Source organism: Mesoplodon bidens, assembly GCF_964165515.1.
Source record: "Mesoplodon bidens genome assembly, contig: HAP1_SCAFFOLD_644, whole genome shotgun sequence".
In the NCBI taxonomy this organism is placed as follows: Eukaryota; Metazoa; Chordata; class Mammalia; order Artiodactyla; family Ziphiidae; genus Mesoplodon; species Mesoplodon bidens.
The window spans coordinates 99,578-170,831 of record NW_027671297.1 but is presented as its reverse complement, the minus strand read 5'-3'; the positions used below and the strand labels follow the sequence as shown (position 1 = coordinate 170,831).

Below are 71,254 nucleotides of genomic sequence, written 5' to 3'. Positions count from 1 at the left end.
TCTTCGGAGCTTTTCACGGCTGCACTTGATGTGTGGTGGCACCTGCAATGGCCTCGCCGGATCCGCTTTCCCCAGGATCCTTGATGGCGGCTCCTTGATCGTGGCTCCAGCCAGGCCCATGGCCATTCCTGCCACTGTTCCTTCGTCGCTTTTCACGGCGGTAGTAGATCCATGGTGGGTACCTGCAATGGCCTCGCCGGATCTGCTTTCTCCTGGATCCTGGATAATGGCTCCCGCCAGGCCCATGGGCAACCCTGCCGCTGATCCTTCGGCGCTTTTCACGCCTGCAGTTGATCCATCGGGGATACCTGCAGTGGCCTCGCCGGATCCGCTTTCTCCTGGATCCTTGATGGTGGCTCCCGCCAGGCCCATGGTCATTCCTCCTGCTGATCCTTCGGCACTTTTTGTGGCTCCAGTCACGTCACGAAGCTTGTGAAGCCCAGCCTCATCCTGATCCCTTTCTCTGTGGAGCTCTGTGGTCTGAGCCAAGGGGAGGAGAATCAGGTAAGTTAGAGATGACAGAAAGTGAGATCTGAACTGTCTGCTCCTCTCTCATCCTGGAGCTGAGCAACTCAAGGGCTTATACTTAGAATAACCTTTGAGATCACCCAGTCTAAGCTCCCATTGGATGCTAGATCCCATCTACTGCACCGCTCTCAAACGGCCACTCCATTTTACTTGAACAGTCCCAGGGTCAGGGAAAGCACTGATACAGTTCTCCATGATACACACTTTAATTTTATACCCTTGTGCTTCTCTCTCTGCAGGACAGACTCCTAGAAGTGGGGTTCCCGGGTCAAGGGATGCACACCTTCTGCATTTTGGTGACTCCACGGGTTGGGCTGATTTGAATCAGCATGTCGGCGTCACGGGGAGACACAATGAAGGAAGGACTTCCTAACTGTGAATGATGTTCCACAACTGATGAGACTACCTGGGCTGGGGTAAGTGTTCAAGAAGAGACCAGACAGTCAGGATGCTGTAGGAGGGATTACAGCCCTGGTGAGGAGACCAGTGCAGCTGATATGATACCTAAGGTCTCTCTGAAATTCAGCCCTGTGGGACAAGGTGGAGAAGCACTCGGAACCTCTCCAGTGTGGTGAATCCCATAGTGATAGCTCGTTTGTCCCTGACCCTTTTCAACAATAGAAGGTATTTCCCAGGTGAGTCTCAGAGAGCACCAAAGGCTATGAAGGACCAGCTTTGCCCTGCTCTCCCAAAGCACCCTGCCCCATGTTCTTGAGTCTCTGTGGGTGCTTCCCACTAGGATTTTGGCATCCTCTGTAGTCGCTGCATCTCCAGTTTGGAGCATCGGGGTACTGCTGTAACTGTCTACCGGTGGTCTCAGGATATAGACAAGCTTTTCCCAATGGGAAAAGAGGTCTTTTTGTGCATCGGAAGAGGGGCACAGCTGCAGATAGAAAGTCCGGCCGGTAGCAAGATTCAGGCACAGCTGCTGTTTCTCACGGTTGTGGATGGAGATCTTGACAAACTTCAAGGGAAGCAGCCTGGTGAGCTCTAGGGTCTTCACGGGCTTGCAACCTCTCCCCTTGGTGATCCCGGCGCATCTGACATGCTCTTCACAGACTTTCGTTGTTCGGGCCAGCAGCATGACATCAGGTAGTGGGAAGAGGGGGCTGGTGGATGCGACACCCACAGTCACCCTTCGGACGCGGTTGTCTAGGTCAATCAGTTCTCCTTTCTTGCTGACCTGGATAAAGTCGCTCTCAAACATGGGAGCGTACTTGAAAATGTCATACTCTCCTCCCTCGTACAGTTGTCGTTGCAGGACCCCCATGGAGGTCCTCAACACCCCCACTGAACAGTAGCTATTGGCCGTGTAATGAGGTAAACTCTCACTGCTCATGGCTCTCTTCGTTCAAGACAGAGCCACCAGCCACAAATTGAGTCTCGGAGAGAGAGAGGGAACGAAAGCAACTCGTCACCTCCCTGCAGGACTCTGCCAGAGTCTCTTGGCCCGACCATATTTATACCGCAAGTCCTTTGTGACCCGTCACCATCACATCGCACACCCCTTTGTTGAGCCTCCAAGTCCCCACCCCCTTGGGGCAGGCTCACCAGCCTCCCCCTAAACCAACCACCATGTCCATAGGGAACAGGCTGACCCTGCCAGGGTATAGGTGTGGGTAGGCTGGATAGTCTTTCTACTCAAAAGGTTGAGAAAACCCTCCTGCTTTTGTAAATATCTGGGTGGTTTCCAGTCTTGTTGTTGTTACAAATCTCCCTGCAGGGGTCATCTTCGTGCTTCTGCTGAATGATGTCCTGGGGATAAAATCCTGGAAGTGGACTGTGTACTTGCTAAGGGCAGGCATCCTATGGGAATTGCTGTTCTCTGTGTCCCCAGCGTATATAGCACAGTGCTGGCAGGAACTTAGAAAGAGTGCTACGTGTCAGAGTCCCACTGGTACTGTCATTTCCAGGATATGGAGAATTTTCTCACCCATTTTCTCTTTTCAAGGAGGCTAACTTTTGTTTATATTTATATTTATATTTATATTTTTTACAGTTTTAGAAACTTTTTATTGTGAAATATAACACACATTCATGAAAGTGCAGAAAGCATAAATATAGCTTAATGAGTAACAAGAAAGTGAACACCCTTGTAGCTGCCACCCAGAGCAAGAAATAGAACCCTGCCAGCCCCTCTTCTGCATGCTCCCTCCCCACAAAGGTAACCCAAACTTGGATTGTATTTATTTTCTTTTCCTTCTTCTTTTTTATTGATGTATAGTTGATTTACAATGTTGTGTTAATTTGTGTTGTGTTAATTTCTTCGGTTAATTTCTGATTCAGTTTTTTGTATACATACATTCTTTTTCCTATTCTTTTCCATTATGGTTTATCACAGGATACTGAATATAGTTCTCTGTGCTCTACAGTAGGACCCTGCTGTTTATCCATCCTGTAGTTTGTATCTGCTAATCCCAAACTCCCAATCCTTCCCTCCTTGACCCCTGCTTGTTTTTTTGTTTTTTTTTTTTTTTTTTTTTGCGGTACGCGGGCCTCTCACTGTTGTGGCCTCTCTCGTTGCGGAGCACAGGCTCCGGAGCCATGGCTCACGGGCCCAGCCGCTCCGCGGCATGTGGGGCCCTCCCGGACCGGGGCACGAACCCGTGTCCCCTGTGTCGGCAGGCAGACTCCCAACCACTGCGCCACCAGGGAAGCCCGAAGCTGAGCTCTTGAACTGGAGTGACCCTTCCGAGAGGGTCTGTGTTGGGCTACGACGGCCTGACCTTCACACTCCACATCAATCATTTCTTGCCGTGCACCTTGGGTGAGGAACCCAGGCAATTTCCAAACTCACTGCCAGCTGAAGGCTTTCTGTGGGATGCACCCCCAGCAGCTGGGGCCACAAGTCCTTCGTTGAAGAAATGCACCCCACGTGGATATTTCAAATGGAACGGTGTCTTTCAAAGCATACCCTCCAATCTCCTCATTATATAGATCCTGTGGCCCCAAATAGGAAGTAACATAAAGTCCCATATTAACAACCCCCCCAGCCAAATACTTCTTTTCACAGAAACCACAGTACCCTCCACAAAGTGCACATTTGATCAGGCCACTCCCCTCTTGAAAACATATCATGGCTTTGCATCACTCCAAGGTCAGAAATCAAACTCCTTTAAATGGACCTCAAAGCCTTGCATGGCGTGGCCCCTGCTGTGTTCCCCAGCATCACATCACGCTTGCTGTGCCAGCCACGACACTGCCTTCAATATGCCTCCCACCGTAGCACATCTTCAACAATCCTGTGAATGACCTTATTTTGCTGTAGGGAAAAAAACCCTTTCTAGTATGTATGTGTGTTGCCAGACTTGAAGTTTGGGACATTGGTTAGTTTGTAATCAACCATCCATTGCGTAATTGCACTTGCAGCTGCAGAATTGCTACCACGGTGATGAATATTGCTGTCCAAAATATTGGCCTAGGGCTTCCCTGGTGGCGCAGTGGTTGAGAGTCCGCCTGCCGATGCAGGGGACACGGGTTCGTGCCCCGGTCTGGGAGGATCCCACATGCCGCGGAGCGGTTGGGCCCGTGAGCCATGGCCTTTGGGCCTGCGCGTCCGGAGCCTGTGCTCCGCAACGGGAGAGGCCACAACAGTGAGAGGCCCGCATACAGCAAAAAAAAAAAAAAAAAAAAAAAAAAAATATTGGCCTTTATCTGATAGGGTGTACTGACTTGATACCCAAATTGATGTCTCCCTCCAGAAGAAGATGCCTGTTGCTTTGAAATACGTAGGTATCTGTGCATGTGTCTCTTGATGAACCGTCAAGATAGAAAAGGAAATCCAGAGCAAGTGCCAGGCAGGGCACGTTGCGGTGGGCAAGTCCCCACCTCCACTTTACTACTGCACTGGAGGTGTAAATTGTGTCAACTGTGGGTCTGCTCAGCTAACGCCCTGCATAGTGGACTAACTAGGTTCACGTTAAAGAAGTCCTTTGGGGTGAGGGAGTGAGAATGCCTAATACAGGCTAAGAAAGACAAAAGGTAAAGCCAAGGGTACAGAATCCTAAGATGAAGCTGTTTTAAGTAGGCTGATTCAGCCTCTGGCATAGTGAAAATCTGGGGCTCTGAGTCAAAGGCTTTGGAAAGAGTTCCCCTTTATCTCCCTCCTCTACCCCGTAACTCCTCACATTTCCGGAAGGCTTCCCCCAAACCCCTCTCAGGTCTTAGAGAACATGGCTCTTTCTCTCCTCTTACCAAGACCCACTGCTTCAAGAGGTAACTCCCAGGACACATTGATCCCCACAATCTATTGGTCTTTGTGTATCGGAAATCACAAGATGGGATTTTCCAGCCACCCACCAGAGCAACTGAGAAGGGCTTCCTCTCATCCTCCCAAGCTACCACTCCTCCCAGAATCCGTATCTTATTTCTCACCTCCTCCACCTCTACCACTTAATTTGCTCTGCAGAGAAAGTCCCTAAGTTTTACTGGAAACCCAACTTCCATCCTAGTAGACCCTGTTGTCACAGAAGGGAATGAGCAGAGAATTGCAAGGCTAGCAGATGACTCCCCGGTTCATACAAAGACACATGGGGCTTCCCTGGTGGCGCAGTGGTTGGGAGTCCGCCTGCCGATGCAGGGGGCACGGGTTCGTGTCCCTGTCCGGGAAGATCCTACATGCCGTGGAGCCGCTGGGCCCGTGAGCCATGGCCGCTGAGCCTGTGCGTCCGGAGCCTGTGCTCCGCAATGGGAGAGGCCACAGCAGCGAGAGGCCCGCATACCGCAAAAAAAAAAAAACCGCAAAACAAAAAACACACATGGTTCTCAGAGGCATTCTTCTCAAATCCGACGGTTGTTAACTGTTATCAACAGTTACTCTAATCCAACTGTCATCAAGTGTTGTTAACAATTTAATGATTTTCATGGACTCATGAAATTTATTTACAACTTTTTTTTAAACTGGAAAGACTTTTTTATGATGGACATTTAAAAATGCATAATCTCAGTATGAAATGAGATTTCATAATCTCATTTATGATTTTTTTTATTTTTAGAATCGCTTTCCACATGCATACATAATTTGCATAGTTCATCAGTACAGAGCATTTTGGATTATTCTGTTATTCCTTAGCAATATATCTAAACCTTTCTTGTGTTCCTGGATAGTGAGTATTTATGTCCCTTAGTTTCTTTATGTTATAGTTCTTGAAAGATATCTTTCAGACTTTGTCATCCATCTCTTGTGCATATATTGAAAGGAAAACAACAGTGAAACAAATTGGTTGAGATATTTCTAAGGCAGTGACTGCCACTTGGCTGACAGCAGTATAAGAATCATCCTGATGTCAGAGACGTTAAAATAAAATGGAAACGATAATACATTCCCATGGACATACCGCTTTGCATAATAGCTTTTCCTCCCAGACCATCCCTCCCTTGTTTTGACCCTACAGAAATCCAGTATTGTGAATTTTGTGTTTATCATGTCCTTGTTTTTTTCTCCCCTTTTAGCAAATGTGTGCTAAACATGGAAGCCAACCGGGGCTTTGTCTGCCTCTCAATGGTCATGTGTGAGCCTTGTTTCTGAACCAGGAATGACTCTGAAGCTCCTAAAGAAGGAGAGGATCTTACTGGATGTCTTACTTAGAGTCCCTGAACTGGTGGCGGACTGGCTGTTCCTCAGTTTGCGAGCTGTCCTCCCGTCCTTTGTCAACTTTGGAGTTTCCATGGCCAGATGAGGACCAGTGGGAGGATGATTTCTGGGTCTTGTCCCCTCCTGTCCTGTGGTGACCTTCACGTGTCCTGCGGTGATGGGAACTTTTCCTCGATGAAGACGTGTCCTTCTTTTCTTTTTTTCTCTCCAGGCTTCATCCCTGGGGTGGAAGCCCTTCTGGCTTCCATCCCGTTCAGACATGTAGCCTTCGGTCTGCAAGGTGGAGACCACGGGGTCTGCGACCTTCCCTTCAGCTCTTCCAGCAGCAGGCTTGCTGGTTGTGACTGCAACTGGCAACACCATGCTCATGCTGCTCTCTGGACCATCTGCCCCCGTCGAGGATGTGCTGGCATCATCGGCCAAGACCAGGTTCGTGTCCTGCAAGGATAAGCTGGCAGCACCTGCAGTGTCCTCGCCAGATCCGCTTTCTCCTGGATCCTTGATGGTGGCTCCCGCCAGGCCCATGGTCAACCCTGCCGCTGCTCCTTCGGCGCTTTTCACGGCTGCAGTTGATCCATGGGGGGCACCTGCAATGGCCTCGCCAGATCCGCTTTCTCCTGGATCCTTGATGGTGGCTCCCGCCAGGCCCATGGTCAACCCTGCCGCTGATCCTTCGGCGCTTTTCACGGCTGCAGTTGATCCATGGGGGGCACCTGCAATGGCCTCGCCAGATCCGCTTTCTCCTGGATCCTTGATGGTGGCTCCAGCCAGGCCCATGGCCATTCCTGCCGCTGATCCTTCGGCGCTTTTCACGGCTGCATTTGATCCATGGGGGGCACCTGCAATGGCCTCGCCGGATCCGCTTTCTCCTGGATCCTTGATAATGGCTCCCGCCAGGCCCATGGACATCCCTGCCGCTGATCCTTCGATGCATTTCACGGCTGCAGTTGATCCATGGGGGGGCACCTGCAGTGGCCTCACCGGATCCGCTTTCTCCTGGATCCTTGATGGTGGCTCCCGCCAGACCGGTGGTCATCCCTGCCGCTGATCCTTCGGCGGTTTTCACGGCTGCAGTTGAGACATGGGGGGCACCTGCAATGGCCTCGCTGAATCCGCTTTCTCTTGGATCCTTGATGGTGGCTACAGCCAGGTCCGTGGTCATCCCTGCCGCTGATCCATCGGCGCTTTTCACGGCTGCAGTTGATCCAAGGGGGGCACCTGCAGTGGCCTCGCCGGATCCGCTTTTTCCTGGATCCTTGACCGTGGCTCCCGCCAGGTCCGTGGTCATCCCTGCCGCTGATTCTTCGGAGCTTTTCACGGCTGCACTTGATGTGTGGTGGCACCTGCAATGGCCTCGCCGGATCCGCTTTCCCCAGGATCCTTGATGGCGGCTCCTTGATCGTGGCTCCAGCCAGGCCCATGGCCATTCCTGCCACTGTTCCTTCGTCGCTTTTCACGGCGGTAGTAGATCCATGGTGGGTACCTGCAATGGCCTCGCCGGATCTGCTTTCTCCTGGATCCTGGATAATGGCTCCCGCCAGGCCCATGGGCAACCCTGCCGCTGATCCTTCGGCGCTTTTCACGCCTGCAGTTGATCCATCGGGGATACCTGCAGTGGCCTCGCCGGATCCGCTTTCTCCTGGATCCTTGATGGTGGCTCCCGCCAGGCCCATGGTCATTCCTCCTGCTGATCCTTCGGCACTTTTTGTGGCTCCAGTCACGTCACGAAGCTTGTGAAGCCCAGCCTCATCCTGATCCCTTTCTCTGTGGAGCTCTGTGGTCTGAGCCAAGGGGAGGAGAATCAGGTAAGTTAGAGATGACAGAAAGTGAGATCTGAACTGTCTGCTCCTCTCTCATCCTGGAGCTGAGCAACTCAAGGGCTTATACTTAGAATAACCTTTGAGATCACCCAGTCTAAGCTCCCATTGGATGCTAGATCCCATCTACTGCACCGCTCTCAAACGGCCACTCCATTTTACTTGAACAGTCCCAGGGTCAGGGAAAGCACTGATACAGTTCTCCATGATACACACTTTAATTTTATACCCTTGTGCTTCTCTCTCTGCAGGACAGACTCCTAGAAGTGGGGTTCCCGGGTCAAGGGATGCACACCTTCTGCATTTTGGTGACTCCACGGGTTGGGCTGATTTGAATCAGCATGTCGGCGTCACGGGGAGACACAATGAAGGAAGGACTTCCTAACTGTGAATGATGTTCCACAACTGATGAGACTACCTGGGCTGGGGTAAGTGTTCAAGAAGAGACCAGACAGTCAGGATGCTGTAGGAGGGATTACAGCCCTGGTGAGGAGACCAGTGCAGCTGATATGATACCTAAGGTCTCTCTGAAATTCAGCCCTGTGGGACAAGGTGGAGAAGCACTCGGAACCTCTCCAGTGTGGTGAATCCCATAGTGATAGCTCGTTTGTCCCTGACCCTTTTCAACAATAGAAGGTATTTCCCAGGTGAGTCTCAGAGAGCACCAAAGGCTATGAAGGACCAGCTTTGCCCTGCTCTCCCAAAGCACCCTGCCCCGTGTTCTTGAGTCTCTGTGGGTGCTTCCCACTAGGATTTTGGCATCCTCTGTAGTCGCTGCATCTCCAGTTTGGAGCATCGGGGTACTGCTGTAACTGTCTACCGGTGGTCTCAGGATATAGACAAGCTTTTCCCAATGGGAAAAGAGGTCTTTTTGTGCATCGGAAGAGGGGCACAGCTGCAGATAGAAAGTCCGGCCGGTAGCAAGATTCAGGCACAGCTGCTGTTTCTCACGGTTGTGGATGGAGATCTTGACAAACTTCAAGGGAAGCAGCCTGGTGAGCTCTAGGGTCTTCACGGGCTTGCAACCTCTCCCCTTGGTGATCCCGGCGCATCTGACATGCTCTTCACAGACTTTCGTTGTTCGGGCCAGCAGCATGACGTCAGGTAGTGGGAAGAGGGGGCTGGTGGATGCGACACCCACAGTCACCCTTCGGACGCGGTTGTCTAGGTCAATCAGTTCTCCTTTCTTGCTGACCTGGATAAAGTCGCTCTCAAACATGGGAGCGTACTTGAAAATGTCATACTCTCCTCCCTCGTACAGTTGTCGTTGCAGGACCCCCATGGAGGTCCTCAACACCCCCACTGAACAGTAGCTATTGGCCGTGTAATGAGGTAAACTCTCACTGCTCATGGCTCTCTTCGTTCAAGACAGAGCCACCAGCCACAAATTGAGTCTCGGAGAGAGAGAGGGAACGAAAGCAACTCGTCACCTCCCTGCAGGACTCTGCCAGAGTCTCTTGGCCCGACCATATTTATACCGCAAGTCCTTTGTGACCCGTCACCATCACATCGCACACCCCTTTGTTGAGCCTCCAAGTCCCCACCCCCTTGGGGCAGGCTCACCAGCCTCCCCCTAAACCAACCACCATGTCCATAGGGAACAGGCTGACCCTGCCAGGGTATAGGTGTGGGTAGGCTGGATAGTCTTTCTACTCAAAAGGTTGAGAAAACCCTCCTGCTTTTGTAAATACCTGGGTGGTTTCCAGTCTTGTTGTTGTTACAAATCTCCCTGCAGGGGTCATCTTCGTGCTTCTGCTGAATGATGTCCTGGGGATAAAATCCTGGAAGTGGACTGTGTACTTGCTAAGGGCAGGCATCCTATGGGAATTGCTGTTCTCTGTGTCCCCAGCGTATATAGCACAGTGCTGGCAGGAACTTAGAAAGAGTGCTACGTGTCAGAGTCCCACTGGTACTGTCATTTCCAGGATATGGAGAATTTTCTCACCCATTTTCTCTTTTCAAGGAGGCTAACTTTTGTTTATATTTATATTTATATTTATATTTTTTACAGTTTTAGAAACTTTTTATTGTGAAATATAACACACATTCATGAAAGTGCAGAAAGCATAAATATAGCTTAATGAGTAACAAGAAAGTGAACACCCTTGTAGCTGCCACCCAGAGCAAGAAATAGAACCCTGCCAGCCCCTCTTCTGCATGCTCCCTCCCCACAAAGGTAACCCAAACTTGGATTGTATTTATTTTCTTTTCCTTCTTCTTTTTTATTGATGTATAGTTGATTTACAATGTTGTGTTAATTTGTGTTGTGTTAATTTCTTCGGTTAATTTCTGATTCAGTTTTTTGTATACATACATTCTTTTTCCTATTCTTTTCCATTATGGTTTATCACAGGATACTGAATATAGTTCTCTGTGCTCTACAGTAGGACCCTGCTGTTTATCCATCCTGTAGTTTGTATCTGCTAATCCCAAACTCCCAATCCTTCCCTCCTTGACCCCTGCTTGTTTTTTTGTTTTTTTTTTTTTTTTTTTTTGCGGTACGCGGGCCTCTCACTGTTGTGGCCTCTCTCGTTGCGGAGCACAGGCTCCGGAGCCATGGCTCACGGGCCCAGCCGCTCCGCGGCATGTGGGGCCCTCCCGGACCGGGGCACGAACCCGTGTCCCCTGTGTCGGCAGGCAGACTCCCAACCACTGCGCCACCAGGGAAGCCCGAAGCTGAGCTCTTGAACTGGAGTGACCCTTCCGAGAGGGTCTGTGTTGGGCTACGACGGCCTGACCTTCACACTCCACATCAATCATTTCTTGCCGTGCACCTTGGGTGAGGAACCCAGGCAATTTCCAAACTCACTGCCAGCTGAAGGCTTTCTGTGGGATGCACCCCCAGCAGCTGGGGCCACAAGTCCTTCGTTGAAGAAATGCACCCCACGTGGATATTTCAAATGGAACGGTGTCTTTCAAAGCATACCCTCCAATCTCCTCATTATATAGATCCTGTGGCCCCAAATAGGAAGTAACATAAAGTCCCATATTAACAACCCCCCCAGCCAAATACTTCTTTTCACAGAAACCACAGTACCCTCCACAAAGTGCACATTTGATCAGGCCACTCCCCTCTTGAAAACATATCATGGCTTTGCATCACTCCAAGGTCAGAAATCAAACTCCTTTAAATGGACCTCAAAGCCTTGCATGGCGTGGCCCCTGCTGTGTTCCCCAGCATCACATCACGCTTGCTGTGCCAGCCACGACACTGCCTTCAATATGCCTCCCACCGTAGCACATCTTCAACAATCCTGTGAATGACCTTATTTTGCTGTAGGGAAAAAAACCCTTTCTAGTATGTATGTGTGTTGCCAGACTTGAAGTTTGGGACATTGGTTAGTTTGTAATCAACCATCCATTGCGTAATTGCACTTGCAGCTGCAGAATTGCTACCACGGTGATGAATATTGCTGTCCAAAATATTGGCCTTTATCTGATAGGGTGTACTGACTTGATACCCAAATTGATGTCTCCCTCCAGAAGAAGATGCCTGTTGCTTTGAAATACGTAGGTATCTGTGCATGTGTCTCTTGATGAACCGTCAAGATAGAAAAGGAAATCCAGAGCAAGTGCCAGGCAGGGCACGTTGCGGTGGGCAAGTCCCCACCTCCACTTTACTACTGCACTGGAGGTGTAAATTGTGTCAACTGTGGGTCTGCTCAGCTAACGCCCTGCATAGTGGACTAACTAGGTTCACGTTAAAGAAGTCCTTTGGGGTGAGGGAGTGAGAATGCCTAATACAGGCTAAGAAAGACAAAAGGTAAAGCCAAGGGTACAGAATCCTAAGATGAAGCTGTTTTAAGTAGGCTGATTCAGCCTCTGGCATAGTGAAAATCTGGGGCTCTGAGTCAAAGGCTTTGGAAAGAGTTCCCCTTTATCTCCCTCCTCTACCCCGTAACTCCTCACATTTCCGGAAGGCTTCCCCCAAACCCCTCTCAGGTCTTAGAGAACATGGCTCTTTCTCTCCTCTTACCAAGACCCACTGCTTCAAGAGGTAACTCCCAGGACACATTGATCCCCACAATCTATTGGTCTTTGTGTATCGGAAATCACAAGATGGGATTTTCCAGCCACCCACCAGAGCAACTGAGAAGGGCTTCCTCTCATCCTCCCAAGCTACCACTCCTCCCAGAATCCGTATCTTATTTCTCACCTCCTCCACCTCTACCACTTAATTTGCTCTGCAGAGAAAGTCCCTAAGTTTTACTGGAAACCCAACTTCCATCCTAGTAGACCCTGTTGTCACAGAAGGGAATGAGCAGAGAATTGCAAGGCTAGCAGATGACTCCCCGGTTCATACAAAGACACATGGGGCTTCCCTGGTGGCGCAGTGGTTGGGAGTCCGCCTGCCGATGCAGGGGGCACGGGTTCGTGTCCCTGTCCGGGAAGATCCTACATGCCGTGGAGCCGCTGGGCCCGTGAGCCATGGCCGCTGAGCCTGTGCGTCCGGAGCCTGTGCTCCGCAATGGGAGAGGCCACAGCAGCGAGAGGCCCGCATACCGCAAAAAAAAAAAAACCGCAAAACAAAAAACACACATGGTTCTCAGAGGCATTCTTCTCAAATCCGACGGTTGTTAACTGTTATCAACAGTTACTCTAATCCAACTGTCATCAAGTGTTGTTAACAATTTAATGATTTTCATGGACTCATGAAATTTATTTACAACTTTTTTTTAAACTGGAAAGACTTTTTTATGATGGACATTTAAAAATGCATAATCTCAGTATGAAATGAGATTTCATAATCTCATTTATGATTTTTTTTATTTTTAGAATCGCTTTCCACATGCATACATAATTTGCATAGTTCATCAGTACAGAGCATTTTGGATTATTCTGTTATTCCTTAGCAATATATCTAAACCTTTCTTGTGTTCCTGGATAGTGAGTATTTATGTCCCTTAGTTTCTTTATGTTATAGTTCTTGAAAGATATCTTTCAGACTTTGTCATCCATCTCTTGTGCATATATTGAAAGGAAAACAACAGTGAAACAAATTGGTTGAGATATTTCTAAGGCAGTGACTGCCACTTGGCTGACAGCAGTATAAGAATCATCCTGATGTCAGAGACGTTAAAATAAAATGGAAACGATAATACATTCCCATGGACATACCGCTTTGCATAATAGCTTTTCCTCCCAGACCATCCCTCCCTTGTTTTGACCCTACAGAAATCCAGTATTGTGAATTTTGTGTTTATCATGTCCTTGTTTTTTTCTCCCCTTTTAGCAAATGTGTGCTAAACATGGAAGCCAACCGGGGCTTTGTCTGCCTCTCAATGGTCATGTGTGAGCCTTGTTTCTGAACCAGGAATGACTCTGAAGCTCCTAAAGAAGGAGAGGATCTTACTGGATGTCTTACTTAGAGTCCCTGAACTGGTGGCGGACTGGCTGTTCCTCAGTTTGCGAGCTGTCCTCCCGTCCTTTGTCAACTTTGGAGTTTCCATGGCCAGATGAGGACCAGTGGGAGGATGATTTCTGGGTCTTGTCCCCTCCTGTCCTGTGGTGACCTTCACGTGTCCTGCGGTGATGGGAACTTTTCCTCGATGAAGACGTGTCCTTCTTTTCTTTTTTTCTCTCCAGGCTTCATCCCTGGGGTGGAAGCCCTTCTGGCTTCCATCCCGTTCAGACATGTAGCCTTCGGTCTGCAAGGTGGAGACCACGGGGTCTGCGACCTTCCCTTCAGCTCTTCCAGCAGCAGGCTTGCTGGTTGTGACTGCAACTGGCAACACCATGCTCATGCTGCTCTCTGGACCATCTGCCCCCGTCGAGGATGTGCTGGCATCATCGGCCAAGACCAGGTTCGTGTCCTGCAAGGATAAGCTGGCAGCACCTGCAGTGTCCTCGCCAGATCCGCTTTCTCCTGGATCCTTGATGGTGGCTCCCGCCAGGCCCATGGTCAACCCTGCCGCTGCTCCTTCGGCGCTTTTCACGGCTGCAGTTGATCCATGGGGGGCACCTGCAATGGCCTCGCCAGATCCGCTTTCTCCTGGATCCTTGATGGTGGCTCCCGCCAGGCCCATGGTCAACCCTGCCGCTGATCCTTCGGCGCTTTTCACGGCTGCAGTTGATCCATGGGGGGCACCTGCAATGGCCTCGCCAGATCCGCTTTCTCCTGGATCCTTGATGGTGGCTCCAGCCAGGCCCATGGCCATTCCTGCCGCTGATCCTTCGGCGCTTTTCACGGCTGCATTTGATCCATGGGGGGCACCTGCAATGGCCTCGCCGGATCCGCTTTCTCCTGGATCCTTGATAATGGCTCCCGCCAGGCCCATGGACATCCCTGCCGCTGATCCTTCGATGCATTTCACGGCTGCAGTTGATCCATGGGGGGGCACCTGCAGTGGCCTCACCGGATCCGCTTTCTCCTGGATCCTTGATGGTGGCTCCCGCCAGACCGGTGGTCATCCCTGCCGCTGATCCTTCGGCGGTTTTCACGGCTGCAGTTGAGACATGGGGGGCACCTGCAATGGCCTCGCTGAATCCGCTTTCTCTTGGATCCTTGATGGTGGCTACAGCCAGGTCCGTGGTCATCCCTGCCGCTGATCCATCGGCGCTTTTCACGGCTGCAGTTGATCCAAGGGGGGCACCTGCAGTGGCCTCGCCGGATCCGCTTTTTCCTGGATCCTTGACCGTGGCTCCCGCCAGGTCCGTGGTCATCCCTGCCGCTGATTCTTCGGAGCTTTTCACGGCTGCACTTGATGTGTGGTGGCACCTGCAATGGCCTCGCCGGATCCGCTTTCCCCAGGATCCTTGATGGCGGCTCCTTGATCGTGGCTCCAGCCAGGCCCATGGCCATTCCTGCCACTGTTCCTTCGTCGCTTTTCACGGCGGTAGTAGATCCATGGTGGGTACCTGCAATGGCCTCGCCGGATCTGCTTTCTCCTGGATCCTGGATAATGGCTCCCGCCAGGCCCATGGGCAACCCTGCCGCTGATCCTTCGGCGCTTTTCACGCCTGCAGTTGATCCATCGGGGATACCTGCAGTGGCCTCGCCGGATCCGCTTTCTCCTGGATCCTTGATGGTGGCTCCCGCCAGGCCCATGGTCATTCCTCCTGCTGATCCTTCGGCACTTTTTGTGGCTCCAGTCACGTCACGAAGCTTGTGAAGCCCAGCCTCATCCTGATCCCTTTCTCTGTGGAGCTCTGTGGTCTGAGCCAAGGGGAGGAGAATCAGGTAAGTTAGAGATGACAGAAAGTGAGATCTGAACTGTCTGCTCCTCTCTCATCCTGGAGCTGAGCAACTCAAGGGCTTATACTTAGAATAACCTTTGAGATCACCCAGTCTAAGCTCCCATTGGATGCTAGATCCCATCTACTGCACCGCTCTCAAACGGCCACTCCATTTTACTTGAACAGTCCCAGGGTCAGGGAAAGCACTGATACAGTTCTCCATGATACACACTTTAATTTTATACCCTTGTGCTTCTCTCTCTGCAGGACAGACTCCTAGAAGTGGGGTTCCCGGGTCAAGGGATGCACACCTTCTGCATTTTGGTGACTCCACGGGTTGGGCTGATTTGAATCAGCATGTCGGCGTCACGGGGAGACACAATGAAGGAAGGACTTCCTAACTGTGAATGATGTTCCACAACTGATGAGACTACCTGGGCTGGGGTAAGTGTTCAAGAAGAGACCAGACAGTCAGGATGCTGTAGGAGGGATTACAGCCCTGGTGAGGAGACCAGTGCAGCTGATATGATACCTAAGGTCTCTCTGAAATTCAGCCCTGTGGGACAAGGTGGAGAAGCACTCGGAACCTCTCCAGTGTGGTGAATCCCATAGTGATAGCTCGTTTGTCCCTGACCCTTTTCAACAATAGAAGGTATTTCCCAGGTGAGTCTCAGAGAGCACCAAAGGCTATGAAGGACCAGCTTTGCCCTGCTCTCCCAAAGCACCCTGCCCCATGTTCTTGAGTCTCTGTGGGTGCTTCCCACTAGGATTTTGGCATCCTCTGTAGTCGCTGCATCTCCAGTTTGGAGCATCGGGGTACTGCTGTAACTGTCTACCGGTGGTCTCAGGATATAGACAAGCTTTTCCCAATGGGAAAAGAGGTCTTTTTGTGCATCGGAAGAGGGGCACAGCTGCAGATAGAAAGTCCGGCCGGTAGCAAGATTCAGGCACAGCTGCTGTTTCTCACGGTTGTGGATGGAGATCTTGACAAACTTCAAGGGAAGCAGCCTGGTGAGCTCTAGGGTCTTCACGGGCTTGCAACCTCTCCCCTTGGTGATCCCGGCGCATCTGACATGCTCTTCACAGACTTTCGTTGTTCGGGCCAGCAGCATGACATCAGGTAGTGGGAAGAGGGGGCTGGTGGATGCGACACCCACAGTCACCCTTCGGACGCGGTTGTCTAGGTCAATCAGTTCTCCTTTCTTGCTGACCTGGATAAAGTCGCTCTCAAACATGGGAGCGTACTTGAAAATGTCATACTCTCCTCCCTCGTACAGTTGTCGTTGCAGGACCCCCATGGAGGTCCTCAACACCCCCACTGAACAGTAGCTATTGGCCGTGTAATGAGGTAAACTCTCACTGCTCATGGCTCTCTTCGTTCAAGACAGAGCCACCAGCCACAAATTGAGTCTCGGAGAGAGAGAGGGAACGAAAGCAACTCGTCACCTCCCTGCAGGACTCTGCCAGAGTCTCTTGGCCCGACCATATTTATACCGCAAGTCCTTTGTGACCCGTCACCATCACATCGCACACCCCTTTGTTGAGCCTCCAAGTCCCCACCCCCTTGGGGCAGGCTCACCAGCCTCCCCCTAAACCAACCACCATGTCCATAGGGAACAGGCTGACCCTGCCAGGGTATAGGTGTGGGTAGGCTGGATAGTCTTTCTACTCAAAAGGTTGAGAAAACCCTCCTGCTTTTGTAAATATCTGGGTGGTTTCCAGTCTTGTTGTTGTTACAAATCTCCCTGCAGGGGTCATCTTCGTGCTTCTGCTGAATGATGTCCTGGGGATAAAATCCTGGAAGTGGACTGTGTACTTGCTAAGGGCAGGCATCCTATGGGAATTGCTGTTCTCTGTGTCCCCAGCGTATATAGCACAGTGCTGGCAGGAACTTAGAAAGAGTGCTACGTGTCAGAGTCCCACTGGTACTGTCATTTCCAGGATATGGAGAATTTTCTCACCCATTTTCTCTTTTCAAGGAGGCTAACTTTTGTTTATATTTATATTTATATTTATATTTTTTACAGTTTTAGAAACTTTTTATTGTGAAATATAACACACATTCATGAAAGTGCAGAAAGCATAAATATAGCTTAATGAGTAACAAGAAAGTGAACACCCTTGTAGCTGCCACCCAGAGCAAGAAATAGAACCCTGCCAGCCCCTCTTCTGCATGCTCCCTCCCCACAAAGGTAACCCAAACTTGGATTGTATTTATTTTCTTTTCCTTCTTCTTTTTTATTGATGTATAGTTGATTTACAATGTTGTGTTAATTTGTGTTGTGTTAATTTCTTCGGTTAATTTCTGATTCAGTTTTTTGTATACATACATTCTTTTTCCTATTCTTTTCCATTATGGTTTATCACAGGATACTGAATATAGTTCTCTGTGCTCTACAGTAGGACCCTGCTGTTTATCCATCCTGTAGTTTGTATCTGCTAATCCCAAACTCCCAATCCTTCCCTCCTTGACCCCTGCTTGTTTTTTTGTTTTTTTTTTTTTTTTTTTTTGCGGTACGCGGGCCTCTCACTGTTGTGGCCTCTCTCGTTGCGGAGCACAGGCTCCGGAGCCATGGCTCACGGGCCCAGCCGCTCCGCGGCATGTGGGGCCCTCCCGGACCGGGGCACGAACCCGTGTCCCCTGTGTCGGCAGGCAGACTCCCAACCACTGCGCCACCAGGGAAGCCCGAAGCTGAGCTCTTGAACTGGAGTGACCCTTCCGAGAGGGTCTGTGTTGGGCTACGACGGCCTGACCTTCACACTCCACATCAATCATTTCTTGCCGTGCACCTTGGGTGAGGAACCCAGGCAATTTCCAAACTCACTGCCAGCTGAAGGCTTTCTGTGGGATGCACCCCCAGCAGCTGGGGCCACAAGTCCTTCGTTGAAGAAATGCACCCCACGTGGATATTTCAAATGGAACGGTGTCTTTCAAAGCATACCCTCCAATCTCCTCATTATATAGATCCTGTGGCCCCAAATAGGAAGTAACATAAAGTCCCATATTAACAACCCCCCCAGCCAAATACTTCTTTTCACAGAAACCACAGTACCCTCCACAAAGTGCACATTTGATCAGGCCACTCCCCTCTTGAAAACATATCATGGCTTTGCATCACTCCAAGGTCAGAAATCAAACTCCTTTAAATGGACCTCAAAGCCTTGCATGGCGTGGCCCCTGCTGTGTTCCCCAGCATCACATCACGCTTGCTGTGCCAGCCACGACACTGCCTTCAATATGCCTCCCACCGTAGCACATCTTCAACAATCCTGTGAATGACCTTATTTTGCTGTAGGGAAAAAAACCCTTTCTAGTATGTATGTGTGTTGCCAGACTTGAAGTTTGGGACATTGGTTAGTTTGTAATCAACCATCCATTGCGTAATTGCACTTGCAGCTGCAGAATTGCTACCACGGTGATGAATATTGCTGTCCAAAATATTGGCCTAGGGCTTCCCTGGTGGCGCAGTGGTTGAGAGTCCGCCTGCCGATGCAGGGGACACGGGTTCGTGCCCCGGTCTGGGAGGATCCCACATGCCGCGGAGCGGTTGGGCCCGTGAGCCATGGCCTTTGGGCCTGCGCGTCCGGAGCCTGTGCTCCGCAACGGGAGAGGCCACAACAGTGAGAGGCCCGCATACAGCAAAAAAAAAAAAAAAAAAAAAAAAAAAATATTGGCCTTTATCTGATAGGGTGTACTGACTTGATACCCAAATTGATGTCTCCCTCCAGAAGAAGATGCCTGTTGCTTTGAAATACGTAGGTATCTGTGCATGTGTCTCTTGATGAACCGTCAAGATAGAAAAGGAAATCCAGAGCAAGTGCCAGGCAGGGCACGTTGCGGTGGGCAAGTCCCCACCTCCACTTTACTACTGCACTGGAGGTGTAAATTGTGTCAACTGTGGGTCTGCTCAGCTAACGCCCTGCATAGTGGACTAACTAGGTTCACGTTAAAGAAGTCCTTTGGGGTGAGGGAGTGAGAATGCCTAATACAGGCTAAGAAAGACAAAAGGTAAAGCCAAGGGTACAGAATCCTAAGATGAAGCTGTTTTAAGTAGGCTGATTCAGCCTCTGGCATAGTGAAAATCTGGGGCTCTGAGTCAAAGGCTTTGGAAAGAGTTCCCCTTTATCTCCCTCCTCTACCCCGTAACTCCTCACATTTCCGGAAGGCTTCCCCCAAACCCCTCTCAGGTCTTAGAGAACATGGCTCTTTCTCTCCTCTTACCAAGACCCACTGCTTCAAGAGGTAACTCCCAGGACACATTGATCCCCACAATCTATTGGTCTTTGTGTATCGGAAATCACAAGATGGGATTTTCCAGCCACCCACCAGAGCAACTGAGAAGGGCTTCCTCTCATCCTCCCAAGCTACCACTCCTCCCAGAATCCGTATCTTATTTCTCACCTCCTCCACCTCTACCACTTAATTTGCTCTGCAGAGAAAGTCCCTAAGTTTTACTGGAAACCCAACTTCCATCCTAGTAGACCCTGTTGTCACAGAAGGGAATGAGCAGAGAATTGCAAGGCTAGCAGATGACTCCCCGGTTCATACAAAGACACATGGGGCTTCCCTGGTGGCGCAGTGGTTGGGAGTCCGCCTGCCGATGCAGGGGGCACGGGTTCGTGTCCCTGTCCGGGAAGATCCTACATGCCGTGGAGCCGCTGGGCCCGTGAGCCATGGCCGCTGAGCCTGTGCGTCCGGAGCCTGTGCTCCGCAATGGGAGAGGCCACAGCAGCGAGAGGCCCGCATACCGCAAAAAAAAAAAAACCGCAAAACAAAAAACACACATGGTTCTCAGAGGCATTCTTCTCAAATCCGACGGTTGTTAACTGTTATCAACAGTTACTCTAATCCAACTGTCATCAAGTGTTGTTAACAATTTAATGATTTTCATGGACTCATGAAATTTATTTACAACTTTTTTTTAAACTGGAAAGACTTTTTTATGATGGACATTTAAAAATGCATAATCTCAGTATGAAATGAGATTTCATAATCTCATTTATGATTTTTTTTATTTTTAGAATCGCTTTCCACATGCATACATAATTTGCATAGTTCATCAGTACAGAGCATTTTGGATTATTCTGTTATTCCTTAGCAATATATCTAAACCTTTCTTGTGTTCCTGGATAGTGAGTATTTATGTCCCTTAGTTTCTTTATGTTATAGTTCTTGAAAGATATCTTTCAGACTTTGTCATCCATCTCTTGTGCATATATTGAAAGGAAAACAACAGTGAAACAAATTGGTTGAGATATTTCTAAGGCAGTGACTGCCACTTGGCTGACAGCAGTATAAGAATCATCCTGATGTCAGAGACGTTAAAATAAAATGGAAACGATAATACATTCCCATGGACATACCGCTTTGCATAATAGCTTTTCCTCCCAGACCATCCCTCCCTTGTTTTGACCCTACAGAAATCCAGTATTGTGAATTTTGTGTTTATCATGTCCTTGTTTTTTTCTCCCCTTTTAGCAAATGTGTGCTAAACATGGAAGCCAACCGGGGCTTTGTCTGCCTCTCAATGGTCATGTGTGAGCCTTGTTTCTGAACCAGGAATGACTCTGAAGCTCCTAAAGAAGGAGAGGATCTTACTGGATGTCTTACTTAGAGTCCCTGAACTGGTGGCGGACTGGCTGTTCCTCAGTTTGCGAGCTGTCCTCCCGTCCTTTGTCAACTTTGGAGTTTCCATGGCCAGATGAGGACCAGTGGGAGGATGATTTCTGGGTCTTGTCCCCTCCTGTCCTGTGGTGACCTTCACGTGTCCTGCGGTGATGGGAACTTTTCCTCGATGAAGACGTGTCCTTCTTTTCTTTTTTTCTCTCCAGGCTTCATCCCTGGGGTGGAAGCCCTTCTGGCTTCCATCCCGTTCAGACATGTAGCCTTCGGTCTGCAAGGTGGAGACCACGGGGTCTGCGACCTTCCCTTCAGCTCTTCCAGCAGCAGGCTTGCTGGTTGTGACTGCAACTGGCAACACCATGCTCATGCTGCTCTCTGGACCATCTGCCCCCGTCGAGGATGTGCTGGCATCATCGGCCAAGACCAGGTTCGTGTCCTGCAAGGATAAGCTGGCAGCACCTGCAGTGTCCTCGCCAGATCCGCTTTCTCCTGGATCCTTGATGGTGGCTCCCGCCAGGCCCATGGTCAACCCTGCCGCTGCTCCTTCGGCGCTTTTCACGGCTGCAGTTGATCCATGGGGGGCACCTGCAATGGCCTCGCCAGATCCGCTTTCTCCTGGATCCTTGATGGTGGCTCCCGCCAGGCCCATGGTCAACCCTGCCGCTGATCCTTCGGCGCTTTTCACGGCTGCAGTTGATCCATGGGGGGCACCTGCAATGGCCTCGCCAGATCCGCTTTCTCCTGGATCCTTGATGGTGGCTCCAGCCAGGCCCATGGCCATTCCTGCCGCTGATCCTTCGGCGCTTTTCACGGCTGCATTTGATCCATGGGGGGCACCTGCAATGGCCTCGCCGGATCCGCTTTCTCCTGGATCCTTGATAATGGCTCCCGCCAGGCCCATGGACATCCCTGCCGCTGATCCTTCGATGCATTTCACGGCTGCAGTTGATCCATGGGGGGGCACCTGCAGTGGCCTCACCGGATCCGCTTTCTCCTGGATCCTTGATGGTGGCTCCCGCCAGACCGGTGGTCATCCCTGCCGCTGATCCTTCGGCGGTTTTCACGGCTGCAGTTGAGACATGGGGGGCACCTGCAATGGCCTCGCTGAATCCGCTTTCTCTTGGATCCTTGATGGTGGCTACAGCCAGGTCCGTGGTCATCCCTGCCGCTGATCCATCGGCGCTTTTCACGGCTGCAGTTGATCCAAGGGGGGCACCTGCAGTGGCCTCGCCGGATCCGCTTTTTCCTGGATCCTTGACCGTGGCTCCCGCCAGGTCCGTGGTCATCCCTGCCGCTGATTCTTCGGAGCTTTTCACGGCTGCACTTGATGTGTGGTGGCACCTGCAATGGCCTCGCCGGATCCGCTTTCCCCAGGATCCTTGATGGCGGCTCCTTGATCGTGGCTCCAGCCAGGCCCATGGCCATTCCTGCCACTGTTCCTTCGTCGCTTTTCACGGCGGTAGTAGATCCATGGTGGGTACCTGCAATGGCCTCGCCGGATCTGCTTTCTCCTGGATCCTGGATAATGGCTCCCGCCAGGCCCATGGGCAACCCTGCCGCTGATCCTTCGGCGCTTTTCACGCCTGCAGTTGATCCATCGGGGATACCTGCAGTGGCCTCGCCGGATCCGCTTTCTCCTGGATCCTTGATGGTGGCTCCCGCCAGGCCCATGGTCATTCCTCCTGCTGATCCTTCGGCACTTTTTGTGGCTCCAGTCACGTCACGAAGCTTGTGAAGCCCAGCCTCATCCTGATCCCTTTCTCTGTGGAGCTCTGTGGTCTGAGCCAAGGGGAGGAGAATCAGGTAAGTTAGAGATGACAGAAAGTGAGATCTGAACTGTCTGCTCCTCTCTCATCCTGGAGCTGAGCAACTCAAGGGCTTATACTTAGAATAACCTTTGAGATCACCCAGTCTAAGCTCCCATTGGATGCTAGATCCCATCTACTGCACCGCTCTCAAACGGCCACTCCATTTTACTTGAACAGTCCCAGGGTCAGGGAAAGCACTGATACAGTTCTCCATGATACACACTTTAATTTTATACCCTTGTGCTTCTCTCTCTGCAGGACAGACTCCTAGAAGTGGGGTTCCCGGGTCAAGGGATGCACACCTTCTGCATTTTGGTGACTCCACGGGTTGGGCTGATTTGAATCAGCATGTCGGCGTCACGGGGAGACACAATGAAGGAAGGACTTCCTAACTGTGAATGATGTTCCACAACTGATGAGACTACCTGGGCTGGGGTAAGTGTTCAAGAAGAGACCAGACAGTCAGGATGCTGTAGGAGGGATTACAGCCCTGGTGAGGAGACCAGTGCAGCTGATATGATACCTAAGGTCTCTCTGAAATTCAGCCCTGTGGGACAAGGTGGAGAAGCACTCGGAACCTCTCCAGTGTGGTGAATCCCATAGTGATAGCTCGTTTGTCCCTGACCCTTTTCAACAATAGAAGGTATTTCCCAGGTGAGTCTCAGAGAGCACCAAAGGCTATGAAGGACCAGCTTTGCCCTGCTCTCCCAAAGCACCCTGCCCCGTGTTCTTGAGTCTCTGTGGGTGCTTCCCACTAGGATTTTGGCATCCTCTGTAGTCGCTGCATCTCCAGTTTGGAGCATCGGGGTACTGCTGTAACTGTCTACCGGTGGTCTCAGGATATAGACAAGCTTTTCCCAATGGGAAAAGAGGTCTTTTTGTGCATCGGAAGAGGGGCACAGCTGCAGATAGAAAGTCCGGCCGGTAGCAAGATTCAGGCACAGCTGCTGTTTCTCACGGTTGTGGATGGAGATCTTGACAAACTTCAAGGGAAGCAGCCTGGTGAGCTCTAGGGTCTTCACGGGCTTGCAACCTCTCCCCTTGGTGATCCCGGCGCATCTGACATGCTCTTCACAGACTTTCGTTGTTCGGGCCAGCAGCATGACGTCAGGTAGTGGGAAGAGGGGGCTGGTGGATGCGACACCCACAGTCACCCTTCGGACGCGGTTGTCTAGGTCAATCAGTTCTCCTTTCTTGCTGACCTGGATAAAGTCGCTCTCAAACATGGGAGCGTACTTGAAAATGTCATACTCTCCTCCCTCGTACAGTTGTCGTTGCAGGACCCCCATGGAGGTCCTCAACACCCCCACTGAACAGTAGCTATTGGCCGTGTAATGAGGTAAACTCTCACTGCTCATGGCTCTCTTCGTTCAAGACAGAGCCACCAGCCACAAATTGAGTCTCGGAGAGAGAGAGGGAACGAAAGCAACTCGTCACCTCCCTGCAGGACTCTGCCAGAGTCTCTTGGCCCGACCATATTTATACCGCAAGTCCTTTGTGACCCGTCACCATCACATCGCACACCCCTTTGTTGAGCCTCCAAGTCCCCACCCCCTTGGGGCAGGCTCACCAGCCTCCCCCTAAACCAACCACCATGTCCATAGGGAACAGGCTGACCCTGCCAGGGTATAGGTGTGGGTAGGCTGGATAGTCTTTCTACTCAAAAGGTTGAGAAAACCCTCCTGCTTTTGTAAATACCTGGGTGGTTTCCAGTCTTGTTGTTGTTACAAATCTCCCTGCAGGGGTCATCTTCGTGCTTCTGCTGAATGATGTCCTGGGGATAAAATCCTGGAAGTGGACTGTGTACTTGCTAAGGGCAGGCATCCTATGGGAATTGCTGTTCTCTGTGTCCCCAGCGTATATAGCACAGTGCTGGCAGGAACTTAGAAAGAGTGCTACGTGTCAGAGTCCCACTGGTACTGTCATTTCCAGGATATGGAGAATTTTCTCACCCATTTTCTCTTTTCAAGGAGGCTAACTTTTGTTTATATTTATATTTATATTTATATTTTTTACAGTTTTAGAAACTTTTTATTGTGAAATATAACACACATTCATGAAAGTGCAGAAAGCATAAATATAGCTTAATGAGTAACAAGAAAGTGAACACCCTTGTAGCTGCCACCCAGAGCAAGAAATAGAACCCTGCCAGCCCCTCTTCTGCATGCTCCCTCCCCACAAAGGTAACCCAAACTTGGATTGTATTTATTTTCTTTTCCTTCTTCTTTTTTATTGATGTATAGTTGATTTACAATGTTGTGTTAATTTGTGTTGTGTTAATTTCTTCGGTTAATTTCTGATTCAGTTTTTTGTATACATACATTCTTTTTCCTATTCTTTTCCATTATGGTTTATCACAGGATACTGAATATAGTTCTCTGTGCTCTACAGTAGGACCCTGCTGTTTATCCATCCTGTAGTTTGTATCTGCTAATCCCAAACTCCCAATCCTTCCCTCCTTGACCCCTGCTTGTTTTTTTGTTTTTTTTTTTTTTTTTTTTTGCGGTACGCGGGCCTCTCACTGTTGTGGCCTCTCTCGTTGCGGAGCACAGGCTCCGGAGCCATGGCTCACGGGCCCAGCCGCTCCGCGGCATGTGGGGCCCTCCCGGACCGGGGCACGAACCCGTGTCCCCTGTGTCGGCAGGCAGACTCCCAACCACTGCGCCACCAGGGAAGCCCGAAGCTGAGCTCTTGAACTGGAGTGACCCTTCCGAGAGGGTCTGTGTTGGGCTACGACGGCCTGACCTTCACACTCCACATCAATCATTTCTTGCCGTGCACCTTGGGTGAGGAACCCAGGCAATTTCCAAACTCACTGCCAGCTGAAGGCTTTCTGTGGGATGCACCCCCAGCAGCTGGGGCCACAAGTCCTTCGTTGAAGAAATGCACCCCACGTGGATATTTCAAATGGAACGGTGTCTTTCAAAGCATACCCTCCAATCTCCTCATTATATAGATCCTGTGGCCCCAAATAGGAAGTAACATAAAGTCCCATATTAACAACCCCCCCAGCCAAATACTTCTTTTCACAGAAACCACAGTACCCTCCACAAAGTGCACATTTGATCAGGCCACTCCCCTCTTGAAAACATATCATGGCTTTGCATCACTCCAAGGTCAGAAATCAAACTCCTTTAAATGGACCTCAAAGCCTTGCATGGCGTGGCCCCTGCTGTGTTCCCCAGCATCACATCACGCTTGCTGTGCCAGCCACGACACTGCCTTCAATATGCCTCCCACCGTAGCACATCTTCAACAATCCTGTGAATGACCTTATTTTGCTGTAGGGAAAAAAACCCTTTCTAGTATGTATGTGTGTTGCCAGACTTGAAGTTTGGGACATTGGTTAGTTTGTAATCAACCATCCATTGCGTAATTGCACTTGCAGCTGCAGAATTGCTACCACGGTGATGAATATTGCTGTCCAAAATATTGGCCTTTATCTGATAGGGTGTACTGACTTGATACCCAAATTGATGTCTCCCTCCAGAAGAAGATGCCTGTTGCTTTGAAATACGTAGGTATCTGTGCATGTGTCTCTTGATGAACCGTCAAGATAGAAAAGGAAATCCAGAGCAAGTGCCAGGCAGGGCACGTTGCGGTGGGCAAGTCCCCACCTCCACTTTACTACTGCACTGGAGGTGTAAATTGTGTCAACTGTGGGTCTGCTCAGCTAACGCCCTGCATAGTGGACTAACTAGGTTCACGTTAAAGAAGTCCTTTGGGGTGAGGGAGTGAGAATGCCTAATACAGGCTAAGAAAGACAAAAGGTAAAGCCAAGGGTACAGAATCCTAAGATGAAGCTGTTTTAAGTAGGCTGATTCAGCCTCTGGCATAGTGAAAATCTGGGGCTCTGAGTCAAAGGCTTTGGAAAGAGTTCCCCTTTATCTCCCTCCTCTACCCCGTAACTCCTCACATTTCCGGAAGGCTTCCCCCAAACCCCTCTCAGGTCTTAGAGAACATGGCTCTTTCTCTCCTCTTACCAAGACCCACTGCTTCAAGAGGTAACTCCCAGGACACATTGATCCCCACAATCTATTGGTCTTTGTGTATCGGAAATCACAAGATGGGATTTTCCAGCCACCCACCAGAGCAACTGAGAAGGGCTTCCTCTCATCCTCCCAAGCTACCACTCCTCCCAGAATCCGTATCTTATTTCTCACCTCCTCCACCTCTACCACTTAATTTGCTCTGCAGAGAAAGTCCCTAAGTTTTACTGGAAACCCAACTTCCATCCTAGTAGACCCTGTTGTCACAGAAGGGAATGAGCAGAGAATTGCAAGGCTAGCAGATGACTCCCCGGTTCATACAAAGACACATGGGGCTTCCCTGGTGGCGCAGTGGTTGGGAGTCCGCCTGCCGATGCAGGGGGCACGGGTTCGTGTCCCTGTCCGGGAAGATCCTACATGCCGTGGAGCCGCTGGGCCCGTGAGCCATGGCCGCTGAGCCTGTGCGTCCGGAGCCTGTGCTCCGCAATGGGAGAGGCCACAGCAGCGAGAGGCCCGCATACCGCAAAAAAAAAAAAACCGCAAAACAAAAAACACACATGGTTCTCAGAGGCATTCTTCTCAAATCCGACGGTTGTTAACTGTTATCAACAGTTACTCTAATCCAACTGTCATCAAGTGTTGTTAACAATTTAATGATTTTCATGGACTCATGAAATTTATTTACAACTTTTTTTTAAACTGGAAAGACTTTTTTATGATGGACATTTAAAAATGCATAATCTCAGTATGAAATGAGATTTCATAATCTCATTTATGATTTTTTTTATTTTTAGAATCGCTTTCCACATGCATACATAATTTGCATAGTTCATCAGTACAGAGCATTTTGGATTATTCTGTTATTCCTTAGCAATATATCTAAACCTTTCTTGTGTTCCTGGATAGTGAGTATTTATGTCCCTTAGTTTCTTTATGTTATAGTTCTTGAAAGATATCTTTCAGACTTTGTCATCCATCTCTTGTGCATATATTGAAAGGAAAACAACAGTGAAACAAATTGGTTGAGATATTTCTAAGGCAGTGACTGCCACTTGGCTGACAGCAGTATAAGAATCATCCTGATGTCAGAGACGTTAAAATAAAATGGAAACGATAATACATTCCCATGGACATACCGCTTTGCATAATAGCTTTTCCTCCCAGACCATCCCTCCCTTGTTTTGACCCTACAGAAATCCAGTATTGTGAATTTTGTGTTTATCATGTCCTTGTTTTTTTCTCCCCTTTTAGCAAATGTGTGCTAAACATGGAAGCCAACCGGGGCTTTGTCTGCCTCTCAATGGTCATGTGTGAGCCTTGTTTCTGAACCAGGAATGACTCTGAAGCTCCTAAAGAAGGAGAGGATCTTACTGGATGTCTTACTTAGAGTCCCTGAACTGGTGGCGGACTGGCTGTTCCTCAGTTTGCGAGCTGTCCTCCCGTCCTTTGTCAACTTTGGAGTTTCCATGGCCAGATGAGGACCAGTGGGAGGATGATTTCTGGGTCTTGTCCCCTCCTGTCCTGTGGTGACCTTCACGTGTCCTGCGGTGATGGGAACTTTTCCTCGATGAAGACGTGTCCTTCTTTTCTTTTTTTCTCTCCAGGCTTCATCCCTGGGGTGGAAGCCCTTCTGGCTTCCATCCCGTTCAGACATGTAGCCTTCGGTCTGCAAGGTGGAGACCACGGGGTCTGCGACCTTCCCTTCAGCTCTTCCAGCAGCAGGCTTGCTGGTTGTGACTGCAACTGGCAACACCATGCTCATGCTGCTCTCTGGACCATCTGCCCCCGTCGAGGATGTGCTGGCATCATCGGCCAAGACCAGGTTCGTGTCCTGCAAGGATAAGCTGGCAGCACCTGCAGTGTCCTCGCCGGATCCGCTTTCTCCTGGATCCTTGATGGTGGCTCCCGCCAGGCCCATGGTCAACCCTGCCGCTGCTCCTTCGGCGCTTTTCACGGCTGCAGTTGATCCATGGGGGGCACCTGCAATGGCCTCGCCAGATCCGCTTTCTCCTGGATCCTTGATGGTGGCTCCCGCCAGGCCCATGGTCAACCCTGCCGCTGATCCTTCGGCGCTTTTCACGGCTGCAGTTGATCCATGGGGGGCACCTGCAATGGCCTCGCCAGATCCGCTTTCTCCTGGATCCTTGATGGTGGCTCCAGCCAGGCCCATGGCCATTCCTGCCGCTGATCCTTCGGCGCTTTTCACGGCTGCATTTGATCCATGGGGGGCACCTGCAATGGCCTCGCCGGATCCGCTTTCTCCTGGATCCTTGATAATGGCTCCCGCCAGGCCCATGGACATCCCTGCCGCTGATCCTTCGATGCATTTCACGGCTGCAGTTGATCCATGGGGGGGCACCTGCAGTGGCCTCACCGGATCCGCTTTCTCCTGGATCCTTGATGGTGGCTCCCGCCAGACCGGTGGTCATCCCTGCCGCTGATCCTTCGGCGGTTTTCACGGCTGCAGTTGAGACATGGGGGGCACCTGCAATGGCCTCGCTGAATCCGCTTTCTCTTGGATCCTTGATGGTGGCTACAGCCAGGTCCGTGGTCATCCCTGCCGCTGATCCATCGGCGCTTTTCACGGCTGCAGTTGATCCAAGGGGGGCACCTGCAGTGGCCTCGCCGGATCCGCTTTTTCCTGGATCCTTGACCGTGGCTCCCGCCAGGTCCGTGGTCATCCCTGCCGCTGATTCTTCGGAGCTTTTCACGGCTGCACTTGATCTATGGTGGCACCTGCAATGGCCTCGCCGGATCCGCTTTCTCCAGGATCCTTGATGGTGGCTCCTTGATGGTGGCTCCAGCCAGGCCCATGGCCATTCCTGCCACTGTTCCTTCGTCGCTTTTCACGGCGGTAGTAGATCCATGGTGGGTACCTGCAATGGCCTCGCCGGATCTGCTTTCTCCTGGATCCTGGATAATGGCTCCCGCCAGGCCCATGGACAACCCTGCCGCTGATCCTTCGGCGCTTTTCACGCCTGCAGTTGATCCATCGGGGATACCTGCAGTGGCCTCGCCGGATCCGCTTTCTCCTGGATCCTTGATGGTGGCTCCCGCCAGGCCCATGGTCATTCCTCCTGCTGATCCTTCGGCACTTTTTGTGGCTCCAGTCACGTCACGAAGCTTGTGAAGCCCAGCCTCATCCTGATCCCTTTCTCTGTGGAGCTCTGTGGTCTGAGCCAAGGGGAGGAGAATCAGGTAAGTTAGAGATGACAGAAAGTGAGATCTGAACTGTCTGCTCCTCTCTCATCCTGGAGCTGAGCAACTCAAGGGCTTATACTTAGAATAACCTTTGAGATCACCCAGTCTAAGCTCCCATTGGATGCTAGATCCCATCTACTGCACCGCTCTCAAACGGCCACTCCATTTTACTTGAACAGTCCCAGGGTCAGGGAAAGCACTGATACAGTTCTCCATGATACACACTTTAATTTTATACCCTTGTGCTTCTCTCTCTGCAGGACAGACTCCTAGAAGTGGGGTTCCCGGGTCAAGGGATGCACACCTTCTGCATTTTGGTGACTCCACGGGTTGGGCTGATTTGAATCAGCATGTCGGCGTCACGGGGAGACACAATGAAGGAAGGACTTCCTAACTGTGAATGATGTTCCACAACTGATGAGACTACCTGGGCTGGGGTAAGTGTTCAAGAAGAGACCAGACAGTCAGGATGCTGTAGGAGGGATTACAGCCCTGGTGAGGAGACCAGTGCAGCTGATAATGATACCTAAGGTCTCTCTGAAATTCAGCCCTGTGGGACAAGGTGGAGAAGCACTCGGAACCTCTCCAGTGTGGTGAATCCCATAGTGATAGCTCGTTTGTCCCTGACCCTTTTCAACAATAGAAGGTATTTCCCAGGTGAGTCTCAGAGAGCACCAAAGGCTATGAAGGACCAGCTTTGCCCTGCTCTCCCAAAGCACCCTGCCCCGTGTTCTTGAGTCTCTGTGGGTGCTTCCCACTAGGATTTTGGCATCCTCTGTAGTCGCTGCATCTCCAGTTTGGAGCATCGGGGTACTGCTGTAACTGTCTACCGGTGGTCTCAGGATATAGACAAGCTTTTCCCAATGGGAAAAGAGGTCTTTTTGTGCATCGGAAGAGGGGCACAGCTGCAGATAGAAAGTCCGGCCGGTAGCAAGATTCAGGCACAGCTGCTGTTTCTCACGGTTGTGGATGGAGATCTTGACAAACTTCAAGGGAAGCAGCCTGGTGAGCTCTAGGGTCTTCACGGGCTTGCAACCTCTCCCCTTGGTGATCCCGGCGCATCTGACATGCTCTTCACAGACTTTCGTTGTTCGGGCCAGCAGCATGACGTCAGGTAGTGGGAAGAGGGGGCTGGTGGATGCGACACCCACAGTCACCCTTCGGACGCGGTTGTCTAGGTCAATCAGTTCTCCTTTCTTGCTGACCTGGATAAAGTCGCTCTCAAACATGGGAGCGTACTTGAAAATGTCATACTCTCCTCCCTCGTACAGTTGTCGTTGCAGGACCCCCATGGAGGTCCTCAACACCCCCACTGAACAGTAGCTATTGGCCGTGTAATGAGGTAAACTCTCACTGCTCATGGCTCTCTTCGTTCAAGACAGAGCCACCAGCCACAAATTGAGTCTCGGAGAGAGAGAGGGAACGAAAGCAACTCGTCACCTCCCTGCAGGACTCTGCCAGAGTCTCTTGGCCCGACCATATTTATACCGCAAGTCCTTTGTGACCCGTCACCATCACATCGCACACCCCTTTGTTGAGCCTCCAAGTCCCCACCCCCTTGGGGCAGGCTCACCAGCCTCCCCCTAAACCAACCACCATGTCCATAGGGAACAGGCTGACCCTGCCAGGGTATAGGTGTGGGTAGGCTGGATAGTCTTTCTACTCAAAAGGTTGAGAAAACCCTCCTGCTTTTGTAAATATCTGGGTGGTTTCCAGTCTTGTTGTTGTTACAAATCTCCCTGCAGGGGTCATCTTCGTGCTTCTGCTGAATGATGTCCTGGGGATAAAATCCTGGAAGTGGACTGTGTACTTGCTAAGGGCAGGCATCCTATGGGAATTGCTGTTCTCTGTGTCCCCAGCGTATATAGCACAGTGCTGGCAGGAACTTAGAAAGAGTGCTACGTGTCAGAGTCCCACTGGTACTGTCATTTCCAGGATATGGAGAATTTTCTCACCCATTTTCTCTTTTCAAGGAGGCTAACTTTTGTTTATATTTATATTTATATTTATATTTTTTACAGTTTTAGAAACTTTTTATTGTGAAATATAACACACATTCATGAAAGTGCAGAAAGCATAAATATAGCTTAATGAGTAACAAGAAAGTGAACACCCTTGTAGCTGCCACCCAGAGCAAGAAATAGAACCCTGCCAGCCCCTCTTCTGCATGCTCCCTCCCCACAAAGGTAACCCAAACTTGGATTGTATTTATTTTCTTTTCCTTCTTCTTTTTTATTGATGTATAGTTGATTTACAATGTTGTGTTAATTTGTGTTGTGTTAATTTCTTCGGTTAATTTCTGATTCAGTTTTTTGTATACATACATTCTTTTTCCTATTCTTTTCCATTATGGTTTATCACAGGATACTGAATATAGTTCTCTGTGCTCTACAGTAGGACCCTGCTGTTTATCCATCCTGTAGTTTGTATCTGCTAATCCCAAACTCCCAATCCTTCCCTCCTTGACCCCTGCTTGTTTTTTTTTTTTTTTTTTTTTTTTTTTTTGCGGTACGCGGGCCTCTCACTGTTGTGGCCTCTCTCGTTGCGGAGCACAGGCTCCGGAGCCATGGCTCACGGGCCCAGCCGCTCCGCGGCATGTGGGGCCCTCCCGGACCGGGGCACGAACCCGTGTCCCCTGTGTCGGCAGGCAGACTCCCAACCACTGCGCCACCAGGGAAGCCCGAAGCTGAGCTCTTGAACTGGAGTGACCCTTCCGAGAGGGTCTGTGTTGGGCTACGACGGCCTGACCTTCACACTCCACATCAATCATTTCTTGCCGTGCACCTTGGGTGAGGAACCCAGGCAATTTCCAAACTCACTGCCAGCTGAAGGCTTTCTGTGGGATGCACCCCCAGCAGCTGGGGCCACAAGTCCTTCGTTGAAGAAATGCACCCCACGTGGATATTTCAAATGGAACGGTGTCTTTCAAAGCATACCCTCCAATCTCCTCATTATATAGATCCTGTGGCCCCAAATAGGAAGTAACATAAAGTCCCATATTAACAACCCCCCCAGCCAAATACTTCTTTTCACAGAAACCACAGTACCCTCCACAAAGTGCACATTTGATCAGGCCACTCCCCTCTTGAAAACATATCATGGCTTTGCATCACTCCAAGGTCAGAAATCAAACTCCTTTAAATGGACCTCAAAGCCTTGCATGGCGTGGCCCCTGCTGTGTTCCCCAGCATCACATCACGCTTGCTGTGCCAGCCACGACACTGCCTTCAATATGCCTCCCACCGTAGCACATCTTCAACAATCCTGTGAATGACCTTATTTTGCTGTAGGGAAAAAAACCCTTTCTAGTATGTATGTGTGTTGCCAGACTTGAAGTTTGGGACATTGGTTAGTTTGTAATCAACCATCCATTGCGTAATTGCACTTGCAGCTGCAGAATTGCTACCACGGTGATGAATATTGCTGTCCAAAATATTGGCCTTTATCTGATAGGGTGTACTGACTTGATACCCAAATTGATGTCTCCCTCCAGAAGAAGATGCCTGTTGCTTTGAAATACGTAGGTATCTGTGCATGTGTCTCTTGATGAACCGTCAAGATAGAAAAGGAAATCCAGAGCAAGTGCCAGGCAGGGCACGTTGCGGTGGGCAAGTCCCCACCTCCACTTTACTACTGCACTGGAGGTGTAAATTGTGTCAACTGTGGGTCTGCTCAGCTAACGCCCTGCATAGTGGACTAACTAGGTTCACGTTAAAGAAGTCCTTTGGGGTGAGGGAGTGAGAATGCCTAATACAGGCTAAGAAAGACAAAAGGTAAAGCCAAGGGTACAGAATCCTAAGATGAAGCTGTTTTAAGTAGGCTGATTCAGCCTCTGGCATAGTGAAAATCTGGGGCTCTGAGTCAAAGGCTTTGGAAAGAGTTCCCCTTTATCTCCCTCCTCTACCCCGTAACTCCTCACATTTCCGGAAGGCTTCCCCCAAACCCCTCTCAGGTCTTAGAGAACATGGCTCTTTCTCTCCTCTTACCAAGACCCACTGCTTCAAGAGGTAACTCCCAGGACACATTGATCCCCACAATCTATTGGTCTTTGTGTATCGGAAATCACAAGATGGGATTTTCCAGCCACCCACCAGAGCAACTGAGAAGGGCTTCCTCTCATCCTCCCAAGCTACCACTCCTCCCAGAATCCGTATCTTATTTCTCACCTCCTCCACCTCTACCACTTAATTTGCTCTGCAGAGAAAGTCCCTAAGTTTTACTGGAAACCCAACTTCCATCCTAGTAGACCCTGTTGTCACAGAAGGGAATGAGCAGAGAATTGCAAGGCTAGCAGATGACTCCCCGGTTCATACAAAGACACATGGGGCTTCCCTGGTGGCGCAGTGGTTGGGAGTCCGCCTGCCGATGCAGGGGGCACGGGTTCGTGTCCCTGTCCGGGAAGATCCTACATGCCGTGGAGCCGCTGGGCCCGTGAGCCATGGCCGCTGAGCCTGTGCGTCCGGAGCCTGTGCTCCGCAATGGGAGAGGCCACAGCAGCGAGAGGCCCGCATACCGCAAAAAAAAAAAAACCGCAAAACAAAAAACACACATGGTTCTCAGAGGCATTCTTCTCAAATCCGACGGTTGTTAACTGTTATCAACAGTTACTCTAATCCAACTGTCATCAAGTGTTGTTAACAATTTAATGATTTTCATGGACTCATGAAATTTATTTACAACTTTTTTTTAAACTGGAAAGACTTTTTTATGATGGACATTTAAAAATGCATAATCTCAGTATGAAATGAGATTTCATAATCTCATTTATGATTTTTTTTATTTTTAGAATCGCTTTCCACATGCATACATAATTTGCATAGTTCATCAGTACAGAGCATTTTGGATTATTCTGTTATTCCTTAGCAATATATCTAAACCTTTCTTGTGTTCCTGGATAGTGAGTATTTATGTCCCTTAGTTTCTTTATGTTATAGTTCTTGAAAGATATCTTTCAGACTTTGTCATCCATCTCTTGTGCATATATTGAAAGGAAAACAACAGTGAAACAAATTGGTTGAGATATTTCTAAGGCAGTGACTGCCACTTGGCTGACAGCAGTATAAGAATCATCCTGATGTCAGAGACGTTAAAATAAAATGGAAACGATAATACATTCCCATGGACATACCGCTTTGCATAATAGCTTTTCCTCCCAGACCATCCCTCCCTTGTTTTGACCCTACAGAAATCCAGTATTGTGAATTTTGTGTTTATCATGTCCTTGTTTTTTTCTCCCCTTTTAGCAAATGTGTGCTAAACATGGAAGCCAACCGGGGCTTTGTCTGCCTCTCAATGGTCATGTGTGAGCCTTGTTTCTGAACCAGGAATGACTCTGAAGCTCCTAAAGAAGGAGAGGATCTTACTGGATGTCTTACTTAGAGTCCCTGAACTGGTGGCGGACTGGCTGTTCCTCAGTTTGCGAGCTGTCCTCCCGTCCTTTGTCAACTTTGGAGTTTCCATGGCCAGATGAGGACCAGTGGGAGGATGATTTCTGGGTCTTGTCCCCTCCTGTCCTGTGGTGACCTTCACGTGTCCTGCGGTGATGGGAACTTTTCCTCGATGAAGACGTGTCCTTCTTTTCTTTTTTTCTCTCCAGGCTTCATCCCTGGGGTGGAAGCCCTTCTGGCTTCCATCCCGTTCAGACATGTAGCCTTCGGTCTGCAAGGTGGAGACCACGGGGTCTGCGACCTTCCCTTCAGCTCTTCCAGCAGCAGGCTTGCTGGTTGTGACTGCAACTGGCAACACCATGCTCATGCTGCTCTCTGGACCATCTGCCCCCGTCGAGGATGTGCTGGCATCATCGGCCAAGACCAGGTTCGTGTCCTGCAAGGATAAGCTGGCAGCACCTGCAGTGTCCTCGCCGGATCCGCTTTCTCCTGGATCCTTGATGGTGGCTCCCGCCAGGCCCATGGTCAACCCTGCCGCTGCTCCTTCGGCGCTTTTCACGGCTGCAGTTGATCCATGGGGGGCACCTGCAATGGCCTCGCCAGATCCGCTTTCTCCTGGATCCTTGATGGTGGCTCCCGCCAGGCCCATGGTCAACCCTGCCGCTGATCCTTCGGCGCTTTTCACGGCTGCAGTTGATCCATGGGGGGCACCTGCAATGGCCTCGCCAGATCCGCTTTCTCCTGGATCCTTGATGGTGGCTCCAGCCAGGCCCATGGCCATTCCTGCCGCTGATCCTTCGGCGCTTTTCACGGCTGCATTTGATCCATGGGGGGCACCTGCAATGGCCTCGCCGGATCCGCTTTCTCCTGGATCCTTGATAATGGCTCCCGCCAGGCCCATGGACATCCCTGCCGCTGATCCTTCGATGCATTTCACGGCTGCAGTTGATCCATGGGGGGGCACCTGCAGTGGCCTCACCGGATCCGCTTTCTCCTGGATCCTTGATGGTGGCTCCCGCCAGACCGGTGGTCATCCCTGCCGCTGATCCTTCGGCGGTTTTCACGGCTGCAGTTGAGACATGGGGGGCACCTGCAATGGCCTCGCTGAATCCGCTTTCTCTTGGATCCTTGATGGTGGCTACAGCCAGGTCCGTGGTCATCCCTGCCGCTGATCCATCGGCGCTTTTCACGGCTGCAGTTGATCCAAGGGGGGCACCTGCAGTGGCCTCGCCGGATCCGCTTTTTCCTGGATCCTTGACCGTGGCTCCCGCCAGGTCCGTGGTCATCCCTGCCGCTGATTCTTCGGAGCTTTTCACGGCTGCACTTGATCTATGGTGGCACCTGCAATGGCCTCGCCGGATCCGCTTTCTCCAGGATCCTTGATGGTGGCTCCTTGATGGTGGCTCCAGCCAGGCCCATGGCCATTCCTGCCACTGTTCCTTCGTCGCTTTTCACGGCGGTAGTAGATCCATGGTGGGTACCTGCAATGGCCTCGCCGGATCTGCTTTCTCCTGGATCCTGGATAATGGCTCCCGCCAGGCCCATGGACAACCCTGCCGCTGATCCTTCGGCGCTTTTCACGCCTGCAGTTGATCCATCGGGGATACCTGCAGTGGCCTCGCCGGATCCGCTTTCTCCTGGATCCTTGATGGTGGCTCCCGCCAGGCCCATGGTCATTCCTCCTGCTGATCCTTCGGCACTTTTTGTGGCTCCAGTCACGTCACGAAGCTTGTGAAGCCCAGCCTCATCCTGATCCCTTTCTCTGTGGAGCTCTGTGGTCTGAGCCAAGGGGAGGAGAATCAGGTAAGTTAGAGATGACAGAAAGTGAGATCTGAACTGTCTGCTCCTCTCTCATCCTGGAGCTGAGCAACTCAAGGGCTTATACTTAGAATAACCTTTGAGATCACCCAGTCTAAGCTCCCATTGGATGCTAGATCCCATCTACTGCACCGCTCTCAAACGGCCACTCCATTTTACTTGAACAGTCCCAGGGTCAGGGAAAGCACTGATACAGTTCTCCATGATACACACTTTAATTTTATACCCTTGTGCTTCTCTCTCTGCAGGACAGACTCCTAGAAGTGGGGTTCCCGGGTCAAGGGATGCACACCTTCTGCATTTTGGTGACTCCACGGGTTGGGCTGATTTGAATCAGCATGTCGGCGTCACGGGGAGACACAATGAAGGAAGGACTTCCTAACTGTGAATGATGTTCCACAACTGATGAGACTACCTGGGCTGGGGTAAGTGTTCAAGAAGAGACCAGACAGTCAGGATGCTGTAGGAGGGATTACAGCCCTGGTGAGGAGACCAGTGCAGCTGATAATGATACCTAAGGTCTCTCTGAAATTCAGCCCTGTGGGACAAGGTGGAGAAGCACTCGGAACCTCTCCAGTGTGGTGAATCCCATAGTGATAGCTCGTTTGTCCCTGACCCTTTTCAACAATAGAAGGTATTTCCCAGGTGAGTCTCAGAGAGCACCAAAGGCTATGAAGGACCAGCTTTGCCCTGCTCTCCCAAAGCACCCTGCCCCGTGTTCTTGAGTCTCTGTGGGTGCTTCCCACTAGGATTTTGGCATCCTCTGTAGTCGCTGCATCTCCAGTTTGGAGCATCGGGGTACTGCTGTAACTGTCTACCGGTGGTCTCAGGATATAGACAAGCTTTTCCCAATGGGAAAAGAGGTCTTTTTGTGCATCGGAAGAGGGGCACAGCTGCAGATAGAAAGTCCGGCCGGTAGCAAGATTCAGGCACAGCTGCTGTTTCTCACGGTTGTGGATGGAGATCTTGACAAACTTCAAGGGAAGCAGCCTGGTGAGCTCTAGGGTCTTCACGGGCTTGCAACCTCTCCCCTTGGTGATCCCGGCGCATCTGACATGCTCTTCACAGACTTTCGTTGTTCGGGCCAGCAGCATGACGTCAGGTAGTGGGAAGAGGGGGCTGGTGGATGCGACACCCACAGTCACCCTTCGGACGCGGTTGTCTAGGTCAATCAGTTCTCCTTTCTTGCTGACCTGGATAAAGTCGCTCTCAAACATGGGAGCGTACTTGAAAATGTCATACTCTCCTCCCTCGTACAGTTGTCGTTGCAGGACCCCCATGGAGGTCCTCAACACCCCCACTGAACAGTAGCTATTGGCCGTGTAATGAGGTAAACTCTCACTGCTCATGGCTCTCTTCGTTCAAGACAGAGCCACCAGCCACAAATTGAGTCTCGGAGAGAGAGAGGGAACGAAAGCAACTCGTCACCTCCCTGCAGGACTCTGCCAGAGTCTCTTGGCCCGACCATATTTATACCGCAAGTCCTTTGTGACCCGTCACCATCACATCGCACACCCCTTTGTTGAGCCTCCAAGTCCCCACCCCCTTGGGGCAGGCTCACCAGCCTCCCCCTAAACCAACCACCATGTCCATAGGGAACAGGCTGACCCTGCCAGGGTATAGGTGTGGGTAGGCTGGATAGTCTTTCTACTCAAAAGGTTGAGAAAACCCTCCTGCTTTTGTAAATATCTGGGTGGTTTCCAGTCTTGTTGTTGTTACAAATCTCCCTGCAGGGGTCATCTTCGTGCTTCTGCTGAATGATGTCCTGGGGATAAAATCCTGGAAGTGGACTGTGTACTTGCTAAGGGCAGGCATCCTATGGGAATTGCTGTTCTCTGTGTCCCCAGCGTATATAGCACAGTGCTGGCAGGAACTTAGAAAGAGTGCTACGTGTCAGAGTCCCACTGGTACTGTCATTTCCAGGATATGGAGAATTTTCTCACCCATTTTCTCTTTTCAAGGAGGCTAACTTTTGTTTATATTTATATTTATATTTATATTTTTTACAGTTTTAGAAACTTTTTATTGTGAAATATAACACACATTCATGAAAGTGCAGAAAGCATAAATATAGCTTAATGAGTAACAAGAAAGTGAACACCCTTGTAGCTGCCACCCAGAGCAAGAAATAGAACCCTGCCAGCCCCTCTTCTGCATGCTCCCTCCCCACAAAGGTAACCCAAACTTGGATTGTATTTATTTTCTTTTCCTTCTTCTTTTTTATTGATGTATAGTTGATTTACAATGTTGTGTTAATTTGTGTTGTGTTAATTTCTTCGGTTAATTTCTGATTCAGTTTTTTGTATACATACATTCTTTTTCCTATTCTTTTCCATTATGGTTTATCACAGGATACTGAATATAGTTCTCTGTGCTCTACAGTAGGACCCTGCTGTTTATCCATCCTGTAGTTTGTATCTGCTAATCCCAAACTCCCAATCCTTCCCTCCTTGACCCCTGCTTGTTTTTTTGTTTTTTTTTTTTTTTTTTTTTTGCGGTACGCGGGCCTCTCACTGTTGTGGCCTCTCTCGTTGCGGAGCACAGGCTCCGGAGCCATGGCTCACGGGCCCAGCCGCTCCGCGGCATGTGGGGCCCTCCCGGACCGGGGCACGAACCCGTGTCCCCTGTGTCGGCAGGCAGACTCCCAACCACTGCGCCACCAGGGAAGCCCGAAGCTGAGCTCTTGAACTGGAGTGACCCTTCCGAGAGGGTCTGTGTTGGGCTACGACGGCCTGACCTTCACACTCCACATCAATCATTTCTTGCCGTGCACCTTGGGTGAGGAACCCAGGCAATTTCCAAACTCACTGCCAGCTGAAGGCTTTCTGTGGGATGCACCCCCAGCAGCTGGGGCCACAAGTCCTTCGTTGAAGAAATGCACCCCACGTGGATATTTCAAATGGAACGGTGTCTTTCAAAGCATACCCTCCAATCTCCTCATTATATAGATCCTGTGGCCCCAAATAGGAAGTAACATAAAGTCCCATATTAACAACCCCCCCAGCCAAATACTTCTTTTCACAGAAACCACAGTACCCTCCACAAAGTGCACATTTGATCAGGCCACTCCCCTCTTGAAAACATATCATGGCTTTGCATCACTCCAAGGTCAGAAATCAAACTCCTTTAAATGGACCTCAAAGCCTTGCATGGCGTGGCCCCTGCTGTGTTCCCCAGCATCACATCACGCTTGCTGTGCCAGCCACGACACTGCCTTCAATATGCCTCCCACCGTAGCACATCTTCAACAATCCTGTGAATGACCTTATTTTGCTGTAGGGAAAAAAACCCTTTCTAGTATGTATGTGTGTTGCCAGACTTGAAGTTTGGGACATTGGTTAGTTTGTAATCAACCATCCATTGCGTAATTGCACTTGCAGCTGCAGAATTGCTACCACGGTGATGAATATTGCTGTCCAAAATATTGGCCTTTATCTGATAGGGTGTACTGACTTGATACCCAAATTGATGTCTCCCTCCAGAAGAAGATGCCTGTTGCTTTGAAATACGTAGGTATCTGTGCATGTGTCTCTTGATGAACCGTCAAGATAGAAAAGGAAATCCAGAGCAAGTGCCAGGCAGGGCACGTTGCGGTGGGCAAGTCCCCACCTCCACTTTACTACTGCACTGGAGGTGTAAATTGTGTCAACTGTGGGTCTGCTCAGCTAACGCCCTGCATAGTGGACTAACTAGGTTCACGTTAAAGAAGTCCTTTGGGGTGAGGGAGTGAGAATGCCTAATACAGGCTAAGAAAGACAAAAGGTAAAGCCAAGGGTACAGAATCCTAAGATGAAGCTGTTTTAAGTAGGCTGATTCAGCCTCTGGCATAGTGAAAATCTGGGGCTCTGAGTCAAAGGCTTTGGAAAGAGTTCCCCTTTATCTCCCTCCTCTACCCCGTAACTCCTCACATTTCCGGAAGGCTTCCCCCAAACCCCTCTCAGGTCTTAGAGAACATGGCTCTTTCTCTCCTCTTACCAAGACCCACTGCTTCAAGAGGTAACTCCCAGGACACATTGATCCCCACAATCTATTGGTCTTTGTGTATCGGAAATCACAAGATGGGATTTTCCAGCCACCCACCAGAGCAACTGAGAAGGGCTTCCTCTCATCCTCCCAAGCTACCACTCCTCCCAGAATCCGTATCTTATTTCTCACCTCCTCCACCTCTACCACTTAATTTGCTCTGCAGAGAAAGTCCCTAAGTTTTACTGGAAACCCAACTTCCATCCTAGTAGACCCTGTTGTCACAGAAGGGAATGAGCAGAGAATTGCAAGGCTAGCAGATGACTCCCCGGTTCATACAAAGACACATGGGGCTTCCCTGGTGGCGCAGTGGTTGGGAGTCCGCCTGCCGATGCAGGGGGCACGGGTTCGTGTCCCTGTCCGGGAAGATCCTACATGCCGTGGAGCCGCTGGGCCCGTGAGCCATGGCCGCTGAGCCTGTGCGTCCGGAGCCTGTGCTCCGCAATGGGAGAGGCCACAGCAGCGAGAGGCCCGCATACCGCAAAAAAAAAAAAACCGCAAAACAAAAAACACACATGGTTCTCAGAGGCATTCTTCTCAAATCCGACGGTTGTTAACTGTTATCAACAGTTACTCTAATCCAACTGTCATCAAGTGTTGTTAACAATTTAATGATTTTCATGGACTCATGAAATTTATTTACAACTTTTTTTTAAACTGGAAAGACTTTTTTATGATGGACATTTAAAAATGCATAATCTCAGTATGAAATGAGATTTCATAATCTCATTTATGATTTTTTTTATTTTTAGAATCGCTTTCCACATGCATACATAATTTGCATAGTTCATCAGTACAGAGCATTTTGGATTATTCTGTTATTCCTTAGCAATATATCTAAACCTTTCTTGTGTTCCTGGATAGTGAGTATTTATGTCCCTTAGTTTCTTTATGTTATAGTTCTTGAAAGATATCTTTCAGACTTTGTCATCCATCTCTTGTGCATATATTGAAAGGAAAACAACAGTGAAACAAATTGGTTGAGATATTTCTAAGGCAGTGACTGCCACTTGGCTGACAGCAGTATAAGAATCATCCTGATGTCAGAGACGTTAAAATAAAATGGAAACGATAATACATTCCCATGGACATACCGCTTTGCATAATAGCTTTTCCTCCCAGACCATCCCTCCCTTGTTTTGACCCTACAGAAATCCAGTATTGTGAATTTTGTGTTTATCATGTCCTTGTTTTTTTCTCCCCTTTTAGCAAATGTGTGCTAAACATGGAAGCCAACCGGGGCTTTGTCTGCCTCTCAATGGTCATGTGTGAGCCTTGTTTCTGAACCAGGAATGACTCTGAAGCTCCTAAAGAAGGAGAGGATCTTACTGGATGTCTTACTTAGAGTCCCTGAACTGGTGGCGGACTGGCTGTTCCTCAGTTTGCGAGCTGTCCTCCCGTCCTTTGTCAACTTTGGAGTTTCCATGGCCAGATGAGGACCAGTGGGAGGATGATTTCTGGGTCTTGTCCCCTCCTGTCCTGTGGTGACCTTCACGTGTCCTGCGGTGATGGGAACTTTTCCTCGATGAAGACGTGTCCTTCTTTTCTTTTTTTCTCTCCAGGCTTCATCCCTGGGGTGGAAGCCCTTCTGGCTTCCATCCCGTTCAGACATGTAGCCTTCGGTCTGCAAGGTGGAGACCACGGGGTCTGCGACCTTCCCTTCAGCTCTTCCAGCAGCAGGCTTGCTGGTTGTGACTGCAACTGGCAACACCATGCTCATGCTGCTCTCTGGACCATCTGCCCCCGTCGAGGATGTGCTGGCATCATCGGCCAAGACCAGGTTCGTGTCCTGCAAGGATAAGCTGGCAGCACCTGCAGTGTCCTCGCCGGATCCGCTTTCTCCTGGATCCTTGATGGTGGCTCCCGCCAGGCCCATGGTCAACCCTGCCGCTGCTCCTTCGGCGCTTTTCACGGCTGCAGTTGATCCATGGGGGGCACCTGCAATGGCCTCGCCAGATCCGCTTTCTCCTGGATCCTTGATGGTGGCTCCCGCCAGGCCCATGGTCAACCCTGCCGCTGATCCTTCGGCGCTTTTCACGGCTGCAGTTGATCCATGGGGGGCACCTGCAATGGCCTCGCCAGATCCGCTTTCTCCTGGATCCTTGATGGTGGCTCCAGCCAGGCCCATGGCCATTCCTGCCGCTGATCCTTCGGCGCTTTTCACGGCTGCATTTGATCCATGGGGGGCACCTGCAATGGCCTCGCCGGATCCGCTTTCTCCTGGATCCTTGATAATGGCTCCCGCCAGGCCCATGGACATCCCTGCCGCTGATCCTTCGATGCATTTCACGGCTGCAGTTGATCCATGGGGGGGCACCTGCAGTGGCCTCACCGGATCCGCTTTCTCCTGGATCCTTGATGGTGGCTCCCGCCAGACCGGTGGTCATCCCTGCCGCTGATCCTTCGGCGGTTTTCACGGCTGCAGTTGAGACATGGGGGGCACCTGCAATGGCCTCGCTGAATCCGCTTTCTCTTGGATCCTTGATGGTGGCTACAGCCAGGTCCGTGGTCATCCCTGCCGCTGATCCATCGGCGCTTTTCACGGCTGCAGTTGATCCAAGGGGGGCACCTGCAGTGGCCTCGCCGGATCCGCTTTTTCCTGGATCCTTGACCGTGGCTCCCGCCAGGTCCGTGGTCATCCCTGCCGCTGATTCTTCGGAGCTTTTCACGGCTGCACTTGATCTATGGTGGCACCTGCAATGGCCTCGCCGGATCCGCTTTCTCCAGGATCCTTGATGGTGGCTCCTTGATGGTGGCTCCAGCCAGGCCCATGGCCATTCCTGCCACTGTTCCTTCGTCGCTTTTCACGGCGGTAGTAGATCCATGGTGGGTACCTGCAATGGCCTCGCCGGATCTGCTTTCTCCTGGATCCTGGATAATGGCTCCCGCCAGGCCCATGGACAACCCTGCCGCTGATCCTTCGGCGCTTTTCACGCCTGCAGTTGATCCATCGGGGATACCTGCAGTGGCCTCGCCGGATCCGCTTTCTCCTGGATCCTTGATGGTGGCTCCCGCCAGGCCCATGGTCATTCCTCCTGCTGATCCTTCGGCACTTTTTGTGGCTCCAGTCACATCACGAAGCTTGTGAAGCCCAGCCTCATCCTGATCCCTTTCTCTGTGGAGCTCTGTGGTCTGAGCCAAGGGGAGGAGAATCAGGTAAGTTAGAGATGACAGAAAGTGAGATCTGAACTGTCTGCTCCTCTCTCATCCTGGAGCTGAGCAACTCAAGGGCTTATACTTAGAATAACCTTTGAGATCACCCAGTCTAAGCTCCCATTGGATGCTAGATCCCATCTACTGCACCGCTCTCAAACGGCCACTCCATTTTACTTGAACAGTCCCAGGGTCAGGGAAAGCACTGATACAGTTCTCCATGATACACACTTTAATTTTATACCCTTGTGCTTCTCTCTCTGCAGGACAGACTCCTAGAAGTGGGGTTCCCGGGTCAAGGGATGCACACCTTCTGCATTTTGGTGACTCCACGGGTTGGGCTGATTTGAATCAGCATGTCGGCGTCACGGGGAGACACAATGAAGGAAGGACTTCCTAACTGTGAATGATGTTCCACAACTGATGAGACTACCTGGGCTGGGGTAAGTGTTCAAGAAGAGACCAGACAGTCAGGATGCTGTAGGAGGGATTACAGCCCTGGTGAGGAGACCAGTGCAGCTGATAATGATACCTAAGGTCTCTCTGAAATTCAGCCCTGTGGGACAAGGTGGAGAAGCACTCGGAACCTCTCCAGTGTGGTGAATCCCATAGTGATAGCTCGTTTGTCCCTGACCCTTTTCAACAATAGAAGGTATTTCCCAGGTGAGTCTCAGAGAGCACCAAAGGCTATGAAGGACCAGCTTTGCCCTGCTCTCCCAAAGCACCCTGCCCCGTGTTCTTGAGTCTCTGTGGGTGCTTCCCACTAGGATTTTGGCATCCTCTGTAGTCGCTGCATCTCCAGTTTGGAGCATCGGGGTACTGCTGTAACTGTCTACCGGTGGTCTCAGGATATAGACAAGCTTTTCCCAATGGGAAAAGAGGTCTTTTTGTGCATCGGAAGAGGGGCACAGCTGCAGATAGAAAGTCCGGCCGGTAGCAAGATTCAGGCACAGCTGCTGTTTCTCACGGTTGTGGATGGAGATCTTGACAAACTTCAAGGGAAGCAGCCTGGTGAGCTCTAGGGTCTTCACGGGCTTGCAACCTCTCCCCTTGGTGATCCCGGCGCATCTGACATGCTCTTCACAGACTTTCGTTGTTCGGGCCAGCAGCATGACGTCAGGTAGTGGGAAGAGGGGGCTGGTGGATGCGACACCCACAGTCACCCTTCGGACGCGGTTGTCTAGGTCAATCAGTTCTCCTTTCTTGCTGACCTGGATAAAGTCGCTCTCAAACATGGGAGCGTACTTGAAAATGTCATACTCTCCTCCCTCGTACAGTTGTCGTTGCAGGACCCCCATGGAGGTCCTCAACACCCCCACTGAACAGTAGCTATTGGCCGTGTAATGAGGTAAACTCTCACTGCTCATGGCTCTCTTCGTTCAAGACAGAGCCACCAGCCACAAATTGAGTCTCGGAGAGAGAGAGGGAACGAAAGCAACTCGTCACCTCCCTGCAGGACTCTGCCAGAGTCTCTTGGCCCGACCATATTTATACCGCAAGTCCTTTGTGACCCGTCACCATCACATCGCACACCCCTTTGTTGAGCCTCCAAGTCCCCACCCCCTTGGGGCAGGCTCACCAGCCTCCCCCTAAACCAACCACCATGTCCATAGGGAACAGGCTGACCCTGCCAGGGTATAGGTGTGGGTAGGCTGGATAGTCTTTCTACTCAAAAGGTTGAGAAAACCCTCCTGCTCTTGTAAATATCTGGGTGGCTTCCAGTCTTGTTGTTGTTACAGATCTCCATCATCTTGGCGCTTCTGCTGAATGATGTCCTGGGGATAAAATCCTGGAAGTGGACCGTGTACTTGCTAAGGGCAGGCATCCTATGGGGATTGCTGTTCTCTGTGCCCCCAGCGTATACAGCCCAGTGCTGGCAGGAACTTAGAAAGAGTGCTGCTACCTGTCAGAGTCCCACTGGTACTGTCATTTCCAGGATATGGAGAATTTTCTCACCCATTTTCTCTTTTCAAGGAGGCTAACTTTTTATATTTGTGGTTTTTTTTTTTTTACAGTTTTAGAAACTGTTTTTATTGTGAAATACAACACACACTCATGAAAGTGCACAAACCATAAATATATAGCTTAATGAGTAACAAGAAAGTGAGCACCCTTGTAGCTGCCACCCAGAGCAAGAAATAGAACCCTGCCAGCCCCTCTTCTGCATGCTCCCTCCCCACAAAGGGAACCCAACCTTGGCTTCTATTTTTTTTCTTTTCCCCCTTCTTTTTTATTGACAGTGTAGTTGATTTACAAGGTTGTATTCGTTTCTGTTGTGTTAATTTCTGATTCAGTTTCATGTGTATTCTTTGTATATTTCATGTATAGTCTTTTTCCTATTCTTTTCCATTATGGTTTATCACAGGATACTGACTATAGTTCTCTGTGCTCTACAGTAGGACCCTGCTGTTTATCCACCCTGTAGTTTGTATCTGCTAATCCCAAACTCCCAATCCTTCCCCGCCCCCAACCCCACTGAAAACCCCAAGTCTCTTCCCTATGTCTGGGAGTCTGTTTCTGTTTTGCAGATATGTTCATTTGCGTCGTACTTTAGAGTCCACGTATAAGGGCTATCATGTGGTGAGAAATGTTATTTTTTAAATAGGCTTCCCAGGTGATCCTTATGCATGTGAATGTTGGAGAACTACTGTCTTCCACTGTAAAGTTATGGCATACTGGGGCTGAAAGAGGCCCCCCAGACCTCCTAGCCCAGTGGTTTTCCAACTTGGCTGCTGCACAGTAGAATTATTGGGTGAGATTTTTAAAACTCCCGGTGCTGGAGGGCTTACCCCACCTAAATGTCATCAGAATCTCTGGGATTGGGGTCAGGCTATCAATGTTTGTTTGTTTGTTTGTTTTGAAGCTCCCCAGGGAACTCCCAACATACAACCAAGGGTAAGAATCACTGCAGCGGTCCAATCCATTGGTTTTACAGTTGGGGACCCCGTGGCTGCCCACAGAGGTACCATTACAGAGAGGCAGAGTGACCCAGGAGAGTCAGTGGCCCAGACAGGATAGGAACTCAGATTTCCTGACTCCTCGTTGGTGCTGCTTCTACCATAAAGATTGTGTCCCTTTGTTGAGCCAATGACAACCCTGATCCCCCCCGTGTTCTGTTTTACCCTACACAAAGTAAAATAACTCCCAATGGTTTCATTTCCTTACAAGCCAGAGAGAGTTTCTGTTTTCATAAGGTGAACCTCTGACCCCAGCTATGGCCTAAAGCTCAGCCCCGGCTGCAGACTTGTCCTCCCTCCACCCTACGTGCCCTGGAGAAGCCTTGCTGGGAAAACAGGCTTCTCTTTCGGGCAGTGGCTATGCACGTGTGACCTGCGAGCAAGCGACCAAAACCTTTTTCTGTGCTTATTTCCTTGCCTTCTACAGAGTGCCCATAACCAAACCAAAGGGCTTTGCTGAGAAAAGGATGGTTTTTCCATAACATAGCCTCGTGCTAGGCACAGCACGGCACAGACACCCCGTAAATACTTGATGAATTCAGTAATTAATTCAGCAACGCAAGTTTACACATCACGCAGTCACCTCCCCCAGCTTATCTTCTCCCCAAACTATATTTACATAGTAAATCTTATTTCCAAAGATTCGCAACCTCGCAATGAACATTTCTGTATAGTGCATCTATTTCCAGCCCTAGTGAATGGCTGAATGATACTTAATACCTATCTTGTACAACAAAATTTTGATTCTGGGGTCTCAGGCCAAAGCACAATTCGCATCACAGAAGTCACTGTCAAGTCCCTACCAGGCGAGGGGACATAGAAAACACAAGATAGCATTTCTTTTGGAGTTGTACGGTTTCCTTTATTAAAGAAAGTAGGAACTGCCTCTCTAGGGAAGGACCCAAGCCAACCGGGGCTTTGTCTACCTCCCAGTGGTCATGTGTGAGCCTTGGTGCTGAATCAGGAGTGACTGAAGCGCCTAAAGAAGGAGAGGATCTCACTGGATGCCTTACTTAGAGTCCCCGAACTGGTGGCGGGCTGGCTCTTCCTCCGTCTGCGAGCTGTCCTCCCCTCCTTGGTCAACTTTGGGGTTTTCATGGCCGCATGAGGACCAGTGGGAGGATGCTTTCTGGGTCTTGTCCCCTCGTGTCCTGTGGTGACCTTCACCTGTCCTGCGGTGATGGGAACTTTTCCTCGATGAAGACGTGTCCTTCTTTCCTTTTTTTCCTTCCAGGCTTCATCCCTGGGGTGGGAGACCTTCTGGCTTCCATCCCCTTCAGACGTGTAGCCTTCGCTCTGCAAGGTGGAGACCACGGGGGCTGCGACCTTCCCTTCAGCTCTTCCAGCAGCAGGCTTGCTGGTTGTGACTGCACCTGGCAACACCATGCTCATGCTGCTCTCTGGACCATCTGCCCCCGTCGAGGATGTGCTGGCAACATCCGCCGAGACCAGGCTCGTGTCCTGCAGGGATAGGCTGGCAGCACCTGCAGTGGCCTGGCCGGATCCGCTTTCTCCTGGATCCTCGATGGTGGCTCCCGCCAGGCCCACGGTCATCCCTGCTGCGGATCCTTCGGCGCCTTTCAGGGCTGCAGGTGACCCACGGGGGGCATGATGGATTCCCTCTCCCCCCACATAAGCACAAGACGTGGCTCCAGTCACGTCACGAAGCTTGCGAAGCCCAACCTCATCCTGATCCCTTTCTCTGTGGAGCTCTGTGGTCTGAGCCAAGGGGAGGAGAGACAGGTAAGATAGAGATGACAGAAAGTGAGCTCAGAACTGTCCGCTCCTCTCTCATCCTGGAGCTGAGCAACTCAAGGCCTTATACTTAGAATAACCTTTGAAATCACCCAGTCTAAGCTCCCATTGGATGCAAGACCCCATCTACTGCACCCCTGTCAAACGGCCACTCCACTGTACTTGAACAGTCCCAGGGCCAGGGAGAGCACTGATACAATTCTCCATGATGCTATGCACTTTAACTTTATACCCTTGTGCTTCTCTCCCTGCAGGACAGATTCCTAGAAGTGGGGTTCCTGGGTCAAGGGATGCACACCTTCTACATTTTGGTGACTCCACGGGTTGGGCTGATTTGAGTCAGCATGTCGGAGTCCCGGGGAGACACAATGAAGGAAGGACTTCCTAGCTGTGAATGACGTTCCCCACCTGCTGAGACTACCTGGGCTGGGGTAAGTGTTCAGGAAGAGAGCAGACAGTCAGGATGCTGTAGGAGGGATTACAGCCCTGGTGATGAGACCAGTGCAGCCGAGATGATACCTAAGGTCTCTCTGAAATTCGGCCTCGTGGGACAAGGTGGAGAAGCACTCGGAACCTCTCCCGTGTGGGGACTCCCGTAGTGATAGCTCGTTTGTCCCTGACCCTTTTCAACGGTAGAAGGTATTTCCCAGGCGAGTCTCAGAGAGCACCAAAGGCTATGAAGGACCAGCTTTGCCCTGCTCTCCCAAAGCACCCTGCCCCGTGTTCTTGAGTCCCTGTCGGTGCTTACCACTAGGATGTTGGCATCCTCTGTAGTCGCTGCATCTCCAGTTTGGAGCATCGGGGTACTGCTGTAACTGTCTACCGGTGGTCTCAGGATATAGACAAGCTTTTCCCAATAGGAAAAGAGGTCTTCTTGTGCGTCGGAAGAGGGGCACAGCTGCAGGTAGAAAGTCCGGCCGGTAGCAAGATTCAGGCACAGCTGCTGTTTCTCCCGGTTGTGGATGGAGATCTTGACAAACTTCAAGGGGAGCAGCCTGGTGAGCTCTAGGGTCTTCACGGGCTTGCAACCTCTCCCCTTGGTGACCCCGGCACAGACTCTCCTTGGTCGGGCCAGCAGCATGACGTCAGGTAGCGGGAAGAGGGGGCTGGTGGATGCGACGCCCACAGTCACCGTTCGGACGCGGTTGTCTAGGTCAATCAGTTCTCCTTCCTTGCTGACCTGGATAAAGTCGCTCTCCAACATGGGAGCGTGCTTGAAAATGTCATACTCTCCTCCCTCGTACAGTTGTCGTTGCAGGACCCCCATGGAGGTCCTCGACACCCCCACTGAACAGTAGCTGTTGGCCGTGTAATGAGGTAAACTCTCACTGCTCATGGCTCTCTTCGTTCAAGACAGAGCCACCAGCCACAAACTGAGTCTCGGAGGGAGAGAGAGAGAGGGAACGAAAGCACCTCGTCACCTCCCTGCAGGACTCTGCCAGAGTCTCTTGACCCGACCCTATTTATACCGCAAGCCCTTTGTGACCCGTCACCATCGCATCACACACCCCTTTGTTGAGCGTCCAAGCCCCCACCCCCTTGGGGCAGGCTCACCAGCCTCCCCCTAAACCAACCACCACGTCCATAGGGAAGAGGCTGACCCTGCCAGGGTATAGGTGTGGGTAGGCTGGATAGTCTTTCTACTCAAAAGGTTGAGAAAACCCTCCTGCTCTTGTAAATATCTGGGTGGCTTCCAGTCTTGTTGTTGTTACAGATCTCCATCATCTTGGCGCTTCTGCTGAATGATGTCCTGGGGATAAAATCCTGGAAGTGGACCGTGTACTTGCTAAGGGCAGGCATCCTATGGGGATTGCTGTTCTCTGTGCCCCCAGCGTATACAGCCCAGTGCTGGCAGGAACTTAGAAAGAGTGCTGCTACCTGTCAGAGTCCCACTGGTACTGTCATTTCCAGGATATGGAGAATTTTCTCACCCATTTTCTCTTTTCAAGGAGGCTAACTTTTGTTTATATTTATATTTATATTTCTTACAGTTTTAGAAACTTTTTATTGTGAAATATAACACACATTCATGAAAGTGCAGAAAGCATAAATATAGCTTAATGAGTAACAAGAAAGTGAACACCCTTGTAGCTGCCACCCAGAGCAAGAAATAGATCCCTGCCAGCCCCTCTTCTGCATGCTCCCTCCCCACAAAGGTAACCCAAACTTGGATTGTATTTATTTTCTTTTCCTTCTTCTTTTTTATTAATGTATAGTTGATTTACAATGTTGTGTTAATTTGTGTTGTGTTAATTTCTTCGGTTAATTTCTGATTCAGTTTTTTGTATACATACATTCTTTTTCCTATTCTTTTCCATTATGGTTTATCACAGGATACTGAATATAGTTCTCTGTGCTCTACAGTAGGACCCTGCTGTTTATCCATCCTGTAGTTTGTATCTGCTAATCCCAAACTCCCAATCCTTCCCTCCTTGACCCCTGCTTGTTTTTTTGTTTGTTTTTTTTTTTTTTTTGCGGTACGCGGGCCTCTCACTGTTGTGGCCTCTCTCGTTGCGGAGCACAGGCTCCGGAGCCATGGCTCACGGGCCCAGCCGCTCCGCGGCATGTGGGGCCCTCCCGGACCGGGGCACGAACCCGTGTCCCCTGTGTCGGCAGGCGGACTCCCAACCACTGCGCCACCAGGGAAGCCCGAAGCTGAGCTCTTGAACTGGAGTGACCCTTCCGAGAGGGTCTGTGTTGGGCTACGACGGCCTGACCTTCACACTCCACATCAATCATTTCTTGCCGTGCACCTCGGGTGAGGAACCCAGGCAATTTCCAAACTCACTGCCAGCTGAAGGCTTTCTGTGGGATGCACCCCCAGCAGCTGGGGCCACAAGTCCTTCGTTGAAGAAATGCACCCCACGTGGATATTTCAAATGGAACGGTGTCTTTCAAAGCATACCCTCCAATCTCCTCATTATATAGATCCTGTGGCCCCAAATAGGAAGTAACATAAAGTCCCATATTAACAACCCCCCCAGCCAAATACTTCTTTTCACAGAAACCACAGTACCCTCCACAAAGTGCACATTTGATCAGGCCACTCCCCTCTTGAAAACATATCATGGCTTTGCATCACTCCAAGGTCAGAAATCAAACTCCTTTAAATGGACCTCAAAGCCTTGCATGGCGTGGCCCCTGCTGTGTTCCCCAGCATCACATCACGCTTGCTGTGCCAGCCACGACACTGCCTTCAATATGCCTCCCACCGTAGCACATCTTCAACAATCCTGTGAATGACCTTATTTTGCTGTAGGGAAAAAAACCCTTTCTAGTATGTATGTGTGTTGCCAGACTTGAAGTTTGGGACATTGGTCAGTTTGTAATCAACCATCCATTGCGTAATTGCACTTGCAGCTGCAGAATTGCTACCACGGTGATGAATATTGCTGTCCAAAATATTGGCCTTTATCTGATAGGGTGTACTGACTTGATACCCAAATTGATGTCTCCCTCCAGAGGAAGATGCCTGTCGCTTTGAAATACGTAGGTATCTGTGCATGTGTCTCTTGATGAACCGTCAAGATAGAAAAGGAAATCCAGAGCAAGTGCCAGGCAGGGCACGTTGCGGTGGGCAAGTCCCCACCTCCACTTTACTACTGCACTGGAGGTGTAAATTGTGTCAACTGTGGGTCTGCTCAGCTAACGCCCTGCATAGTGGACTAACTAGGTTCACGTTAAAGAAGTCCTTTGGGGTGAGGGAGTGAGAATGCCTAATACAGGCTAAGAAAGACAAAAGGTAAAGCCAAGGGTACAGAATCCTAAGATGAAGCTGTTTTAAGTAGGCTGATTCAGCCTCTGGCATAGTGAAAATCTGGGGCTCTGAGTCAAAGGCTTTGGAAAAAGTTCCCCTTTATCTCCCTCCTCTACCCCGTAACTCCTCACATTTCCGGAAGGCTTCCCCCAAACCCCTCTCAGGTCTTAGAGAACATGGCTCTTTCTCTCCTCTTACCAAGACCCACTGCTTCAAGAGGTAACTCCCAGGACACATTGATCCCCACAATCTATTGGTCTTTGTGTATCGGAAATCACAAGATGGGATTTTCCAGCCACCCACCAGAGCAACTGAGAAGGGCTTCCTCTCATCCTCCCAAGCTACCACTCCTCCCAGAATCCGTATCTTATTTCTCACCTCCTCCACCTCTACCACTTAATTTGCTCTGCAGAGAAAGTCCCTAAGTTTTACTGGAAACCCAACTTCCATCCTAGTAGACCCTGTTGTCACAGAAGGGAATGAGCAGAGAATTGCAAGGCTAGCAGATGACTCCCCGGTTCATACAAAGACACATGGGGCTTCCCTGGTGGCGCAGTGGTTGGGAGTCCGCCTGCCGATGCAGGGGGCACGGGTTCGTGTCCCTGTCCGGGAAGATCCTACATGCCGCTGAGCCTGTGCGTCCGGAGCCTGTGCTCCGCAATGGGAGAGGCCACAGCAGCGAGAGGCCCGCATACCGCAAAAAAAAAACAAACCGCAAAACAAAAAACACACATGGTTCTCAGAGGCATTCTTCTCAAATCCGACGGTTGTTAACTGTTATCAACAGTTACTCTAATCCAACTGTTATCAAGTGTTGTTAACAATTTAATGATTTTCATGGACTCATGAAATTTATTTACAACTTTTTTTTAAACTGGAAAGACTTTTTTATGATGGACATTTAAAAATGCATAATCTCAGTATGAAATGAGATTTCATAATCTCATTTATGATTTTTTTTATTTTTAGAATCGCTTTCCACATGCATACATAATTTGCATAGTTCATCAGTACAGAGCATTTTGGATTATTCTGTTATTCCTTAGCAATATATCTAAACCTTTCTTGTGTTCCTGGATAGTGAGTATTTATGTCCCTTAGTTTCTTTATGTTATAGTTCTTGAAAGATATCTTTCAGACTTTGTCATCCATCTCTTGTGCATATATTGAAAGGAAAACAACAGTGAAACAAATTGGTTGAGATATTTCTAAGGCAGTGACTGCCACTTGGCTGACAGCAGTATAAGAATCATCCTGATGTCAGAGATGTTAAAATAAAATGGAAACGATAATACATTCCCATGGACATACCGCTTTGCATAATAGCTTTTCCTCCCAGACCATCCCTCCCTTGTTTTGACCCTACAGAAATCCAGTATTGTGAATTTTGTGTTTATCATGTCCTTGTTTTTTTCTCCCCTTTTAGCAAATGTGTGCTAAACATGGAAGCCAACCGGGGCTTTGTCTGCCTCTCAATGGTCATGTGTGAGCCTTGTTTCTGAACCAGGAATGACTCTGAAGCTCCTAAAGAAGGAGAGGATCTTACTGGATGTCTTACTTAGAGTCCCTGAACTGGTGGCGGACTGGCTGTTCCTCAGTTTGCGAGCTGTCCTCCCGTCCTTTGTCAACTTTGGAGTTTCCATGGCCAGATGAGGACCAGTGGGAGGATGATTTCTGGGTCTTGTCCCCTCCTGTCCTGTGGTGACCTTCACGTGTCCTGCGGTGATGGGAACTTTTCCTCGATGAAGACGTGTCCTTCTTTTCTTTTTTTCTCTCCAGGCTTCATCCCTGGGGTGGAAGCCCTTCTGGCTTCCATCCCGTTCAGACATGTAGCCTTCGGTCTGCAAGGTGGAGACCACGGGGTCTGCGACCTTCCCTTCAGCTCTTCCAGCAGCAGGCTTGCTGGTTGTGACTGCAACTGGCAACACCATGCTCATGCTGCTCTCTGGACCATCTGCCCCCGTCGAGGATGTGCTGGCATCATCGGCCAAGACCAGGTTCGTGTCCTGCAAGGATAAGCTGGCAGCACCTGCAGTGTCCTCGCCGGATCCGCTTTCTCCTGGATCCTTGATGGTGGCTCCCGCCAGGCCCATGGTCAACCCTGCCGCTGCTCCTTCGGCGCTTTTCACGGCTGCAGTTGATCCATGGGGGGCACCTGCAATGGCCTCGCCAGATCCGCTTTCTCCTGGATCCTTGATGGTGGCTCCCGCCAGGCCCATGGTCAACCCTGCCGCTGATCCTTCGGCGCTTTTCACGGCTGCAGTTGATCCATGGGGGGCACCTGCAATGGCCTCGCCAGATCCGCTTTCTCCTGGATCCTTGATGGTGGCTCCAGCCAGGCCCATGGCCATTCCTGCCGCTGATCCTTCGGCGCTTTTCACGGCTGCATTTGATCCATGGGGGGCACCTGCAATGGCCTCGCCGGATCCGCTTTCTCCTGGATCCTTGATAATGGCTCCCGCCAGGCCCATGGACATCCCTGCCGCTGATCCTTCGATGCATTTCACGGCTGCAGTTGATCCATGGGGGGGCACCTGCAGTGGCCTCACCGGATCCGCTTTCTCCTGGATCCTTGATGGTGGCTCCCGCCAGACCGGTGGTCATCCCTGCCGCTGATCCTTCGGCGGTTTTCACGGCTGCAGTTGAGACATGGGGGGCACCTGCAATGGCCTCGCCGGAACCGCTTTCTCCTGTATCCGTGATGGTGCCTCCCGCCAGCCGATGGATATCCCTGTCGCTGATCCTTCGGCGCTTTTCACGGCTGCAGTTGATCCATGGCTGGGCACCTGCAATGGCCTCGCCGGAACCGCTTTCTCCTGAATCTTTGATGGTGGTTCCCGCCAGGCCCGTGGTCATCCCTGCCGGTGATCCTTCTGTGCTTTTCACGGCTGCAGTTGATCCATGGGGGGCACCTGCAATGGCCTCGCTGAATCCGCTTTCTCTTGGATCCTTGATGGTGGCTACAGCCAGGTCCGTGGTCATCCCTGCCGCTGATCCATCGGCACTTTTCACGGCTGCAGTTGATCCAAGGGGGGCACCTGCAGTGGCCTCGCCGGATCCGCTTTTTCCTGGATCCTTGACCGTGGCTCCCGCCAGGTCCGTGGTCATCCCTGCCGCTGATTCTTCGGAGCTTTTCACGGCTGCACTTGATGTGTGGTGGCACCTGCAATGGCCTCGCCGGATCCGCTTTCTCCAGGATCCTTGATGGTGGCTCCTTGATCGTGGCTCCAGCCAGGCCCATGGCCATTCCTGCCACTGTTCCTTCGTCGCTTTTCACGGCGGTAGTAGATCCATGGTGGGTACCTGCAATGGCCTCGCCGGATCTGCTTTCTCCTGGATCCTGGATAATGGCTCCCGCCAGGCCCATGGGCAACCCTGCCGCTGATCCTTCGGCGCTTTTCACGCCTGCAGTTGATCCATCGGGGATACCTGCAGTGGCCTCGCCGGATCCGCTTTCTCCTGGATCCTTGATGGTGGCTCCCGCCAGGCCCATGGTCATTCCTCCTGCTGATCCTTCGGCACTTTTTGTGGCTCCAGTCACGTCACGAAGCTTGTGAAGCCCAGCCTCATCCTGATCCCTTTCTCTGTGGAGCTCTGTGGTCTGAGCCAAGGGGAGGAGAATCAGGTAAGTTAGAGATGACAGAAAGTGAGATCTGAACTGTCTGCTCCTCTCTCATCCTGGAGCTGAGCAACTCAAGGGCTTATACTTAGAATAACCTTTGAGATCACCCAGTCTAAGCTCCCATTGGATGCTAGATCCCATCTACTGCACCGCTCTCAAACGGCCACTCCATTTTACTTGAACAGTCCCAGGGTCAGGGAAAGCACTGATACAGTTCTGCATGATACACACTTTAATTTTATACCCTTGTGCTTCTCTCTCTGCAGGACAGACTCCTAGAAGTGGGGTTCCCGGGTCAAGGGATGCACACCTTCTGCATTTTGGTGACTCCACGGGTTGGGCTGATTTGAATCAGCATGTCGGCGTCACGGGGAGACACAATGAAGGAAGGACTTCCTAACTGTGAATGATGTTCCACAACTGATGAGACTACCTGGGCTGGGGTAAGTGTTCAAGAAGAGACCAGACAGTCAGGATGCTGTAGGAGGGATTACAGCCCTGGTGAGGAGACCAGTGCAGCTGATAATGATACCTAAGGTCTCTCTGAAATTCAGCCCTGTGGGACAAGGTGGAGAAGCACTCGGAACCTCTCCAGTGTGGTGAATCCCATAGTGATAGCTCGTTTGTCCCTGACCCTTTTCAACAATAGAAGGTATTTCCCAGGTGAGTCTCAGAGAGCACCAAAGGCTATGAAGGACCAGCTTTGCCCTGCTCTCCCAAAGCACCCTGCCCCGTGTTCTTGAGTCTCTGTGGGTGCTTCCCACTAGGATTTTGGCATCCTCTGTAGTCGCTGCATCTCCAGTTTGGAGCATCGGGGTACTGCTGTAACTGTCTACCGGTGGTCTCAGGATATAGACAAGCTTTTCCCAATGGGAAAAGAGGTCTTTTTGTGCATCGGAAGAGGGGCACAGCTGCAGATAGAAAGTCCGGCCGGTAGCAAGATTCAGGCACAGCTGCTGTTTCTCACGGTTGTGGATGGAGATCTTGACAAACTTCAAGGGAAGCAGCCTGGTGAGCTCTAGGGTCTTCACGGGCTTGCAACCTCTCCCCTTGGTGATCCCGGCGCATCTGACATGCTCTTCACAGACTTTCGTTGTTCGGGCCAGCAGCATGACGTCAGGTAGTGGGAAGAGGGGGCTGGTGGATGCGACACCCACAGTCACCCTTCGGACGCGGTTGTCTAGGTCAATCAGTTCTCCTTTCTTGCTGACCTGGATAAAGTCGCTCTCAAACATGGGAGCGTACTTGAAAATGTCATACTCTCCTCCCTCGTACAGTTGTCGTTGCAGGACCCCCATGGAGGTCCTCAACACCCCCACTGAACAGTAGCTATTGGCCGTGTAATGAGGTAAACTCTCACTGCTCATGGCTCTCTTCGTTCAAGACAGAGCCACCAGCCACAAATTGAGTCTCGGAGAGAGAGAGGGAACGAAAGCAACTCGTCACCTCCCTGCAGGACTCTGCCAGAGTCTCTTGGCCCGACCATATTTATACCGCAAGTCCTTTGTGACCCGTCACCATCACATCGCACACCCCTTTGTTGAGCCTCCAAGTCCCCACCCCCTTGGGGCAGGCTCACCAGCCTCCCCCTAAACCAAGCACCATGTCCATAGGGAACAGGCTGACCCTGCCAGGGTATAGGTGTGGGTAGGCTGGATAGTCTTTCTACTCAAAAGGTTGAGAAAACCCTCCTGCTTTTGTAAATATCTGGGTGGTTTCCAGTCTTGTTGTTGTTACAAATCTCCCTGCAGGGGTCATCTTCGTGCTTCTGCTGAATGATGTCCTGGGGATAAAATCCTGGAAGTGGACTGTGTACTTGCTAAGGGCAGGCATCCTATGGGAATTGCTGTTCTCTGTGTCCCCAGCGTATATAGCCCAGTGCTGGCAGGAACTTAGAAAGAGTGCTACGTGTCAGAGTCCCACTGGTACTGTCATTTCCAGGATATGGAGAATTTTCTCACCCATTTTCTCTTTTCAAGGAGGCTAACTTTTGTTTATATTTATATTTATATTTATATTTTTTACAGTTTTAGAAACTTTTTATTGTGAAATATAACACACATTCATGAAAGTGCAGAAAGCATAAATATAGCTTAATGAGTAACAAGAAAGTGAACACCCTTGTAGCTGCCACCCAGAGCAAGAAATAGAACCCTGCCAGCCCCTCTTCTGCATGCTCCCTCCCCACAAAGGTAACCCAAACTTGGATTGCATTTATTTTCTTTTCCTTCTTCTTTTTTATTGATGTATAGTTGATTTACAATGTTGTGTTAATTTGTGTTGTGTTAATTTCTTCGGTTAATTTCTGATTCAGTTTTTTGTATACATACATTCTTTTTCCTATTCTTTTCCATTATGGTTTATCACAGGATACTGAATATAGTTCTCTGTGCTCTACAGTAGGACCCTGCTGTTTATCCATCCTGTAGTTTGTATCTGCTAATCCCAAACTCCCAATCCTTCCCTCCTTGACCCCTGCTTGTTTTTTTTTTTTTTTTTTTTTTTTGCGGTACGCGGGCCTCTCACTGTTGTGGCCTCTCTCGTTGCGGAGCACAGGCTCCGGAGCCATGGCTCACGGGCCCAGCCGCTCCGCGGCATGTGGGGCCCTCCCGGACCGGGGCACGAACCCGTGTCCCCTGTGTCGGCAGGCGGACTCCCAACCACTGCGCCACCAGGGAAGCCCGAAGCTGAGCTCTTGAACTGGAGTGACCCTTCCGAGAGGGTCTGTGTTGGGCTACGACGGCCTGACCTTCACACTCCACATCAATCATTTCTTGCCGTGCACCTCGGGTGAGGAACCCAGGCAATTTCCAAACTCACTGCCAGCTGAAGGCTTTCTGTGGGATGCACCCCCAGCAGCTGGGGCCACAAGTCCTTCGTTGAAGAAATGCACCCCACGTGGATATTTCAAATGGAACGGTGTCTTTCAAAGCATACCCTCCAATCTCCTCATTATATAGATCCTGTGGCCCCAAATAGGAAGTAACATAAAGTCCCATATTAACAACCCCCCCAGCCAAATACTTCTTTTCACAGAAACCACAGTACCCTCCACAAAGTGCACATTTGATCAGGCCACTCCCCTCTTGAAAACATATCATGGCTTTGCATCACTCCAAGGTCAGAAATCAAACTCCTTTAAATGGACCTCAAAGCCATGCATGGCGTGGCCCCTGCTGTGTTCCCCAGCATCACATCACGCTTGCTGTGCCAGCCACGACACTGCCTTCAATATGCCTCCCACCGTAGCACATCTTCAACAATCCTGTGAATGACCTTATTTTGCTGTAGGGAAAAAAACCCTTTCTAGTATGTATGTGTGTTGCCAGACTTGAAGTTTGGGACATTGGTTAGTTTGTAATCAACCATCCATTGCCTAATTGCACTTGCAGCTGCAGAATTGCTACCACGGTGATGAATATTGCTGTCCAAAATATTGGCCTTTATCTGATAGGGTGTACTGACTTGATACCCAAATTGATGTCTCCCTCCAGAGGAAGATGCCTGTCGCTTTGAAATACGTAGGTATCTGTGCATGTGTCTCTTGATGAACCGTCAAGATAGAAAAGGAAATCCAGAGCAAGTGCCAGGCAGGGCACGTTGCGGTGGGCAAGTCCCCACCTCCACTTTACTACTGCACTGGAGGTGTAAATTGTGTCAACTGTGGGTCTGCTCAGCTAACGCCCTGCATAGTGGACTAACTAGGTTCACGTTAAAGAAGTCCTTTGGGGTGAGGGAGTGAGAATGCCTAATACAGGCTAAGAAAGACAAAAGGTAAAGCCAAGGGTACAGAATCCTAAGATGAAGCTGTTTTAAGTAGGCTGATTCAGCCTCTGGCATAGTGAAAATCTGGGGCTCTGAGTCAAAGGCTTTGGAAAAAGTTCCCCTTTATCTCCCTCCTCTACCCCGTAACTCCTCACATTTCCGGAAGGCTTCCCCCAAACCCCTCTCAGGTCTTAGAGAACATGGCTCTTTCTCTCCTCTTACCAAGACCCACTGCTTCAAGAGGTAACTCCCAGGACACATTGATCCCCACAATCTATTGGTCTTTGTGTATCGGAAATCACAAGATGGGATTTTCCAGCCACCCACCAGAGCAACTGAGAAGGGCTTCCTCTCATCCTCCCAAGCTACCACTCCTCCCAGAATCCGTATCTTATTTCTCACCTCCTCCACCTCTACCACTTAATTTGCTCTGCAGAGAAAGTCCCTAAGTTTTACTGGAAACCCAACTTCCATCCTAGTAGACCCTGTTGTCACAGAAGGGAATGAGCAGAGAATTGCAAGGCTAGCAGATGACTCCCCGGTTCATACAAAGACACATGGGGCTTCCCTGGTGGCGCAGTGGTTGGGAGTCCGCCTGCCGATGCAGGGGGCACGGGTTCGTGTCCCTGTCCGGGAAGATCCTACATGCCGTGGAGCCGCTGGGCCCGTGAGCCATGGCCGCTGAGCCTGTGCGTCCGGAGCCTGTGCTCCGCAATGGGAGAGGCCACAGCAGCGAGAGGCCCGCATACCGCAAAAAAAAAAAACCGCAAAACAAAAAACACACATGGTTCTCAGAGGCATTCTTCTCAAATCCGACGGTTGTTAACTGTTATCAACAGTTACTCTAATCCAACTGTCATCAAGTGTTGTTAACAATTTAATGATTTTCATGGACTCATGAAATTTATTTACAACTTTTTTTTAAACTGGAAAGACTTTTTTATGATGGACATTTAAAAATGCATAATCTCAGTATGAAATGAGATTTCATAATCTCATTTATGATTTTTTTTATTTTTAGAATCGCTTTCCACATGCATACATAATTTGCATAGTTCATCAGTACAGAGCATTTTGGATTATTCTGTTATTCCTTAGCAATATATCTAAACCTTTCTTGTGTTCCTGGATAGTGAGTATTTATGTCCCTTAGTTTCTTTATGTTATAGTTCTTGAAAGATATCTTTCAGACTTTGTCATCCATCTCTTGTGCATATATTGAAAGGAAAACAACAGTGAAACAAATTGGTTGAGATATTTCTAAGGCAGTGACTGCCACTTGGCTGACAGCAGTATAAGAATCATCCTGATGTCAGAGACGTTAAAATAAAATGGAAACGATAATACATTCCCATGGACATACCGCTTTGCATAATAGCTTTTCCTCCCAGACCATCCCTCCCTTGTTTTGACCCTACAGAAATCCAGTATTGTGAATTTTGTGTTTATCATGTCCTTGTTTTTTTCTCCCCTTTTAGCAAATGTGTGCTAAACATGGAAGCCAACCGGGGCTTTGTCTGCCTCTCAATGGTCATGTGTGAGCCTTGTTTCTGAACCAGGAATGACTCTGAAGCTCCTAAAGAAGGAGAGGATCTTACTGGATGTCTTACTTAGAGTCCCTGAACTGGTGGCGGACTGGCTGTTCCTCAGTTTGCGAGCTGTCCTCCCGTCCTTTGTCAACTTTGGAGTTTCCATGGCCAGATGAGGACCAGTGGGAGGATGATTTCTGGGTCTTGTCCCCTCCTGTCCTGTGGTGACCTTCACGTGTCCTGCGGTGATGGGAACTTTTCCTCGATGAAGACGTGTCCTTCTTTTCTTTTTTTCTCTCCAGGCTTCATCCCTGGGGTGGAAGCCCTTCTGGCTTCCATCCCGTTCAGACATGTAGCCTTCGGTCTGCAAGGTGGAGACCACGGGGTCTGCGACCTTCCCTTCAGCTCTTCCAGCAGCAGGCTTGCTGGTTGTGACTGCAACTGGCAACACCATGCTCATGCTGCTCTCTGGACCATCTGCCCCCGTCGAGGATGTGCTGGCATCATCGGCCAAGACCAGGTTCGTGTCCTGCAAGGATAAGCTGGCAGCACCTGCAGTGTCCTCGCCGGATCCGCTTTCTCCTGGATCCTTGATGGTGGCTCCCGCCAGGCCCATGGTCAACCCTGCCGCTGCTCCTTCGGCGCTTTTCACGGCTGCAGTTGATCCATGGGGGGCACCTGCAATGGCCTCGCCAGATCCGCTTTCTCCTGGATCCTTGATGGTGGCTCCCGCCAGGCCCATGGTCAACCCTGCCGCTGATCCTTCGGCGCTTTTCACGGCTGCAGTTGATCCATGGGGGGCACCTGCAATGGCCTCGCCAGATCCGCTTTCTCCTGGATCCTTGATGGTGGCTCCAGCCAGGCCCATGGCCATTCCTGCCGCTGATCCTTCGGCGCTTTTCACGGCTGCATTTGATCCATGGGGGGCACCTGCAATGGCCTCGCCGGATCCGCTTTCTCCTGGATCCTTGATAATGGCTCCCGCCAGGCCCATGGACATCCCTGCCGCTGATCCTTCGATGCATTTCACGGCTGCAGTTGATCCATGGGGGGGCACCTGCAGTGGCCTCACCGGATCCGCTTTCTCCTGGATCCTTGATGGTGGCTCCCGCCAGACCGGTGGTCATCCCTGCCGCTGATCCTTCGGCGGTTTTCACGGCTGCAGTTGAGACATGGGGGGCACCTGCAATGGCCTCGCTGAATCCGCTTTCTCTTGGATCCTTGATGGTGGCTACAGCCAGGTCCGTGGTCATCCCTGCCGCTGATCCATCGGCGCTTTTCACGGCTGCAGTTGATCCAAGGGGGGCACCTGCAGTGGCCTCGCCGGATCCGCTTTTTCCTGGATCCTTGACCGTGGCTCCCGCCAGGTCCGTGGTCATCCCTGCCGCTGATTCTTCGGAGCTTTTCACGGCTGCACTTGATCTATGGTGGCACCTGCAATGGCCTCGCCGGATCCGCTTTCTCCAGGATCCTTGATGGTGGCTCCTTGATGGTGGCTCCAGCCAGGCCCATGGCCATTCCTGCCACTGTTCCTTCGTCGCTTTTCACGGCGGTAGTAGATCCATGGTGGGTACCTGCAATGGCCTCGCCGGATCTGCTTTCTCCTGGATCCTGGATAATGGCTCCCGCCAGGCCCATGGACAACCCTGCCGCTGATCCTTCGGCGCTTTTCACGCCTGCAGTTGATCCATCGGGGATACCTGCAGTGGCCTCGCCGGATCCGCTTTCTCCTGGATCCTTGATGGTGGCTCCCGCCAGGCCCATGGTCATTCCTCCTGCTGATCCTTCGGCACTTTTTGTGGCTCCAGTCACGTCACGAAGCTTGTGAAGCCCAGCCTCATCCTGATCCCTTTCTCTGTGGAGCTCTGTGGTCTGAGCCAAGGGGAGGAGAATCAGGTAAGTTAGAGATGACAGAAAGTGAGATCTGAACTGTCTGCTCCTCTCTCATCCTGGAGCTGAGCAACTCAAGGGCTTATACTTAGAATAACCTTTGAGATCACCCAGTCTAAGCTCCCATTGGATGCTAGATCCCATCTACTGCACCGCTCTCAAACGGCCACTCCATTTTACTTGAACAGTCCCAGGGTCAGGGAAAGCACTGATACAGTTCTCCATGATACACACTTTAATTTTATACCCTTGTGCTTCTCTCTCTGCAGGACAGACTCCTAGAAGTGGGGTTCCCGGGTCAAGGGATGCACACCTTCTGCATTTTGGTGACTCCACGGGTTGGGCTGATTTGAATCAGCATGTCGGCGTCACGGGGAGACACAATGAAGGAAGGACTTCCTAACTGTGAATGATGTTCCACAACTGATGAGACTACCTGGGCTGGGGTAAGTGTTCAAGAAGAGACCAGACAGTCAGGATGCTGTAGGAGGGATTACAGCCCTGGTGAGGAGACCAGTGCAGCTGATAATGATACCTAAGGTCTCTCTGAAATTCAGCCCTGTGGGACAAGGTGGAGAAGCACTCGGAACCTCTCCAGTGTGGTGAATCCCATAGTGATAGCTCGTTTGTCCCTGACCCTTTTCAACAATAGAAGGTATTTCCCAGGTGAGTCTCAGAGAGCACCAAAGGCTATGAAGGACCAGCTTTGCCCTGCTCTCCCAAAGCACCCTGCCCCGTGTTCTTGAGTCTCTGTGGGTGCTTCCCACTAGGATTTTGGCATCCTCTGTAGTCGCTGCATCTCCAGTTTGGAGCATCGGGGTACTGCTGTAACTGTCTACCGGTGGTCTCAGGATATAGACAAGCTTTTCCCAATGGGAAAAGAGGTCTTTTTGTGCATCGGAAGAGGGGCACAGCTGCAGATAGAAAGTCCGGCCGGTAGCAAGATTCAGGCACAGCTGCTGTTTCTCACGGTTGTGGATGGAGATCTTGACAAACTTCAAGGGAAGCAGCCTGGTGAGCTCTAGGGTCTTCACGGGCTTGCAACCTCTCCCCTTGGTGATCCCGGCACATCTGACATGCTCTTCACAGACTTTCGTTGTTCGGGCCAGCATCATGACGTCAGGTAGTGGGAAGAGGGGGCTGGTGGATGCGACACCCACAGTCACCCTTCGGACGCGGTTGTCTAGGTCAATCAGTTCTCCTTTCTTGCTGACCTGGATAAAGTCGCTCTCAAACATGGGAGCGTACTTGAAAATGTCATACTCTCCTCCCTCGTACAGTTGTCGTTGCAGGACCCCCATGGAGGTCCTCAACACCCCCACTGAACAGTAGCTATTGGCCGTGTAATGAGGTAAACTCTCACTGCTCATGGCTCTCTTCGTTCAAGACAGAGCCACCAGCCACAAATTGAGTCTCGGAGAGAGAGAGGGAACGAAAGCAACTCGTCACCTCCCTGCAGGACTCTGCCAGAGTCTCTTGGCCCGACCATATTTATACCGCAAGTCCTTTGTGACCCGTCACCATCACATCGCACACCCCTTTGTTGAGCCTCCAAGTCCCCACCCCCTTGGGGCAGGCTCACCAGCCTCCCCCTAAACCAACCACCATGTCCATAGGGAACAGGCTGACCCTGCCAGGGTATAGGTGTGGGTAGGCTGGATAGTCTTTCTACTCAAAAGGTTGAGAAAACCCTCCTGCTTTTGTAAATATCTGGGTGGTTTCCAGTCTTGTTGTTGTTACAAATCTCCCTGCAGGGGTCATCTTCGTGCTTCTGCTGAATGATGTCCTGGGGATAAAATCCTGGAAGTGGACTGTGTACTTGCTAAGGGCAGGCATCCTATGGGAATTGCTGTTCTCTGTGTCCCCAGCGTATATAGCACAGTGCTGGCAGGAACTTAGAAAGAGTGCTACGTGTCAGAGTCCCACTGGTACTGTCATTTCCAGGATATGGAGAATTTTCTCACCCATTTTCTCTTTTCAAGGAGGCTAACTTTTGTTTATATTTATATTTATATTTATATTTTTTACAGTTTTAGAAACTTTTTATTGTGAAATATAACACACATTCATGAAAGTGCAGAAAGCATAAATATAGCTTAATGAGTAACAAGAAAGTGAACACCCTTGTAGCTGCCACCCAGAGCAAGAAATAGAACCCTGCCAGCCCCTCTTCTGCATGCTCCCTCCCCACAAAGGTAACCCAAACTTGGATTGTATTTATTTTCTTTTCCTTCTTCTTTTTTATTGATGTATAGTTGATTTACAATGTTGTGTTAATTTGTGTTGTGTTAATTTCTTCGGTTAATTTCTGATTCAGTTTTTTGTATACATACATTCTTTTTCCTATTCTTTTCCATTATGGTTTATCACAGGATACTGAATATAGTTCTCTGTGCTCTACAGTAGGACCCTGCTGTTTATCCATCCTGTAGTTTGTATCTGCTAATCCCAAACTCCCAATCCTTCCCTCCTTGACCCCTGCTTGTTTTTTTGTTTTTTTTTTTTTTTTTTTTTTGCGGTACACGGGCCTCTCACTGTTGTGGCCTCTCTCGTTGCGGAGCACAGGCTCCGGAGCCATGGCTCACGGGCCCAGCCGCTCCGCGGCATGTGGGGCCCTCCCGGACCGGGGCACGAACCCGTGTCCCCTGTGTCGGCAGGCGGACTCCCAACCACTGCGCCACCAGGGAAGCCCGAAGCTGAGCTCTTGAACTGGAGTGACCCTTCCGAGAGGGTCTGTGTTGGGCTACGACGGCCTGACCTTCACACTCCACATCAATCATTTCTTGCCGTGCACCTTGGGTGAGGAACCCAGGCAATTTCCAAACTCACTGCCAGCTGAAGGCTTTCTGTGGGATGCACCCCCAGCAGCTGGGGCCACAAGTCCTTCGTTGAAGAAATGCACCCCACGTGGATATTTCAAATGGAACGGTGTCTTTCAAAGCATACCCTCCAATCTCCTCATTATATAGATCCTGTGGCCCCAAATAGGAAGTAACATAAAGTCCCATATTAACAACCCCCCCAGCCAAATACTTCTTTTCACAGAAACCACAGTACCCTCCACAAAGTGCACATTTGATCAGGCCACTCCCCTCTTGAAAACATATCATGGCTTTGCATCACTCCAAGGTCAGAAATCAAACTCCTTTAAATGGACCTCAAAGCCTTGCATGGCGTGGCCCCTGCTGTGTTCCCCAGCATCACATCACGCTTGCTGTGCCAGCCACGACACTGCCTTCAATATGCCTCCCACCGTAGCACATCTTCAACAATCCTGTGAATGACCTTATTTTGCTGTAGGGAAAAAAACCCTTTCTAGTATGTATGTGTGTTGCCAGACTTGAAGTTTGGGACATTGGTCAGTTTGTAATCAACCATCCATTGCGTAATTGCACTTGCAGCTGCAGAATTGCTACCACGGTGATGAATATTGCTGTCCAAAATATTGGCCTTTATCTGATAGGGTGTACTGACTTGATACCCAAATTGATGTCTCCCTCCAGAGGAAGATGCCTGTTGCTTTGAAATACGTAGGTATCTGTGCATGTGTCTCTTGATGAACCGTCAAGATAGAAAAGGAAATCCAGAGCAAGTGCCAGGCAGGGCACGTTGCGGTGGGCAAGTCCCCACCTCCACTTTACTACTGCACTGGAGGTGTAAATTGTGTCAACTGTGGGTCTGCTCAGCTAACGCCCTGCATAGTGGACTAACTAGGTTCACGTTAAAGAAGTCCTTTGGGGTGAGGGAGTGAGAATGCCTAATACAGGCTAAGAAAGACAAAAGGTAAAGCCAAGGGTACAGAATCCTAAGATGAAGCTGTTTTAAGTAGGCTGATTCAGCCTCTGGCATAGTGAAAATCTGGGGCTCTGAGTCAAAGGCTTTGGAAAGAGTTCCCCTTTATCTCCCTCCTCTACCCCGTAACTCCTCACATTTCCGGAAGGCTTCCCCCAAACCCCTCTCAGGTCTTAGAGAACATGGCTCTTTCTCTCCTCTTACCAAGACCCACTGCTTCAAGAGGTAACTCCCAGGACACATTGATCCCCACAATCTATTGGTCTTTGTGTATCGGAAATCACAAGATGGGATTTTCCAGCCACCCACCAGAGCAACTGAGAAGGGCTTCCTCTCATCCTCCCAAGCTACCACTCCTCCCAGAATCCGTATCTTATTTCTCACCTCCTCCACCTCTACCACTTAATTTGCTCTGCAGAGAAAGTCCCTAAGTTTTACTGGAAACCCAACTTCCATCCTAGTAGACCCTGTTGTCACAGAAGGGAATGAGCAGAGAATTGCAAGGCTAGCAGATGACTCCCCGGTTCATACAAAGACACATGGGGCTTCCCTGGTGGCGCAGTGGTTGGGAGTCCGCCTGCCGATGCAGGGGGCACGGGTTCGTGTCCCTGTCCGGGAAGATCCTACATGCCGTGGAGCCGCTGGGCCCGTGAGCCATGGCCGCTGAGCCTGTGCGTCCGGAGCCTGTGCTCCGCAATGGGAGAGGCCACAGCAGCGAGAGGCCCGCATACCGCAAAAAAAAAAAAACCGCAAAACAAAAAACACACATGGTTCTCAGAGGCATTCTTCTCAAATCCGACGGTTGTTAACTGTTATCAACAGTTACTCTAATCCAACTGTCATCAAGTGTTGTTAACAATTTAATGATTTTCATGGACTCATGAAATTTATTTACAACTTTTTTTTAAACTGGAAAGACTTTTTTATGATGGACATTTAAAAATGCATAATCTCAGTATGAAATGAGATTTCATAATCTCATTTATGATTTTTTTTATTTTTAGAATCGCTTTCCACATGCATACATAATTTGCATAGTTCATCAGTACAGAGCATTTTGGATTATTCTGTTATTCCTTAGCAATATATCTAAACCTTTCTTGTGTTCCTGGATAGTGAGTATTTATGTCCCTTAGTTTCTTTATGTTATAGTTCTTGAAAGATATCTTTCAGACTTTGTCATCCATCTCTTGTGCATATATTGAAAGGAAAACAACAGTGAAACAAATTGGTTGAGATATTTCTAAGGCAGTGACTGCCACTTGGCTGACAGCAGTATAAGAATCATCCTGATGTCAGAGACGTTAAAATAAAATGGAAACGATAATACATTCCCATGGACATACCGCTTTGCATAATAGCTTTTCCTCCCAGACCATCCCTCCCTTGTTTTGACCCTACAGAAATCCAGTATTGTGAATTTTGTGTTTATCATGTCCTTGTTTTTTTCTCCCCTTTTAGCAAATGTGTGCTAAACATGGAAGCCAACCGGGGCTTTGTCTGCCTCTCAATGGTCATGTGTGAGCCTTGTTTCTGAACCAGGAATGACTCTGAAGCTCCTAAAGAAGGAGAGGATCTTACTGGATGTCTTACTTAGAGTCCCTGAACTGGTGGCGGACTGGCTGTTCCTCAGTTTGCGAGCTGTCCTCCCGTCCTTTGTCAACTTTGGAGTTTCCATGGCCAGATGAGGACCAGTGGGAGGATGATTTCTGGGTCTTGTCCCCTCCTGTCCTGTGGTGACCTTCACGTGTCCTGCGGTGATGGGAACTTTTCCTCGATGAAGACGTGTCCTTCTTTTCTTTTTTTCTCTCCAGGCTTCATCCCTGGGGTGGAAGCCCTTCTGGCTTCCATCCCGTTCAGACATGTAGCCTTCGGTCTGCAAGGTGGAGACCACGGGGTCTGCGACCTTCCCTTCAGCTCTTCCAGCAGCAGGCTTGCTGGTTGTGACTGCAACTGGCAACACCATGCTCATGCTGCTCTCTGGACCATCTGCCCCCGTCGAGGATGTGCTGGCATCATCGGCCAAGACCAGGTTCGTGTCCTGCAAGGATAAGCTGGCAGCACCTGCAGTGTCCTCGCCGGATCCGCTTTCTCCTGGATCCTTGATGGTGGCTCCCGCCAGGCCCATGGTCAACCCTGCCGCTGCTCCTTCGGCGCTTTTCACGGCTGCAGTTGATCCATGGGGGGCACCTGCAATGGCCTCGCCAGATCCGCTTTCTCCTGGATCCTTGATGGTGGCTCCCGCCAGGCCCATGGTCAACCCTGCCGCTGATCCTTCGGCGCTTTTCACGGCTGCAGTTGATCCATGGGGGGCACCTGCAATGGCCTCGCCAGATCCGCTTTCTCCTGGATCCTTGATGGTGGCTCCAGCCAGGCCCATGGCCATTCCTGCCGCTGATCCTTCGGCGCTTTTCACGGCTGCATTTGATCCATGGGGGGCACCTGCAATGGCCTCGCCGGATCCGCTTTCTCCTGGATCCTTGATAATGGCTCCCGCCAGGCCCATGGACATCCCTGCCGCTGATCCTTCGATGCATTTCACGGCTGCAGTTGATCCATGGGGGGGCACCTGCAGTGGCCTCACCGGATCCGCTTTCTCCTGGATCCTTGATGGTGGCTCCCGCCAGACCGGTGGTCATCCCTGCCGCTGATCCTTCGGCGGTTTTCACGGCTGCAGTTGAGACATGGGGGGCACCTGCAATGGCCTCGCTGAATCCGCTTTCTCTTGGATCCTTGATGGTGGCTACAGCCAGGTCCGTGGTCATCCCTGCCGCTGATCCATCGGCGCTTTTCACGGCTGCAGTTGATCCAAGGGGGGCACCTGCAGTGGCCTCGCCGGATCCGCTTTTTCCTGGATCCTTGACCGTGGCTCCCGCCAGGTCCGTGGTCATCCCTGCCGCTGATTCTTCGGAGCTTTTCACGGCTGCACTTGATCTATGGTGGCACCTGCAATGGCCTCGCCGGATCCGCTTTCTCCAGGATCCTTGATGGTGGCTCCTTGATGGTGGCTCCAGCCAGGCCCATGGCCATTCCTGCCACTGTTCCTTCGTCGCTTTTCACGGCGGTAGTAGATCCATGGTGGGTACCTGCAGTGGCCTCACCGGATCCGCTTTCTCCTGGATCCTTGATGGTGGCTCCCGCCAGACCGGTGGTCATCCCTGCCGCTGATCCTTCGGCGGTTTTCACGGCTGCAGTTGAGACATGGGGGGCACCTGCAATGGCCTCGCTGAATCCGCTTTCTCTTGGATCCTTGATGGTGGCTACAGCCAGGTCCGTGGTCATCCCTGCCGCTGATCCATCGGCGCTTTTCACGGCTGCAGTTGATCCAAGGGGGGCACCTGCAGTGGCCTCGCCGGATCCGCTTTTTCCTGGATCCTTGACCGTGGCTCCCGCCAGGTCCGTGGTCATCCCTGCCGCTGATTCTTCGGAGCTTTTCACGGCTGCACTTGATCTATGGTGGCACCTGCAATGGCCTCGCCGGATCCGCTTTCTCCAGGATCCTTGATGGTGGCTCCTTGATGGTGGCTCCAGCCAGGCCCATGGCCATTCCTGCCACTGTTCCTTCGTCGCTTTTCACGGCGGTAGTAGATCCATGGTGGGTACCTGCAATGGCCTCGCCGGATCTGCTTTCTCCTGGATCCTGGATAATGGCTCCCGCCAGGCCCATGGACAACCCTGCCGCTGATCCTTCGGCGCTTTTCACGCCTGCAGTTGATCCATCGGGGATACCTGCAGTGGCCTCGCCGGATCCGCTTTCTCCTGGATCCTTGATGGTGGCTCCCGCCAGGCCCATGGTCATTCCTCCTGCTGATCCTTCGGCACTTTTTGTGGCTCCAGTCACGTCACGAAGCTTGTGAAGCCCAGCCTCATCCTGATCCCTTTCTCTGTGGAGCTCTGTGGTCTGAGCCAAGGGGAGGAGAATCAGGTAAGTTAGAGATGACAGAAAGTGAGATCTGAACTGTCTGCTCCTCTCTCATCCTGGAGCTGAGCAACTCAAGGGCTTATACTTAGAATAACCTTTGAGATCACCCAGTCTAAGCTCCCATTGGATGCTAGATCCCATCTACTGCA

At 50.5% G+C, this 71,254-nt stretch overlaps 3 protein-coding genes across 3 annotated transcripts; all 3 read right to left on the bottom strand.

The window, feature by feature from the left end:
* Positions 1 to 30,549: 30,549 nt before the first annotated feature.
* On the bottom strand, positions 30,550 to 31,096 carry LOC308611585 (Golgi-associated RAB2B interactor protein 3-like; the record flags this gene model as incomplete). Its single annotated transcript, XM_081260309.1, has 1 exon — positions 30,550 to 31,096. A coding segment is annotated over one exon (547 nt), but the record flags the coding sequence as incomplete, so codon positions are not given.
* Positions 31,097 to 37,685: 6,589 nt separating this feature from the next.
* On the bottom strand, positions 37,686 to 38,289 carry LOC308611584 (Golgi-associated RAB2B interactor protein 3-like; the record flags this gene model as incomplete). Its single annotated transcript, XM_081260308.1, has 2 exons — positions 37,686 to 37,712; positions 37,759 to 38,289. 2 exons carry the CDS (start codon positions 38,287 to 38,289, stop codon positions 37,686 to 37,688), a joined length of 558 nt encoding a protein of 185 aa, XP_081116434.1.
* A 6,590-nt stretch (positions 38,290 to 44,879) lies between these two features.
* LOC308611583 (Golgi-associated RAB2B interactor protein 3-like) lies at positions 44,880 to 45,483 on the bottom strand (the record flags this gene model as incomplete). Its single annotated transcript, XM_081260307.1, has 2 exons — positions 44,880 to 44,906; positions 44,953 to 45,483. The coding sequence occupies 2 exons, from the start codon at positions 45,481 to 45,483 to the stop codon at positions 44,880 to 44,882; spliced, it is 558 nt and encodes a 185-aa protein (XP_081116433.1).
* Positions 45,484 to 71,254: the final 25,771 nt, after the last annotated feature.